The sequence below is a fragment of the Pollachius pollachius genome (genome assembly GCF_949987615.1).
Source record: "Pollachius pollachius genome assembly, chromosome: 2".
NCBI lineage: Eukaryota > Metazoa > Chordata > Actinopteri > Gadiformes > Gadidae > Pollachius > Pollachius pollachius.
In genome coordinates, this window is record NC_136935.1 from 17932325 (window position 1) to 17984783 (window position 52459).

At 43.5% G+C, this 52459-nt stretch overlaps 2 protein-coding genes across 4 annotated transcripts; both read right to left on the bottom strand.

The window, feature by feature from the left end:
* Nucleotides 1–18562: 18562 nt before the first annotated feature.
* LOC307071895 (ras-related protein Rab-7L1-like) lies at nucleotides 18563–22954 on the bottom strand. The gene is made up of 5 exons (XM_079731021.1): nucleotides 22558–22954; nucleotides 22337–22408; nucleotides 22040–22221; nucleotides 21296–21417; nucleotides 18563–20028 (listed from the first exon to the last, which is right to left on the bottom strand). Exons 1-5 carry the CDS (start codon nucleotides 22673–22675, stop codon nucleotides 19923–19925), a joined length of 600 nt encoding a protein of 199 aa, XP_079587147.1. The 5' UTR covers nucleotides 22676–22954; the 3' UTR covers nucleotides 18563–19922.
* A 6929-nt stretch (nucleotides 22955–29883) lies between these two features.
* LOC307070479 (atlastin-2-like) lies at nucleotides 29884–48051 on the bottom strand. 3 transcript variants are annotated; one of them, XM_079728964.1, is made up of 14 exons: nucleotides 47973–48051; nucleotides 43115–43299; nucleotides 42819–43028; nucleotides 38809–38940; nucleotides 38116–38220; nucleotides 36619–36669; nucleotides 36468–36524; nucleotides 36249–36341; nucleotides 35959–36097; nucleotides 35552–35679; nucleotides 35279–35335; nucleotides 35094–35165; nucleotides 34339–34770; nucleotides 29884–33239 (listed from the first exon to the last, which is right to left on the bottom strand). In XM_079728964.1, exons 1-14 carry the CDS (start codon nucleotides 48043–48045, stop codon nucleotides 33108–33110), a joined length of 1866 nt encoding a protein of 621 aa, XP_079585090.1. In that variant the 5' UTR covers nucleotides 48046–48051; the 3' UTR covers nucleotides 29884–33107. The 3 variants fall into 3 exon arrangements, with proteins under 3 accessions (XP_079585090.1, XP_079585091.1, XP_079585089.1); XM_079728965.1 differs by having other exon boundaries at nucleotides 29884–32455; nucleotides 42819–43031; XM_079728963.1 differs by having other exon boundaries at nucleotides 42819–43031.
* Nucleotides 48052–52459: the final 4408 nt, after the last annotated feature.

Below are 52459 nucleotides of genomic sequence, written 5' to 3' on the forward strand. Positions count from 1 at the left end.
ACTCACTGTGTGTCCCCTTCTCTCTCTCTTCCTGTCTGTTTCTCTGTCTGCTGCCCCGCCTGACTAGTTCCTCATTCCTTCTCTTGTTTCCTCTTTCTCTCTCCTACTCTTTTCTGTTCTTAAAGTCATTTTATGGTGTGTCTATCAGACATATGCACACATTTATAAAAACTGCCACACACACTGACTGTAAACACATAGGAACACACACACACACACACACACACACACACACACACACTTGCATCACTATTTCTAACATCTGCATGTAGTGATGTATACCTATTTAAATTGGACTAATTCAAAACCAGGCCAGATTGTATCCCAGGCTGGGATACAATCTGGTTCCACATACTTACACACAAGTGACTTGTAAAACCATTGCATCCAGACGTCCCTCCCCCTGATCCTGTGGCCTGTTGAACCGCCATACCTTAAAGCAACAGTACATTTAGGACACAGTAAAATGGAAGACATACATATATATATATATATGAAAAACAATTCAATTCAATCCAATCCCTTCACATTGCAAACAAACAGGAGCCACCCCATGCCCTGGTGGGTTCATTCATCAGCGGGCCGCGTCGGACCGCCTCCCGGGCCTGGCTGTGCCGGGATCGGGGGTCACAGTAATTATTAACCCACTGGGGATTGTCCTGAGCAGCCACTGGTCCTCTGGGATCGCTGAGTGCCTCCCCATCAGGGAGAGGTCAGCGCGGGGGAGAGAGATACTGAAGAGAGGCTGGAGAGAGAGAGACACAAAGACAGGGCGGAAGACAAAGACACCACGGCATCGAACGCACGTCCTGATCCGTGGTTCCCGACCTCAGAATTGGCGAGAGAAGAGAGGTGGAGAAAACTGCTCTCTGCACAGGGCTCGGAGACAGAATGCAGAAGAGAGTCTACATGTGAACTGCTCTGACCTGGTCGCTCCCTTCACTCTACCCTAGAGAGGGGCAGGTTGGGAGTCGTGTTTAACGTGTGTACTAGATTAATAAACATGATTTTTTAAAGGATAGGGTTGTAATTATGGCATCTGACATGAAGCTGGAAGGTTCTTGGCTCAAACCTTCATTATCAGCAGCCTGACCTCAACAAGCTGAACCCCTACTTGCTCCTTGATGACATACATATAAAACAACTATTAAATGTAAGTCGCTTTGCATAAAACTGTCTAAATCTACATATCTATGGGGGATGTCTAATTGATTCCCCCCCCCCATGCATTAACTTCCAATTTTCCTTGGAAGTTAATGCTGAACAACAAGTGTCCTTTAGAAAAAGAGCATTGGGGGCAGCCTTGGGAAAGGGAAGGGAAGGGGAAAGGCCAAAGGGTGGTTCTGCATATAACATTCCCAACAGCCAGGATCTCAACCCCAGAGCCATTGATGCTGCTGCTCTGAAACGTCAGCCCAGTGTTGCCTTTGTGAGCCGAGCACACAACACATCTTCAAAAGATGTTTATGTCCTAAGGAAGGAGAATAAATTGTGCCGGCTGTCTGGGCGTGCTATGGCACTGCATCATATCTGGCCGGGCCGTTGGCGGGGTCTGTGGGTGAAGGGGGCTGCCACAGCTCTAGGCCCTAGCGGGTGGTCCGACACTGAAGGGTTAAATATGGTTCAGCCACAACGAAGTTTAAGAGCGGGGCTGTTTAAACCCTAAGTTATGGGAGCACTATGTCTTCAAGCAGTCAGGAAATTGACAATACTGGCCCAGTGTCCCAGGGATGAACTTCATGGCTGGGCATCCATTTGAACCAAACACAGGCCAGAGTCAAAACACCACTTGTTTAGGGGGAATTTATTGATGGCTCGTCAATGCTGTGGCTAGACAACGAGTGTAGAAGATCACCACAATGCCCGTGTGTATATCAACATAATGGTTTGATTCATACAGGCCTGGTGCTCCCGCGGGACATGGGCTTAACCTTGAACTCCCCAGCGGATAACGGAGAAATAATGAAGTTCTGAAGCAAGATAGACCACCTTACAGTGATTATTGTGATGGCTGGAGATTTGACTCCTTTTTGGAAAAAAAAATGAAAAAAGCAATGCTATGTACCAGTGATTTCTACAGTTTTTCCTTAATTTATTTGCAAATTAATTTAAAAATGTTTTTTTTTTTATCTAAGCTTTACTCACAGTCAGTGTGCATTTTTTTCACATCATTTTTCACTTTCTGCGACTTATCCAGCATACAATAGCCCTAATAAGAATGTGTGTATTTATGACAAACTTATGTTTGTCTTAAATGTAAAGCAGTACCTGTGGAATCAATCAAATTCACTGGGGGGTGCAAATTATGAAAAAACTGACGTGAAATGATGCATAGCCAAAGCACCTGCAGACAGGTCACTATTAGATTCAACATAACAGAAGAACTGTGTCCCTTCACTGATCAGCCCGACATGAAAGTGACTGATTTCAAGAAGCTTTCATGGGATAATCATTGGTTCCCGCAGTTCCAGCTCATTCCCTCCATTTACAGCACAATCCGTTCCAATATTACAGACCGGAGGGAACACATGCACACTATGTGTCTTACACGGTTGCCATGCAGCCGCCCCTGGGACCAGGTACATCGCCATGGAGACCCTACTGAGGCTGTGACCGCAGGGATGTGTGTGTGTGTGTGTGTGTGTGGTGGGGGGGGGGGGGGGGGGGGGGGGGGGGGGGGGGGGGGGGGGAGGTGCCACAGTGACAACAGTATGAATGCTTGTATGGGGTACGTCACCTCTGACATGACAAAGTGAAAGGCAGTGTGTTTTGTGATTTGCACGGTCCATCCTGTGCCGAGGGGGGGGATGGGGTCAAACCCATGGAGGGGCCCTGGAGCCTAGGAGGAGGAGGAGGAGGAGGTGTCTTTGGCCCCCGACTGCAGCCTTGTTCACATGAGAATCAATCTGGTTCCGGTGTTTGATGTGAACCACGCATAAAAGCCATCAAACAAAGAATGACAAGGGGGAGGTATGGAGAGATGGGTCTCAGAAAAACAGAGTGAGGGAGAGAAAGACAGTGAGAAAGTGAGGTACAAATCTGAAAGACTGAAGGAACTGCAGCACGGTACCGCCCAGACGGACTGTATCCAGTCAATAAAGCAGACGGATAGAAGTTCAGTGGACCAGAGAGACACTTTCTTCTTACAGTGAAAATCTCTGAGAAACACAGAAAACCATATTGTAGTTGACACTAAGAAGTAAAAAACAATATTAAGACATGCAATCTGACGGAAGAGGAAGGTCAGTAAGGCAAAGTCAGTCATGCAGTCCACGAAGTGAGACTGGAAGCCTGCATGCACCTCCCCATAGCATTAAGAAAATTCCTATATCTATCTTCACCATCACCATTATCGAAACAAAAAATAAAAACCGAAACATTGTCTGCCTCGGACATCCGTTATCAACTGGTGGAGTTCTACGTCAGCTTGGACAGGTGTCTCGCATTGGTCAGGGTGACAGAGGTGGATGTGGGAAGCCCTTTACCACCATGACACGCAGCGAAGCGAGGGAAGTCCCTCGCCTCGCTGCGTCCGCTCTGAGTCCGCTCTGTCCACGGGTTCCCAGACATCATCTCAGGGTTCTAGAGGGCATCCACAGGAGGAGGATTGATGGAGGAGGCAGGCGATGCTGCAGAGGCAGAGGCTGAACCCAGGGTGGATCTCCTGCTGTGGGCAGAGGGGGGGGGTCTGAAGCAGCAAGCGGACAGAGAGACAGAAAGACAGACAAACATTTCTAGCCCAGAAGCCCTTCAAGTACTGACCCCAATCGCCAGCATAGCTAGAGAGATCTGACAGAGAGGACTGCGGAGGCTGGTGGTTCTGTGTCCAAAAAACACCGGAGCCATGAAATGATTTGGTATGCTGTACTGTGGTGAGGGATCCAGATATACTGTACTCAAGCGAAGGAAGATCTAGAGCTCTTAGTAATCTTCCTCTATCTTATAATTCATGCAGTGTTCCTCTAGTATTGACAAGTCGACATAATCCTTCCTCTATAAAGGATTAATTGTTTAAATGCTCATTATGTATGTATGACAGAGATGATGAAAGCACTGGCAATCCTAACGAAAAGTTTTTTATCGTGTTTGTTGATGAGCGGACAACATTCCTCTCTGCCCCCTTTCTCTGTCAGTACCTTCAGGAATGTTGTTCCCTCTGGGTCCCACTGAAGAGGGAAAGCACGTGGTCGTGTCACGGCGGACACACAGGGGCGGGGAGAAAGCTGGATGAGGGCCTTTTTGTTTGTGTGTGTGTGTGTGTGTGTGTGGTATGTGTGTGTTTGTGTGTTTTAATTTAAGGGGAAACAGAGTTGAATAGCCGAGAGTTCCTCTCTGCTAATTAAGCTGTAAAGAGAGAGAGAGAGAGAGAGAAAGAGAGAGAGAGAGAGAGAGAGAGAGAGAGAGAGAGAGAGAGACAGAGAGACAGAGAGAAAGAGACAAAGAGAGAGAGAGAGAGAGAGAGAGAGAGAGAGAGAGAGAGAGAGAGAGAGAGAGAGAGAGAGAGAGAGAGAGAGAGACAGGCCCCTGCTCTCTGGGGCCGAGGGCAGAGTCAAACAGGATTATTGTTTACTCCCTCCCCCCCCCATCACCCAGGATCTCCTCTTGTCTGGCTGACCTGTACCATGAGAGGAATGCCCATGTGGAGAAGCCCTGAGCCAACACGGGCCGCCAGGGGCAGGCTGGCAGCAGGAGGAGATGTCATGGCACTGGGCAGAGAGGCCAGCCTGGTGCCAAGACTCCAGAGAAGGTTCTCTGGCCTGCTGAGAGCTGGGGCCGCGCACCGGCAGGGCAGGAAGAGACAGTGTGTGTGTGTGTGTGTGTGTGTGTGTGTGTGTGTGTGTGTGTGTGTGTGTGTGTGTGTGTGTGTGTGTAGTGCGTGTTTGTGTGTGTGTGTGTGTGGTGTGTGTGTGGTATGTGTGTGTGTGTGTGTGTGTGTGTGGTGTGTGTGTGGTATGTGTGTGTGTGTGGTAAGTGTGTGTGTGTGTGTGTGTGTTTCTGTGTGTGTGTGTGTGTGTGTGTGTGTGTGTGTGTGTGTGTGTGTGTGTGTGTGGTTTGTGTATTGTTGGTTGATGTTTGGTGTGTGTATGTGGTTTGTGAGTGGGTGTATGTGTGTGGAATGTGTGTGGGTGTTAGTGTTTGTGTGTGTCTGGTGTGTGTGTGGTGTGTGTGTGTGTGTGGTGTTTGTGTGGAGTGTGTGATGTGTGTGTGTTTGTATTTGTTTGTGTGTTTGTTTGTGTGTGTGTGTTTGTTAGGTGTTTTTTTGTGTGTGTGTGGTATGTGTCTGTGGTGTGTGTGTGTGTGTGTGTGTGTGTGTGTGTGTGTGTGTGTGTGTGTGTGTGTGTGTGTGTGTGTGTGTGTGTGTGTGTGTGCGTGTGTGTCTCTTAAGGGCCGTCGTTCAGGCCTGTTGACTAAAACTTCCTACTGGTAATAGTCACAACTTTTACCAACTTGACAGAACTTCTGAATGCCTTTCAAGTGTTGTTGTTGATGTTGTTGTTGTTGCTGTTTCCTTCCCAGCAGCAGTAAACTTCAGCTCAGGATTTCAAGTGAAAATTAATAAATATTGATTGATATGCTCGGTTGTTTTAGTTTCCATGTTTGATATACTGCCAGAAACCTTTTTTTGCCCGGGACAAAAAAAGCAAGGGGGTCCAGCAACAGTTGTGTGAGCCACCTGGCTGTCTCCACCATACATATTGAATAGGTGAGATTAAGCAAACCTCTGGCCAAGGTACAGAACATCCCCTTGCGTTGATAACAAACCCCCTTATGTCCCCTGAAGGAATACGCTGTGTGCACTTGTGTGTTGTTTGTAACTGTGTGTTTGTGTGAGTCAGTGATGGGGTGTATTAGTGTGTTGCTAAGCATACTTGTGTTTTTGTGTTTGTGGAGTGTTAATGATTGACTGCATGTCTGTGTTCATTCACTATGTGTGTGTGTGTATATATCTTTGTGTTGTGTGTGTGTGTGTGTTTGTGTTGTGTGTGTGTGTTTGTGTGTGTGTTTGTGTTGGTGTGTTTGTTTGTGTTGATGTGTGTGTGTGGTGTGTGTGCATGTGTGTGCTGGTGTGTGTTTGTGTGTGTGTGTGTATGTGTGTGTTTGTGTGTCTGTGTGTACCTACGCCTCGGCGAATGAATCAGTCACCCGCGGACGTCTTCCTTGGCCTCGCCATTGCTAGTTAATTGTGTGTGTGTGTATATATGTGTGTGTGTGTGTGTGTGGTGTGTGTGTGTGTGTTTGTGTATGGTTCTTTCCTCTCTCACACCAGTCTTCTCCTGGCCCTCCTTGCTTCTTTACATTAATTATTCTATTTTTGCTTTCATTAAAACGCTGGCGCTTTCTTCGGGGACTGAAAACATGTCTGTGTCAACACCACCTGCTTGGCGTCTCATCGCCTCGCCAGTTCCCCCTCAGCCTTCGTGTGTGTAGCGCCATGTGCCGCCCTAATGCGACGCCGTTCTCCCTCAAAGTGTTGAGTAGCCTTCGTAAGGACACAGGACACACGGCGCGGAGCAACAAAAGCGGTCCAATTATACCGCCATTTATGTGTTGTGTCACCATCAGGGGGCCCCGGAATGGGCACGGGTTTTCGGCCATATTGATGAGGTCGGCAGAGCATCTGAAAAGAGGCAGCTTTACTGCAGCTTTGCCCGTCACTGCCTCAGTGAGGAAACACACAGAAACACAAGGGGCAGGGGGAGAGGGGGACAGGGAGAGAGTGGGAGACACAGGTAGGAAGAGTGTGAGAGAGAGAGAAAGAGAGAGAGAGAGAGCGAGAGAGAGAGAGAGAGAGAGAGAGAGAGAGAGAGAGAGAGAGAGAGCAAGTGAGGGAAATGAAATAGAGAGAAACAGGGGGCCGAGAGACAGACAGATAAAGAGAGAGCGAGAGGAAGTGACAGCGTGACAAAGAGACCATGAGAGAGAGAGAAAGCGAGTGGGAGAGAGATGGAGAAAGAGAGGGAGAGAGGGAGAGAGAGAGAGAGAGAGAGAGAGAGAGAGAGAGAGAGAGAGAGAGAGAGAGAGAGAGGGAGGGAGAGAGAGAGAGAGAAAGAGAGAGAGAGAGAGAGAGAGAGAGAGAGAGAGAGAGAGAGAGAGGGAGAGCAAGAAGGAGAGAGAGAGTGAGGGAGGGAGAGCAGAGTGGTGACAACTTTGTTCCCTGGCAGCAGGTTTGGCGGCGGCGGCCTCCCTGTCTGTCTGCTCTGTGGAGCAGGGCAGCATGTGTTTCAGGGATTGTTCTGGAAAGGGGAGTGCGGAAACAGCAGGGAGCAGAAGACTAACAGGCAATTCGTGACTCATTAAACGCAGCGGCGGAGGCGGCCAGCGCAGGCGGAGGGGTGTAGGAGGCGCGGGCCGTTCCTGGGCTCCCGCTCGCCCATAAACCCCCTCCTCCCCCGCCCTCCCCCTCCTCCTCCATCCCCCCTGCACCAGCTGGAGCGGGCATCTGCCAGCCGCACGCCGCAGCACGCCGGGCCGGCGATTAGCGGCCGAGTAGCCGCCTCCGAGCGTGGCCCGGGCGCCTCGCACGCCAGACCCAACACTTACATAACAGACCTGATTGTTACACAGGGGGATCCGGCCCGTCGGTCGACCAATGGCATCGCTCGGCCTCGTACATTTTTTTTTAGAAAGAAACGACTCGAAAAGGTCTCCCCGAGAAGCCGGAGGCTCATAGACATGTCTTAACACCTCTCTCTCTCCCTCTCTCTCTCTCTGTCATCTCTTATCGTCGTATCCCTCGCCCCCTGGGAAATGAAGTCCAAGCGCATCATGTTGCATTAGCAGCTCGCTTTCACTTGTTTGGATCCTGAGGGGAGGAATTGTCTGTAAGGGATACAGTAGGCATTGCGGTGATGTTTAAGGGTGACAGGGAGCTCATTATCTAGTGTTATACTAAGACACATATTAATAAGGGCCGACATCATTAATGCATTATTGATGCGGTAGGTGAGGTTTGTCTAATTGCTGTTTGCACTACCACTCTTAGGTCTGTTTTAGGGACCCTAAACATCGTTGTTACTGCTTTAAGGTGCTAGTGTTGCCCGCTAAGCGCAAGCTAATCAAAAACTCCCAAGCCCATTAGAACCTTATCATCAGCTAAACTTTGCGGCAAAGGTAAAAGTTGTCCGTCAATGGTAAATTTCCGGGCTCCTTTAACTGCCCAATTAAACAAAGGGAGGAGGATAAAGGCATGAAATATAGATTAGCTGGCACCGCGCGGCTAGCCTGCTGCAGTGGAATGGCAGCCATGCGTCCGGTCGCCACAATAAGCGCGGTGAACGTCGAAGAGCGTCTTGTTTTCCGCACGGTAGTCAATGCTTAATAGGGTCCTGGAAATTAAACATTAGCCGCTGAGTTCTGACTCGGGCGCTCAAGGAGTATTAAAGCGATACCACGGCACAAATCGTACGGGTGGGTAGCTTCCATTGATGCACTACATTGCGGGTGTGCGGTGTTTATCCCAAGCCCACGGTACTTTGCAGGACTTGGGGACCGGGGCTTTTAACGGCGCGACAGAAGGGGCCTCTTCCTCTCGCGCCACAGAATTAGCCAGGGTTGTAATTCTGACGAGCTATAGTCTTTACGAGTCCCCCGCCTCGCTTCTGCAGAATATGAAAACATCAGCATATGGCTGCCGACAGCACCGGGGCTAAGGAGTCCAGCTCCCCGAAGCAACATTGGGACAGGGGTGACATTCGCCCACACACCACCGGCCATAACAGAGGAATGGAGAGTTTACGAGATGAAGGCAAGGGAAGATGGAGAGGAATATAGTATAATCAGAATATGAACATAACCCGGTATAAAAAGGAGGAAATATTAAAACATTGAAGGGTAGGGTTGAAAGTAAATCCACCAACCTTGTGCATTACCTTTTTATCAATCCAGAGTATTGAGATTGAAATAAAAGGTATTCTATGGATTTATTACACTATTAATTGTGCATCCTAAGCCTTATCATTTCAGACTACTGTGGTTTTGGGTTGCTAGGTGTGTTTGTGGTTGCGTGTGGGTGTGTCTGTTTGTGTGTGTGTGACTGTCTGCTTGTACGCGTGTTTTTGTGTAGCTTTACGTGTGGTGAACGGGAACAGAGCATGTGTCCGTCAGCTGCCAACTGTCCAGCTTTGCCCCAGTCCTCCAAGCTCTCTTTAAAAATCTTCTGTTTCACACCCATGAATTACATGTCTCTCTTTATGGACCTGGTTAAAACGGGCACTATCTGGGCACATCGTGTTCATATGTGTATGCGTGTGTGCCAGTGTGTGTGAGAGTGCGCGTGTGTGTGTGCCTGCCTGAACATGTTTGTGAGTGTTTGTGTGTGTGCGTGCGTGTGTGTGTGTGTGCGTTCCCGCGCACGTGTGTGTGTGTGTGTGTGTGTGTGTGTGTGTGTGTGTGTGCATTTGCATGCAAGTGTGTACTGTGTGACAGATGGGAGGCAATATGGCATACTTCTGTCCAGGCAGATGTGGCCCAGCACATCACACCAAGGACCACGAGAGAGAGGCTCTGAAAGGCTCTGCAACATCTGGACCTAAAGCCACCTTTAGCCCTGGCCAACAAGCTAACTTTACCTAGCTTATAGGGACTGGGGGGAAGGAAGAGGAGGAGAGGAAGAGTGGAGGATACAAGGAGAAGAAGAGGAGAGAAAAAGAAGAGGAGCAGAGAGGCGGAGAAGAGGAAGAGGATGGGAACAGGAGGAGGAGCTGAGAGGAAGATGAGGCGGGGCCGAGAAGGAGAGAGCGGGCGAGAGAATATGTTAATCCCATCCGCCTTGTTATGGTAACAGAATGTTGTTCCAGGAGAAACAAATCATTTAGTTCCATGCAGCGCACCACCTCTTTATGATCCTCCCAAAACGCCCAAACACGGCACCCATACGTCCGGTAGCACTTTGATTGACAAGTGAGGAATCCCGTCCCCCTCAGTGAGGGCTGTCAATCAGTCTGTCCCCACATGGGCCTGTCATGGCCCACTGCCCAGGAGGAGTTCCCACCCAGCAGGGGCCGCCTGGGCCGGACCGGGGAGACGGATGGTGCTCTGACGGCAGACCAGAGAGAGAGAGACAGAGAGAGAGAGACAGAGAGAGAGGGGGGAGGTGGGGGGTGTGGGTATAGCCGCTGCTTGGGAACGGAGGGTGACAGAACAGGAATGAATTGTTTTGCTCCATTGTATTAATTACCTTTATAATTAACTTGGTTAACTCAGTAAACAACACACTCTGCGCTGAAGCACCAAATAAAAGAAATACAATGAGAGGCCAGCAGCCTCATGATGCTACAGCAGACAGTAAACAGAGACTAACAGAGAGGGGTGTGTTGGCTCACATTCACTATGTCCAAAACACATTGTTTCTCACCAATATAAAATCCAGCTTGCTCTCAACCTGCCTCTGCTTTCTCTGTACAATTATCCTGGAAATGTAACATGGTGTTCTATTGGTGTGCATGGTGGGCTGGCATTGATTTAGTATTGATCTTGAAATGATCCGGTATTGAGTTTGCATTGATCTGGTATTGTGCTGGTATTAATTAGGCATTTTGCTGGTATTGTGCTGGTATGGTCCTGGTAATGTGCTGGTATACTTCTGGTATTGGGCTGGTATTGTGCTAGTATTGTGCTAGTATGGTGCTGGTATTGTGCTGGTATTGGGTTGGTATTGGGCTGGTGTTGGGCTACTATTGTGCTGGTATTGTGCTGGTATTGGGCTGGTATTGTGCTAGTATGGTGCTGGTATTGTGCTGGTATTGGGCTGGTATTGTGCTAGTATTGTGCTAGTATGGTGCTGGTATTGTGCTGGTATTGGGCTGGTATTGGGCTGGTGTTGGGCTAGTATTGTGCTGGTATTGTGCTGGTATTGGGCTGGTATTGTTCTGGTATGGTAATGATAGTGTTCTGGTATTGTGATGGTATTGGGCTGGTGTTGGGCTGGTATTGTGCTGGTATTGTGCTGGCATGGTGCTGATAGTGTTCTGGTATTGTGATGGTATGGTGCTGGTATGGCGCTGGTGTGGTGCTGTGTGTGCTGTGCCATAGGGACGGCCCAGTGCAGATAAAAGCCAAGTCATATGTTGAGCAGAGGTGTCCTGGATTTCTACACAACCTTAACCAGATGTCCATTTGACTGCAAAGAACACACGCAGTGTGAGGCGTTTACCCTGACCACGCACAACTACTACAAGACTGCAGCAGCACCTACATGTACGATTTCTATGTTTAGATAAATATATATATATACACTTTAGCAATATATGAAAAAGACAAATTGTACATTTATCAATATGAAACGGTCTATATATATATAGGTATAGACCGTTTTATATTGATAAATGATAAGAAGAAAAAAAATTATATCAGTATATATATAAATATATACAGATATATATATGTTCATATATAAAACGCATATATAACTATTATTCAATTAATATGCTGCATATTCAAATGTACCACTGAAGCGGTAGTTTTCATTAAGCACCTGTTTGTTTCTGTGTTTCTGTGTATATATCTGTGTTTCTACAGACTGGATCTGATATCTTGGTATGTGATTTTAGAGCTACAGAGACCACTGACTCCAAGGAATCCAGGACCCCACTGTGGGGGGGGGGGGGGGCTCTCTGTCTCTCTCTCACAACCTGTCTCCAAGAAAATACCTCACCCTCCGACGTCTTCCTCCTTTCCCGCTCTCTCTCCCTCTCTCTCTCTCTCTCTCTCTCCATCTCTCTCTCTATCTCTCTCTCTCCCCCTTTCTCTCTCTCTCTCTCTCCTCTCTCTCTTTTTCTCTCTCTATATCTCTCTCTCTCTCTCCCCCTCTTTCTCTCTCATTCTCCTCTCTCTCTCTCTCTCTCTCTCTCTCTCTCTCTCTTTCCCTCTCTCCCTCTCCCTCTGTCTCTCGCCCGCTCCCTGATGGCTTCCCGCCGGTCTCCCTCAGCCTCTCTGAATAATTAGTGATGTGTGTCAATATTGCAGCCCATAGTAACCATATGGTAGGTGCGGGCAGACAGGCCATTGTTAGGAGCTGTGAAATATTGTGTCTCCCTGCGAAGGCTGGAGCCAGCGGAGGCAGGAAGTGATGTCGGGACTGACAGGGACATTGTGTGGCTGAATGGGCCAGTCCTCGACGGCAGAGAGAACCACGGACCCAGACAGAAAGTCTTGACCCTGGTGAGAAAGGCTGATTAGTCATGGTGCCCAACAGGGCCCTCTCTCTCTCTTTCTCTCTCTCTCTCACTCTCCCCCCCCCCCCCCCCCCCGCCGACCCCAACACACACACACACCACCCCTTGATTCCTTTAAGGCCACTTAACTCAACCCAGGCCTTTTCACTGCTCCCATTAAAAACACACACTCATATATTCATGTCAGAGCGAGTGGGAGAGAGGGCGAGCGGGAGAGAGAGTCAGAGAGGGGGCGGGGTCTGAGAGCTAAGAGATGCTAGCACGTTCCGAGGCTAAAGGCTGTGGACGTCTTGGGTATGCGAGCTACAATGCCACTGCTACTATAATATATGCATTTGTGTGTTCATCTGTCTCAAGTCGGTCTTCTCATGCTCATTCAATATAATTTAAAGGAAAATAACGACGCTGGCCGTTTATCTGTGTCGTGAAGAAGACAGATTGCACCACAGCAGATAGAGAAAAACAAATTAGTTGAGATGTAAGGTGCTTGCCAACATTATTGAGCCAAATTAACAAGCTGTGAGCTGTTACTACAGACGATTCACAAATTCAGCTAAATCTACCAAATGCTGAAGTTACAAAGTATGTTCAGTCTCACATTATGTGAGACAACTTGAATTCTTCAATAAACAATCCATATGTTGTCTTTTTTTTGCACAAATACATTTAAATCTGTGAATTTACACGTTTATAGTCAACTAAATAGATGTGCTTCATCAACTGCATTGCTCAAGAAAAGTTTAATATGAAAGTACATTTAAAGTTTTAGCATTAAGTTAGGAAACAACTTACTAAGTTCTAAACTTTGAGAAGACCCTAACCCTAACACACACACACGCACACTCACACAAACACTCTCATACACACACATAAAACACCACACAAACACCACACAAACAGACACACACACATACACAAACACCACACAAACAGACAAATAGACACACACACATACACACGCACATGCACACACACACACACGTACCCTCACGAACACACGCGTGCGTGCTCTTACTCGCACACTCACACAGACATTCATAGACAAACAAACACAAACACACACACACGCACTCACACAAACACTCTCATACACACACATTCACAAACACCACCCAAATAGACACACAAACACACACACACACTCTCATACACACACACAAACACCACACAAACATACAAACAGACACACAGACACATGCACGCACACACATGTACCCTCTCGAACACACACACACCAAACACACACAAATAGATGTACTATGACTCCTCCCTCACTTCTTCTTCTTCTTCTTCTTCTTCTTCTTCTTCTTCTTCTTCTTCTTCTTCTTCTTCTTCTTCTTCTTCTTCTTACCTCCATCCACATCCACTCCCAACATCCCTCCATCTTTCCCTCTTTCATCCAATCCCTCGGCCCCCTCTGCCAATTATGTCCCGGTCAGTCATCTGCTCTTTGTACTCTGATGAAGGCGTTTTAAATGGATGCCCAGCCTGCCTTTATCTTCCATCATAAAGAACTACAATTAAGCTCATGTATCTTTGCTCAGGCCTTTGATGGCTAACAAAGCTGCCACACACACAACCAGAGACCGGGGAGAAGCCAAGCACAGGAGAACTGGCACGGATATTTACTGCTACGGGCGCGCACACATACACACGCGCACACATGCACAAACACACACACACACACACACACCCGGACACAAATATATGCACAAGCGTGCACACAAACAAACCCACACACACTGAACGCATGTGGAAGAATTGAATATTTCATGCGTCAATATTTCATGCGTCACAAATGAAAGACAAAGTGGCAACTTTTGACAAAGTTAAGTAAAAAAAAAGGTATATAAATAAAAAAACATGAAATTGAATTGAAAAGTTTTTTAGAGGGGGAGGTATGGTAAAATTGCTCAATAAGAATTAAGACAGATAATTAGCAGGTAAATAAAAACACAAAAACCTCTAAAATGGGTCTAGAAAACATTTAAAAAGCCCAGCAGGGCGCCAGCAGCAGCGTTCAGGCTGTTCCCGCCTGCTCCACGGAGCCGGTCTGCGGGGACCCCGGGGGGCCACGTCTCTGCTGAGGGCGGGGGATTGAATAGTCACTGGAAGTAAATGGAAAGTTAAGAAGAAGACAGCCCACGGAAAGTCATTAAAATCCATATTCATTCAGAGAGACGGCGGTAAAGCACAGAGGCTGTGCGGTGATGGGAGACATCAAATGGATCGCGCAACCTGTTATTACTCTCTGTTTAGTGGAATGAGAAACGAGCAGATACACCGCAGCAAGTAGTTGTTGTTGTTGTCGTTGTTGTTGTTGTTAAATTCATCCAATAAGAAAGAATTCAAAAATCTAAAGTATTCACATAATTCAATAATGAATAATCAATTTATTTGTGTATTCAATCCCTATTTGTTCAATCCCTAAATCAATAATAAAAACCTCTTTCCTTTAAGCCTCTTGTTGTCTGCATTCCGATGAAATATAAACCCTGAAAGCAAATAATGTTTTTTTTGCTTTGACAGGTATTTAACGATCACTGAAAGATATTACTCCAACAAATGAAATGTAAATGGATAAATAATCATTACCATAATAAATTATTAATACAAATTTTGACAGATGGCTTTGAAGACTTCTTTTATCTTGACATGAATTAAAACATACTCATTCGTTTCCAGAAAGGCATTGCATCAGCATCACTTTCTGAAAACGTGTTCAAACTTGTGCATAAAAACTCAATTAATCAATCATTGCTGCGTCTTTAACCCTGCGATGGAAACCCGCCGAGAAGGAGCGGAGGAGAAGAGCAAGGTATCCGTATTGTTCCGCAAGGAACAAAACCAGCTCCGCAGGACCTCATATGTCACACTCTCTTTATCCCGCTCTCCCTTTCCTCCCCCTCGCTCTCTGTCTCCCCTCTCCATCCCCCTCTCTCCCTCTCTCACCCTGCGTCCCTCTCTCTCCCTCCCTCTCTCCCCCTCTCTCCCTCCCCCGCTCTCCCCTCTCTCCCTCAATCCCCCCCTCTGCCCCTCGCTCTCCGTCCCTCTCTCTCCCCCTTGCTCTCCCTCCCTCTCTCCCTCCCCCGCTCTCCCCTCTCTCTCCCTCCCTCTCTCCCCCTCTCCCTCCATCGCCCTCCCCCCCTCTCTCTCTCTCCCATGCACCAGCTCAGCAGTATAGTTACCTGGGAGCCAGGGCCCCAGTGAGTGAGTAATGTTGTGGAGACAAAGGTCCTGACAGCAGAAGTGTGGAGAGAGTGATGAGGGGCCCCTCTGGGGTAGCTTGGCTCCAGGCTGGCCCCGGCCTGTCCTCCCTGGCCCCCTGGCCCAGCCGCATGCCCCTCTCGTGGCGCCGGGCCCTCGGCCAACTCCCGCCGAAGAGGATGAGACGCTGCTCCCACCGTTAGGGAGCGGGGATCGTAGCAGAGAAACAACTGTGGAGTACTGGATTTGTGTCTTTGGTTTGATTTGTAAACAGCCATTGTATCAATGGATGTGTGTGTGTGTGTGTGTGTGTGTGTGTGTGTGTGTGTGTGTGTGTGTGTGTGAGCCCAATTATGTAAGTTTAATTATTCCAATGTTTTTTTTCTCATCATAACCAAAATATTAAAACCTCCACCGTCTGTTCGATATGGAGTGAAATAAACGTGAAAACCTGTTTCCCCCGGGGGAATATAACTTGTTTAAATATGAACACGAGTAGTTCCTCCTGCACTACGACCAAGACTGATGAGAAGACACACTGTTAGGAAATTAAATCTCGTTTGATTGGCCTCTGGCCCTGCCTTTGAATAAATGTGGTTAACAGGACGTTTGTCTTTTTACTTCATGTTAAATAACATAATTTATTTAAAATAAATTCAAAAAAAATAAAAATAAAATTCAAAAAAGATAGTAAGTAGCCCATGATAGGGCTTGTTCATCGCGAAGTCACACTGCAATGCCCGCCTCTAATTAGGAAGCATGGCAGCATAGGAATATTACCGGTAGTCATAGTGTTTGGGTCATTGTAATGTTTGAAATAATTTGGCATTATTGGGGAGACATTGTTGTGTTTAAAACTGCCACAGCGTTTATCATGAAAGACATGGCGAAACCACTCTTTGATTAGTACATGTTACAGTATATTCCCGTTTATTTATGATTTTATACTACAACTCGCTTGAGGCAGTATCGAGTAAGCGAGTTGTCTCGCCAAAATAACCTGCCATGACGCTTCTGATGTACACGCCCTATTGACCCTTTGCACAGCGGTGGGAAAAGGGGAAAGGTGTCACCAATAAACCCATAAACTCCTCATTATGGGTCTGCTCCTTATATGAACCAGGGCACAGGTAGGATATAGTGAAAAATTAGGCATTGATCATTGCTGGTGCATTGACGAGATGCAAAGTTATTGGAACTGTTAACACCATGGAACGCTGTGTGTTCTCGTTAGATCAGCAATTAAAACATCAACGACAACAATTCTGAAAGATTATTCCAATAATTGTAATGAATAGTAATGTATTAGTGCATCTTTAATTGCAATGTAATTTTTTGTAACACATATATTCAAATAATAAATAAGTGAATAACGAATGATCGAGCCAGCAATTAGATTGCAGGAATGAAATATAAACAGCTTTCTGTGCCAGCGAGTCTCTGATTCGTGGACTAAAACTGGGAACTCTGGAAGCTTCATTTCTATGGGTTCAATGGGATTGAATTATACAATATAAACGGTAAGGTATGGTGTTCGGTTCTAGCTGTTAACTTAGTAATCTGTAACATACAAAAACCACCATATTGCCACCATATTATAATGTGGCAAGAATTGAATAGAAAGCCATTTAAAAACTGACGATTAGCGAGAGAGGACACATAACCCTTGGTCCACGCCCACCCACCCCTTGCTATACCGGTCCACTAGTGGGCTGCAGCCCGATGGAAGACCCCACCCTGAAGAGAGAGCTGCTGCCTGACGGCCCACTCAACTCACACACATGTTGGCCCCACACCCCCAACCTGTTTGAAATACGGTCTTTAATTTGCTTTAGTCCTTAAAACCTTGAGGGCCCCTCGTGCCACATGGTGTGTACCTGCTCCCAGTGTACTCACACTGCTAGAAATCTCTTATTGCCAATGCTTAGCGGTTCTGACGGAGCCTTAAAGACATTTAAAAGCAGTTTCAGCTACAGCGCAGGTTAACTGACCACACCTGGAAATACTTTGGTATCAATGGCACAACCCTGGTGTATGGATTGGGATGTGGCGTGTCTTTCTCCTGTAAATATCTATGAGCTAAATTCGATTTTTTTAAAAATGTAATCAGATACAATTTGGGTCATCTCAGTAACATTCATGAAGGGAATTTATGTGCTTCAAAATGCTATTAGGCTATTTGTCTGGCCGATGAATGTGTGGGCGGTGGAGAGAACTAATTGCAGATCCCATATGTATATTCTGCATTTGAAATGCCATGTGTTTTCATAGGAACGTATAGAGGTGATCAGTATAATTATGGCTTAGAATAACCCGTTTAGCAGCACAGCTGCAGCGTTTGTGCTGCTTAATATACATATTTGTAAAATATAACTGGTAGAACAAATGCGGTGAATATTGGATGGTGAATTATCACCATGTTATTTTCTACACATTCTTTATCATATAATATTTAATATAGTTTGGATACGATATCCATTATTATAACATGGAGTAGGCCATCATGATCGGTTTGAAAAAGATTTAATATTGAGCTGCCCCATTTTCTGTGTTAATTTTTGGTGAAGCAAAACACAAAAAAAATATCTAGGAAGTGTATCACACTTGTATTACATGGAGGTGTTGAAATGATTTTCAGGATATCATGTCAATATCATATCACTTCAACATTCCCCCGTTTTTATTGCGCTGTCTCTAGTCAACTCAAAAGGACCTATGCTGCCCCCTTTTGTTCAATATATCACACTGAAGGTAGTTTACCACATACTTCTGCCTTCCTAATGTGTTTGATATTGGTGCTCGGTAAAACCCTTTACACAGTACAATAATTGTGCATATTTGATTGTATACAATAATATGTCACATTAATATACAATATATAAAGCTAACCTTAAGTTCCACATTAGACAGGTAGCTGTGATTTCGATATTAAGGATCCATGTGTGACACAAACTGAATTAAAGACTAACAAAACTTCTAACATTTCAAAAATCAGTTCCTGAGAAAATGTTCACCATTTATAACTAGAAAATCCATTTCCTGCAGAAAATGCGGTGAGTTCAAAAGCCTAAATGGAGTAAACAATGTAAACATGCAAACCATTTAAAAAATGTAAATGGTGGGAGCAAATAAAGTGACAGCTGAATGAAAAGTGCAAAGGATTGCTAAAAATACAGAAATGTAAAATGAATTGAACTGAAGAATCTGAAAGGTATTGCCCTGCACTGCTGGTGCAGGGCAATACATAGATCTAGGTTCACCATAGTGATGGTGAACCTAGATCTTCTGCCTGTTCAGTTGTTCAAACCTGACTTGACTCTTTTAATTTGAACCGTCAATTTGAGTATGCTGTTTTTGGTCAACATGTGCTCACAATATGTTGATATAACAATAGTAATTTACCATTAATGTAAGTTGTTTAAGTTTTTTACATTTACTTGTGTTAGGCTAAAACCTTGCAAGGTTAAATAATTTATTAGGTGTTTGATAGAACCATGACATCAAGTGACCTGAAAAGACACAGCAATATATCAATGTCCTGTAACAAATCAACTAACTGAAGAAGAAATAAACTGAAGGAAATAAAAAAATAAACTTGGGTCTTGAATAGCGTTCCCCATATAATGTTCCACATGCATATGATCCCGTATCTCTCTTAAGTGAACTTAAATCATGTTGGAAACCTGGAAACTAGAAAGCTATTGGCGCACACACACAGTATATAGAAAACAAGGGAAAAGTAGTGCAATTACAATCGCAATAAAAGAGTGTGAGCCCTATTACAACAATACAATTGTAGAAACGATGAGAACGTAAGCTTAGTCTTCAATGAATCACTGAAATTTTAGAATAATTTACAGAGGACCAGCCCGAAATAGACAAAGAGAAAGTGGTGAGGTGAAAAAGTAATAAAAAGGTGTGCAGTGATCATTCAAAACAAACAAATAAAAACAGAAATACATGTAGAGCTCAGTCCTGTGTGTGCAACAGGTTCCTGTATAAAAGGAGAACTGAATGTTTGACAACAGTGAGGGCCACGGGACAGAACTAGAGAAACATGTCACCACTGTTTACCCCTAATCCATCCACTCATTTTCACCAATGAAGGAAAATTTGGAAACTACATTTTCTAAATTCCATTTATTGTCTTCACTGATCGTGAGTGACTGATACCTGCAGTTTGATACCTGAATTCCATCATACGCTCTTTAAGCTTTTCCCTTCCTTTCACGTATAATCTAATCTGATTCTAGGAATAAAAGCGCGGATACATAAAACATTTTCCCTTTTAATACTTCCAGGATTCATCTATGTGCTCAATAAAAAAAAAAAAGTAATACATTTGATCTGGTCTCTTTTTTAATCCTGAAGATCATTTGGTGCTATTTTATCATTTTGGGCACACACACACACACACACACAAACCAGTAAGGTCTGTGATTCTGGTCAGGGCTTAGGGCGTTGGATGCCTTGCTCAAGAGCCCCCAGAGAGTGCAGTCCTAAAGGTAGTCATATGCAGGTTGTTGGTGGGAGGAGGGCTGCTCAACAGCACCCGGTGTTGGGGTCCAGCTGGGTGTCCAGTAGATGATTGACATCACCGGTCTGTTGTAGGTCGCACTGCATAGACAGAATCTCCTCCACCAACCTCCTGCATCACAAGACAGCTCAGTGAGAGGAGGTGTGGCTGCAGGCCGTCCACAGATTGTTTATTAAAAAGGACATTTTATACACACAATACCATCAATAATTCCCCCGTCGACGCCATCTTGCTTTTAAGAATCGATAAGTAGACTGACGAACACAGAGATTGTGACATCCGTCAACAGCACGCAAGCTCTGTGTTCGCCAATCTACTGTACACTTACAAAGTTATCAATGCCTCGTTTTATATGTTAAGACCCTTATTATACTACCAAAGAAGTGTCGGGTTACTTCTAGCCTTTTAAGTGGTTTAAAATAGCGATTTAGTTTTTACCATAACACGTGCCACCATCGTTCCAAGTTTAGAGCGTTTTGGTAGAATCGGCTAAAAACAGCCCACTCAAGAATGCGTCTATACACGCTTTTTTGCCCCCAAACGAACATTCCAACTCGTTATTCTACTAAACATATTCCAGATCCATTTTACACCGGATTTCTCCTTTAAGACATCATAACTCAATAATTGTTCAACCGTTTACCTTCGTTCAAACCATTTAACAAATATACACACTTGTATCTTCAATAATATCTAAACGGAATTTCGATATCATTTAAATTGTATTCAGAATCACAGTTTCAGTTTCATACCGGCTTCGTTTTCAGTTGGTCTCACCGATTTACCTTGACGCTGGTTTTTCCCGCCGGATTGGGCTACTTTTGGAGGACGATAGGCAGTGTTGCCAGATTGGGCTATTTTCCCCGCTCTATTGGGCCACTTTTAATCACGCACCGGCTTGCTATTCTCTTAAAGACACACCCACACCCACACACCAGCAGTGCAGGGCAATACATTTGACCTTTCAAATTCTTCAGTTCAATTCATTTGACATTTTTAGCAATGCTTTGCGCTTTTCATTCAGCTGTCACTTTATTTGTTTCCAACCATTTACATTTTCTTAAATGGTGTGCATGTTTAGATTGTTTACTCCATTTAGACTTTTGAACTTGTTCAAATCCCTTCACTTGATTTAAGCCATTTAACGTTTCTGTATGCTTAATCTATGTGGCTTTATTAAAAAATATTTTCAACCTCACTTTTAACTACAGCACTCACCACATGTTCTGCAGGAAGTGCATTTTCTAGTTAAACATCTTATTCCATCCTACTAAATGAACCACATTCACCTAATACACTGTAAGCTTGCATTTTTTAAAAGATAGATTGGCAATCGTTTAGATCCACTTGAGAGTTTGGGCTGTATCGGTTGTGTCACCTGATAGCCTCTGAGATGTTTTTGTTGTCCTTCACTGACGTCTCCATCCACGTCACAAATCCATTCTCCTTACTAAATTTACTGATGAACTCAGTCGACACCACCCTTGAGGGTAGATCACACTAGAGAGAGAGAGAGAGAGAGAGAGAGAGAGAGAGAGAGAGAGAGAGAGAGAGAGAGAGAGAGAGAGAGAATGCAAAGGGTGTAATTAATCTGAGCTATCTGAGGAATATTAGAGACAGAGGGCAAGAGATGGATGGGGGCATGGGTCGGAGGGAGAGTATAAAACTAGTACAGTAAACATGGCATGGGGATGAGAGTGAACAGAAGTAAAGAATGACAAAGAGACCTGCTGGTTACATAAAAAAATGTTAAAAAAAAAAAAAATGTTGTCATTCAAGTCATCGAAGATTTTCATTCAACTTCTTCTGGGACCTTCAAGGAGCCTGCTGTCTGTCCACACCACCTGGTCAGAGCCTGACTGAATAGCCCTGCGTGTTAATGTTTAAACCATGACCGGTTATCACGTGCTGGAGAGGCCAAAAAGCCTTACGACATGACGGTATTATTCAAAATAACTCCCAACTCTATCGCTGAATTTGCATTCTGGATTGTCTCAAGCAAATCATTATGCTAATCGATTAATTTACACGCTGCAAAGACTGGCTGGACAACATCAGTACACCGTCAGCAGAACTGTGTTTACAGCTGTAGGCCTCTACAGGTGTACAACACACACGCTACCTTATTAGCCAGAAGAATGCAGGGTATGGGGTTCCCGTCTGGCAGCATGGCCTTGCTGTCCAGATCCCGCTTCCACACTCTGCAGCTCTGGAAGCTGTCCGGGTTGGTGACGTCGAACATGATGACGCAGCCCGACGTGCCTTTATAGTAGATCCTGGTCATGGAGATGAACCGCTCCTGGCCTGACACACACGCCAAGAGACACAAGCATAAGAGACACACACTGTTATCCAGTATGAAACCATTTACTGTTTGTGATGATATTGCCCTTTATGTAACCCATACTACTCTTTCTACCTGCAATGTCCCACAGCTGCAGTCTGACTCTCTCTGTGTCTGTCCAGGGTAGCAACTTCATAGAGAAATCCACTAGCGAGAGAGATAGGGAGGGAGGGAGAGAGAGAGGTACATCCAACCAGAGATGACTGTCAAACATTGACGGATTGTTGTCAAATTACCGAAGTAACCAAAACATGATTGGCCTGAACGATAAGTGCTAAAAACACATGTGGCCTTACCTCCCATAGTCATCTTGTAGTCTTTGTTGAACTGCCCGTTGACATAGCGATGGACAAAGGACGACTTCCCCACATTCCCATCACCGACAACCAGGACTTTCAACAAGTACTCGGTCATGGCTCTCCTTAGAGTGAACGCATTGGCCGCTCAGCCACACCGGGGAAAGGGGAAGCGATCCGTGTTGGCAACGGGGTTTTTTCGATCCCTGTCGGTCCGCGTCACTCAAGTCGAGCAGGATTGTTCAGCAACTCCCAAACTCACCTGTTAGGGTCGAAACCTGAGGTCGATTCTCCTCGTTGAAGGTGGTCGACTTGTTTTTCCCCTAATCTTCACATGTCATAAACTTCGCGTTCCTGTCCCCTGCGCCTCGCACTCAAAGGAGTTTTGCTTCGCATCCCGAGGTGTGGACGCGCTTCATCGTTGCGTAACCTTGGAGCGCCCGTGACGTAACCTCGTGTGTCGCGCACTTGCTGCTTGAAGGATTTCAAAATAAGATAATGCGGTGAGTGCTGTAGTACAAAGTGAGGTTGAAAATATGTTTTAATAAAGCCACATAGATTAAAACGACATTAACAACATAACATTTCAAAAATCAGTTCCTGAGAAAATATTCACCATTTATAACTAGAAAATCCATTTCCTGCAGAAAATGCGGTGAGTTCAAAAGCCTAAATGTAAACATGCGAACCATTTAAAAAATGTAAATGGTGGGAGCAAATAAACTGACAGTTGAATGAAAAGCGCAAAGCATTGCTAAAAATGCAGAAATGTAAAATGAATTGAACTGAAGAATCTGAAAGGTCAAATGTATTGCCATGCACTGCTGGTGCGTGAGTGCGTGTGTGTTTAAGAGAATGGATGGTGCCTTGAAAACAGTCGGGAGTTTTTTTTTATTGATTTTTTTAATCTTTATTAAATCTTTACGATACAAACAAGAACACACAAACAGTCATTAATACAGAAAATACATTGATCAAGAGCAGAGCCAGGGGGAGTTTCAAATAAATACATTAAAAAGAGAGCATAACTGAATGGATTTAGCAGCTTTCTTATTTTTTGAGTCATAGATGGTGTTGATGTACTGCTCTGTTTCCCTACCAAAAGCAATAAAAGAAGGTTTAGAGTTACTAAATTTGGCTTTGTGAATATGATATTTCCCTAAAATGATCAACAAATTAATCAGGTATATTTCTGTTTTTTTAATTTTGTTGTCATGGAAACCAAACAGTACATCTTTCCACAACAAAGAAAAATCTGAGACAAGTTTATCAGTAATGTATCGGGATAGATCTTTCCAGAAAGTGGTGGTGTAGGACATTGCCAGAACAGGTGCACCATTGTTTCTGTACATACTCCACATAAAGAACAGTTAACACATATGTCACGCTTAAACCTAAGGAGATATTGCTTAGCAGGATACTACCTATGTATGATTTTAAAAGAGACTTCTCTTTCTTTATTCGTAAGGCGGTATTTGTAAGGAAGGTTTAAGATATTTCCCCAATTCAAGTTTAGCAATGGGGAAATATCAAGCAAAATTAGACCAATAGGGAACAACATTAGGGGTACTGGTGACATCTCTCTGGAATAAAGAGCGAATGCTACGATTATTATTCCTCATTTTGGTAGTGAAACTGACATTACCAACTGAGGTTAACTGGTCCAAAGCTGGTAAACAGTCTGGTTTTCCAGTCCCTCTCAAGAGTTAAAATACCAGATGGGATGGCATCCATAACAATAGCAAACTCTTTTGGGGTGATTGGAATGACAAAAGTGTGAAGGAATTCAGAATAATTCAGCAAATTTCCATTATCATTTAGTTATTGGGATACTAGAATTATGCTACTATTGAACAAACTTTTATAAAACAAAGATTTATTCTTGAATTTAATAAGCCGATTATTCCAGATGAAGCACCTATGTGGGGGGAAATTATGTTTGTAGATTAACGACCATGCTAAGAGCATTTGTTTGTGGAATTTGGATAAAATTAAGGGAATTCTTTCTATTTTATAACATACAAAAGTAAAAATTCGAGACTTCCAACCTTAGAGAAAATATAGTTAGGTATAAAATTCCATGAAGATGTGGGATTTTTTAGAAAATGCTTTATCAAATTTATTTTAAAAGTAATATTAAGGGTTATAAAATCAAGAAAATGTAGACCACCGCATTTAAAGGTGTTCATAATACGTCTTGTTTTTCCAAATTGATCAATGGAGTTAGAGTTTTCTGTTGACAAACTAGGGGATAGCTGCATATGTAAGATGAGATAAACCTTTTGCCTTTGTCAACAATATTCGTCCTTTCAAGGATATCACTAATCAAATTAAAGTTTACAGAGCATCTCTCCTCCTCATTTTTCATTATATTAATCCCTAGATAAGTAATCTTATCTTTGATTGGTATGTTACAAACCTGGGAGGTGTCGCTTTCTTTAAGGGAAAAAAGTTCACACTTCTTTAGATTCAAGCAGAGTCCAGAAGCTGCGGAAAGTAATTATATTGTTTTGATAGCAATAAAATTAAAAATAATGTAGTATCATCTGCTAGTTGGGTGAGGATCACTTCTCTTTCTGCAATTGAAAATCCTTTTAAAGCACTATTTTTAATATGGGTAGAAAGAAGTTGTGTACATAAAATGAATAGGTAGCGAGAGGCAGGGCAGCCCTGCCGGATTCCTATTTGCAGCTCAAATCTCGGCAAAGTCCCATTTTATAATCTGATAGAGCTATTGCCTTTGGAGTACATTGTTCTAACAGCTTTACAGAAAAAAACACCAAAACCAAATTTCTCAATAGTTTGAAATATAAAGTTATGTTCTACTGTGACAAAAGCTTTATAGAAGTCCAAGAAAAAGATAAAGCTATCATCAGGACATAAAAATGAATAATCAATTATATCTAAGACAAGCCGAATATTGTTTGAGATATGTATTTTTCTCATGAATCCTAATTGGACTTCATAAATAATAGGGTCTAAAACATTTTTTAATCGTTTTGCAATTAATGAGGCCTTATGTTGTATTTCTTTTAAATTGCATTGTAGCACTTTGAGGTCATTAAGTTGATGTAAAGTGCGTTATAAATAAAATGTATTATTATTATTATTATTCCATCAACCAAGCTAAGGGCAAAGCCGGGCTTATTTTGCTTAGCCTCGCTACTTTAAGCTAGAGTTGCGCTCCATCAACGTGACTTAAGGCAATCTCCGCTAAGTAACCTTGGCAATATATCCGACCAAACTAACCTGAGGGGTATTCCATCAAAGTCGCTAACGAAAGCGGCACTTAGTTGATTAAGCCTGGTTAGAACCAACGCCAACTTCCACTTGAGGCTAAAGCCGTTCCATCAACCCAGTTCATTCGCGCCTTGCTCAGGCTAGTTCAAGCCAGGCTTATGTTATCGTGGATTACGCGCACTGACGAGATATGTAACCACCCCAGAACCGTGAATGTCGAATCATGGATCAAATGTCCGAAAAGGACAGAGCGAGATCTTTTCCAGCGGCGAACAGAAGCTGCTTGTGGAGGTCTATGAGGAGTACAAGCATATAATAACTCAAAAAGGGAACAGCGTAACCATTAATGAAAACAGAGAGGCTGCCTGGCAATAAAATCGCCGATCTTTTGAATGAATAAGTAGTATTAAGCGTAACATATTTAAATGTAATATTGACCGTAGATTAGAAATCAGGGAGATAGTCTTGAGGTAACATGTCGGACTTGAACCCGGTCGTCCGGGGTTCAATTAGCAATTTAGGAAGGATTACTGGAGAAATCAAAAAACTTTTCATGCCATTTATTTTCCATTTCTCTGAATATTCTAAATTGACTGACCAAAGTATTTTTCTCAACAGAAGTGGTCTTGGCCGCCTGCCGTGAAACTCACCTGAATGGAATATATGTAGCTGCAATTTCCCATGCAGCAGTGTCTTTGTCATTGTGACAAAGGCTTATCAACAGTGTTGGGAACGTTACTTTAAAAAAGTAATTAGTTATAGTTACTCACTACTTGTTCCAAAAAGTAACTGAGTAAGTAACTGAATTACTCTATATTAAAAGTAACTAGTTACCAGGGAAAGTAACTATTTGCGTTACTGTGAAAAAAAGAAAGTTGCTATATGTCACAGAATTTGGATTTTTCTGAGCACTTTTCACTTGGCCTTAATGTAATTAAATGGTTGAACTGCCCATTCAAGGCCCTGATATGCTCAAACATATTCGTTGCTCCAACGCCGGAGGTAAAAAACCCGAAAGACGACAGTTCAAACCGTACTTGGAGTAGCGTTTCTGGACAAGACCGGGTCGAAAATGATTAACCAGCTGATCAACTGTAAATATCAGCTGATCGCGCACCTGTAATCTAAACAGAGAGGCGTGGCGGAGTTACGTAACCATGACAACAACTGTTTATCAAAATAATTTCAGTGTGGAACGTGGATGCAAAACATTCTGAAAACGATATGAAAACGATAGTGTGGACGGAGATCATTTTTATTGCAGATGTGCGTTTTTACATTTACCCGGGTTAGTGTGGATGGGGCCTGAATTTCAATTTGCTTGGTTGCAAAGGCTGTTGAACATTTGCCGAATACTACAGAAAATGCCAACTTTTCATCGGATTGCTCCGAACTCGGCATTTCTGCTGCTTCATCGAATCTGTTTGGTGTGTGCGTTTGCGTGTGTGGCGCCCGTGTCCTGGCTTGTGTATAAAAACACTGGCTCCGATTGGCTACCATGAAACATGACTCTGCCTTAGCCAATCACAATTGCTTATTTCGTTGTTAACCCACCCGGTCTCCCCACTAGCAGTTCGTGTTTGGAGCCAGGGGTGCATTCGGATTACTCAGTTTATTCAATCAATTCACAGTAACGCACTGCATTTATCATACAGTAACGGTAACGGCGTTGTGACGACGGAAATAGTAATTAGTTAGATTACCCCGTTGCTGAAAAAATAACGGCGTTACCTAACGCCGTTATTTTAAACGGCGTTATTACCAACACTGCTTATCAGTAACATTAATATTAACATTAACTTTACCATGGGTTTTTGCAAGTTATATTTGGGTTCTAGGGATATTGTAAGACATATTTATCAAATAAAAAGTCAATTGTTAGGCCTCGTTTCTCTGATATAAAGGAAATTACAAAAATAAGCAAACGGCAAGAATTTCAATGACGTGCCCAGGACGCGAACTCGGGTCGCCCGGTCTACAGGGCAGATGCTAGACCAGTGTTTAGAAAATATCCACAACAACAATAGATAGCAATTCATTTAATTATTTTATTTACATCAATAAATGTTAGACCCTTAGTGAAAATGTAGGCTTTTTGTACTTCATATATGTACATTTATGACAAAATCGTCCGGAAATCTGCCCCTTATGACATCACAGGTGGGCGTGTCCAACTAGATGTGGGATGTCATAAGGGGCAGATTTCCAAAACGGCTTGTACCGGCTAATCACAACACACCTGGTGGCATGCCATGGGTACTTTAAGAAGTACGAGTGTCAGAATGGGCAGACGTCTTCAATGAAAACATCTGAAAACAAAGCCGGTATGAAACTAAAACTGCGATTCTGACGAAAGTTTAAATGATATCGAAATTTAGTTTAGATATTATTGAAGATACACGTGTGTAGATTTGTTAAATGGTTTGAACGAAGAAAAACAGTTGAAAATTGATTTAGTTGCGTCTTCCAGTTGAAGTACTAGCCCCATTGACTCCCATGTTAAAAAAAAGATAGTATTTTAAAAGTAGAATTTCTTAAAAAGTATTAAATATAAAAAAAATCTGAAAAGAAACAAGCGATTCCAAGCTATTCTGAACATTTGAGGAAGGAGATAGGTCCCAAAGTTTATAGAGAATAATAAAAAGAAGAAGAAAGAAAGATAGAAAGAAAGAAAGAATAAAACTTAAGAACAATAGTTGAGGGCTGCAGCACTCACCTAAATAAAGATTTTGTAGCAAAAATTACATTACATAAATACATAAATTACATTAAGGGCATATATATGCCCACATGTTCAACCAGTACGATTGTTTGGTTTGATCCCAGTTGAATGGCTTTATTTTTATAGTTATCAAGGGGAAAATAGTCAATAAGGGTTTTTTTTAATCGGTTTGACACCGTCGGCTATAAACTCCCCTTCACTGTTTTTGTTTCGTCCTAAAACTACCTCATTCATTGAAACTTGTGTGGTAAATTCGGTTTCACTCTGCTTCTCACTGCTTTTTATTTCCCATTTACAAAGACTCACACACTTATCAATTTACAATCCCTGTGTTGTAGGCCTATTTTATTATCTTAATTAGCGGTATCAGTCATGCACTCATTTACTTTAACAATATATACTTTATATATCAAAACCAGTACATTGTTGTGGTCCTTCACCTTCATCGGAACTAGATTGATGGACTAATAAAACTATTATAACTGTTATAAGACTACTACTACCGGTATTTGTTCTCTTCCCGGTAGTTTACGCCCCTCCCACTGCCCGAAATGGGATTAATTAACCCAGAAATGTCCGGAGAATTTCGAATTACTCATATTTTCTGATCATTGGTATCATGGGTATAAGGGACTAATGGGGACTACAAAAAGCACAGCTTAGCGTTATCTGAAACATTTGGGTGAAGATTCTACTGAATTGGAATTTCCTAAACGAGATTTCGGAACGAGACTTCCTTGAGCGAGACTATGTGTATTCCTTCAACGGCACACCTGTGAGAGTGAGAAGATAAACAGTCAGCTAAACTCAAATCATGTGCGACTTACTCCTTTAATACTTCAAACAAATTCAATGATTTACATGACTCGTATGAATATAAGTACAAACTGTGAGACAATTGAAACAATCAGGTATAACGCTTAATTAAACTAGCCTAATTAATAAATCATATCCACATAATGCAACATGTTGGTTGATATAGACTGCGTTATACAAGGTTCCTGATATACTTATTTCTCATACAAAATGAACATGGGCTAATATAAACTAGTACTTATTGATAAATACCAATCAGCAAAAAACTAGTGAAAAATAATTATACTTATAGGTTCCAAGTTCCTGAACCTCAACGTCGCATTTATAAATGACTGGACGATTCACATCCTTAGAAAGCATTAAGACTTTTGTGGGAGAACATAATTTTGAGATTTATGTGAACATTGGTAGTGCTGCAATGGTACTTCAGGCATTTCCAGCCTTTAAATGTAATGAGTACAATCTTAGCAAGGCATAGACTTCACCTTAACTGAAATCATGGAAATACATTGATTTCCAAACTTTAAAAATAAATTTAAGTTGTTGGTTTTGCATACATTATCTCAAACCATTAACACATCTCACTAATTTATTTTCTAACTCATTGCTTAGGATTACGAGTATTAATGTCAGAGCAATGCTCCATACACTATTTGCCACTTCATTAATGCCTTAAAGTTGCAGTTATAACATGCTCTTACTGCTCTCAACATGAGATCAGCCAAGGATTTCAACCGTATGCAATATATGATAGCTTCTTTGCAAGCCCCATCATGACAACGTTGTCCAGCCTAGTGAATGCGGGAACATGTTCCTGTGTCTGAGCACTTCTGAGCTAAGAATCTCATCCACCTTCTTTTAAATTAAACCTTCACTCTTGCTAAATACTTTGGGCCTACAATGTTGTAACATATTTTACTTTTTCTGGCTCATCATTCAATAAATATGTACAATTCCATGCAAGAATTCCCCAAAACACTCCTACATTAATATGGGATAAGCAACCATGGTCTATGGTGAATTGAGCATCTTTAAATCTTTTCTACAACCTGCAGCTGATAAAGACAAGGCAGACAAAATTGTATCTATAATTAAGGTAAACACAGATTTTATTGAAAAATAAATTACATGAAATGTATTTGAAGGCAGTTATGAAGATAACCGATCATTACATTAAACAAAAGGCGCTTCCAACAAATATTAAAACTATTCTCTGGCCATGTTCCAAACAGCTGAAAATTGAGAAAATCAAAATGGACCAGTTTTAGCTGATAAAAATTCAAATAACAAATGAAATTATCTTTAAAATGTATACATTTTATTTAAATATTTGATCTCACATACACTCCCTACTTGTACTAAGTGCACATAAAACCTACAAGACCGGTTGTGGATGGAATCTTTGAATGGAACACATGAGGCTGTGATGGAGCTGACCCCAGGTGAGTCAGTTTGTCCATCCCTCCTGATTACAGCCGACATCATCAACAGGACATCAGCATCACAACACAAGGGATAAGACAGTGTCGAGCAAGACCTACACTTTGAAGAGAAATCTTGAAAAACAAATGAAGTGAAACCCAGAGCTCTTGATTTTCCAGCCGTTCGGAGCTCATCCACATCTAGGTTTTCAGGAAACTGCTCAGATGAAGTCAACACAATGTTGAAACAACTCAGAAGAAATGACAGCAACCTACAGGCTGAAGGCAGATACTCTCAAGAGAGAATGGTGAGAAGCAGCAAAGTCCCAGTGAGGCCAGGGGTCTACAGGAAACCTTGCCACGTCGTGGGATGTTGAGGCTTTGGTGAAAGACGGCGAGACATTGATAAAGGGATGTGTGATGCCATTTTCTTTCTGGCTACTACAGTGGGTACATCCCTAGCTCTTAACACCATGCAGAGTCCAAACAATGGCAGGAAGCACACTAAATACCAAGCTCAAACAAAATCATGTCTCCTGCTATAAGCCGCTCGGAAGAGCCTGACTGCTTAATACAGGCCCCGTTCCGGTCTACCACCACTAAAGACAAAACTAATCATCCATGGGGAGGGACTGATACTGGGTACAGTTGCAGAGGGAAGTCGAGCCTAGCCCAAATATACAGTTAACCATCATGTCTTGCCATAGTGTTTAAAAGCTAAATTGTGAAAAAACATGATTGCATTTTTCCCTGTAATATTTCTTAGAATATATTTCCACACAGCCTTTCAGTTCAGATAGGGCTCGATTGTTTAATCAGACAATAAAATTAAAATTAGATCCAACTTCTGTAAAGAGGCTTAGGGTTGTAGCTACAATTTACGGTAGGGAAAGAATTATACCATGATACAATCTAAATATTAGATCAAATAACCATACCGAACAGGGTCAAATCAAAGTAAATGTCCAGCTCTGAATATTGTTTGTGTTAACTGACGGAAGACGATTGCAGAGACTGCGATCACCAGCGTAAAAATATGAACAGTCTCAAGTCTGCATCGGACATTACACAGCTATCCCTGAATTACCGCTGAGTCCTTACGTTGCGGGCTAGCGAGCTGGATGTCAGAAACGGGGCACACACAGTGTACAGTTGCTACGTAGCGCGCGTCTGCAAACGGCAGGGTTTCCAGTGTTAAGCTGTGGAGCTGGAGCCGCTGTTAGCATGGCACATCGGAGAAGACCACGACATTTTTTATACTCCTATTTTGGTTCGAGGCGACCCATGCCCGGCTTTGCTCCGAGCCTGCGATCGGCATGCCAATTTCACCCTACCGACCACCGGGGGCAGCAGAGCGCAGCCAGCAGGGAAGCCCTTTTCAAAGGGTCCTTTTTCTTACAGTATTGGGACACTTCAAACGGGAGGGAATGGCATGCAGCAAAGCACGACGGGGGAAGGTGGATCATACTTTGGTTGTGAACAGTTCAACAGTCCTAGGATGTGTCACGCATATCTACAAGGTGAGGGTGGTGGTGGACAGGGGAGCAGGGTGAGGGGGAGCGGGTCAGAGCCGGCCGGGTCAGTGAGCCTTTAGCTTGCTGTGCTGAGACGCCGGCTCCGTCAAGCTGGCTTTCAGAGAGTTCACCACCGTCTGCCTGACGTTGTCCTCCATATAATGTTCGCTAAGTGGCTTCAACACCTGCAGGAGAGGAGGAGGAGGAGAGGGAGGAGGGCAAGAGAGGCAGGGGGTGAAAGGAGAAGGGTGAGGAGCAGAGCAAAAGTGGAGGAAAGGATTTTTGGGGTGAGAGCCAGTGCTTATAATTGTGGATATGAATTTAAGAAACAAGTAATTGAAAAAGTCTGCTAACGGATTACAAGGACAAAGGAACTGAAAAAAAGAAGTGGAAGTGTGATTAAGGAACTGAAAGAGATACCAAAACAAGGGTGGAAAACTAAGAAGTGCTCTGCAATCCAACATGCATTCCAAAACGGAAATATATGTACAAGATGGCATAAAAATTCAAATAACAAACGGACACAGAAACACATAATTAACAACCATAACCCAAACCCCCAAATCACATTCATGACAAAATAGGGGTTTAAAAACCGTGTGGCAAGGTGCATGTCCGGGAGGTCCTGAGGAGAGCCTGTTTTGGTCCGTATTCATGGGTTCAGAGGTAAATGCCTGCAGACTGAACGCCCCCGGGCGCCTCAACACCGCGAGGCGGGCACAAAGCAGCCGAGGCAAAGCAGAGAAGTGTAATGTGGACACAGAGAAGTCAGCGCACCACAGAAAGCTTGGGAAGCAGTCTCTTTGACCAGGAACAAAAAACACCAGAACGAGGCAGCTAATGTTTTTTTGAGCGGTTGTTGAGTAGCGCTGCGAGAGAGCCCATTGCTCCGCCCGGCGAGAGGGAGCAGAGGAGAGAGGCGGGCTGAGCCAGGCCTCCCCCGATCGGCTGCCTGAGCCTTGAAAACACCTGCGATTGGACGAAGAGCAGGAGGGAGGGAGGGGGAGCAGAGTTAAACCGTCTGTGAGAGACATGCCCAGCAGGGATAAATTGCATTTCAACTTGTTAACCATGAGATGCAAAAGGACGGGTTCAGCCGGATTTACTCTTCTACATACAGCATGTCGGCTGAGATTGCAGAGCTGCCAGGATTCACACTTCCACGTCACATGAACGCGTGCACGGGCTTCGCTAAACCCAACTTTACCGCAGGGCAAACCAGGTACCGGAGTCCCTTCATACCGCTCTACTGATGATAGTTCTGATGTACCCATTACGGAAAGCAGTATAATATTTATTAATATTGTATTATTACATTATTATACTTTTGGAAAACAAAACATGATTGTTCTGTGCTTGACTAATCAGCTATCATTTGACACCTACGTCCACAGAGACGCCATGTTGCTATCCGCTCGTAGGCAGCACGTCTTTTGCGAACGTGTTGGTCTGTGCCTGGTAAAAGGGGCATCTACAGGTCTCTGCATAGCGTCGTTGTACTTCACATACGGTCTGACGCGGAAGTGTAATTTAGGTTTAAGGAGGCTTCAAACAGCGAAGAGAACTGCAGGGATGGGGGATGAAGTAGTGGGGGTACACCTTACTCTGAGTTGGAACGGAGGGCAGAGAGAGAAAGACATGCAGGCTGAGAGAAGCAGGAGAAAGGAGTGTTGCACTAGATGGGAACATTTATCATGGTGTATCAACCTCGAACCCTTCAATTACATCAGCAGATAAAGTGGAACCCCGGTGGAAAACCGCTGAGTGAACGGCAGGAATAGCCAGAAGCCAATAGCGGGAAGGGAAACATAACACAGAGGAGTGGAAATGACCGATCAAACGGTCAAAAAATAAGGAGAATAAAAAGAATGGCAACCACTCCCAAGCCTGTCGACAATTTCAGCGAGACAGGAGGCTGAACACGTACAGTCACTGACACAGACGTACGTTCACACACAAACAAACACAGGGCACACACACACAATCCTCCCAGTGGACCCTTCCTCACGGACACCCAGCCGTGGCCGGGGAGGGAGCCCTCTGAATCGCCCCCTCGCAGCGGACCCACCTGTTCCCAGAGGTTCTCCGCCACCAGGTCGATGAGCGCGCCAACCTCGCGGAACTCCCCGGAGTACTTGACGTAGGCCCAGGCGCAGAGGGACAGCAGCGCCACGCCCATCAGCAGGTTGGCCAGAGCCGCCAGGGTGCCGAGTCCCACGAAGCCCGTGACGCCCGACACCACGTAGGCGGCGAACATGACGGCGAACAGGGTGGCCGGCGTGCGCGCGGCATAGAAGATGTTCTTGCCGTCGTTGTGCTTGGTGAAGTTGGCGTAGGCCTCATCCAGTTCCCCCTCCAGCTGGCTCTGGTAACGCTGGCAGAACTCGTCGCCGCCCATCTTCTTGACCGAGCGGAAGTGGCGCACCGAGCACTCGCGGAACTCCTCGTGGCAGCGCTCCAGGTCGGCCGGCGCGATGTAGGGCTTGTCCCCGCCGCACACCTGAGAGCACCAGAGAGAGGGAGCTGAGCAGGTGGTTCAACACTGGTGGAGAGGGAGATATGATGAAGGACTTTGGCACTAGATGATGTGCTCATTCTTTACAGTTCTGGTATATAAAACCTAAATAGCAGGAAACATCAGGAGGTTCCACCCGAGATCATTATGGCCTTCCCTCGTGGTAGTATTTGAGCGGTCCCGTTATGGTCCTTCTGACTTGTCGTTGAAAGATACGGCGATAATAACGGCTAATAATAACGTGGCGTTGCCAGACGGCCTCATGGGAAATGTGTTGGGAGGGACTGAGGGAGTTGGGGCTTCCTTACCGCCTCCATGCTCTTCCCGTACAGGTCCTTGGCTCCGGCCACTGCAGTCAGATTGTTGGCTTCTGCCGTTGCCTGGGAGTAAGCAAGAAAAATAAGCAAGAAGGACATTGGTTGAAGATTATATGCAGATCCAAACCTGGCAAAGGTTTGATTAATTCATTAAGTAAAAGGGGATGTGAACAGACCTGTAGCATGGATTTAGGATGAGGCAGCTCCTCTCCTTGGTAGATCTTGATGTAGCTCTGAAAGTAAAATCAGGTATTAACAAAAGAAGAAATCAGATTTTCTAAATTATTCTTTTTTTTAATGTTTAAATATAACGACAAACCAAATATCTTCCCAGACTCCCAACACTAAGAGTGATAAGGAGGGTAATCTTTACGTTAGCAAACTAGGTATAACACGTTGCAGACGACGAAACAAACAAACAGAGCACGATGTGACCTGTGCTAGCACACCTTGAAATACTCCACCAGGTCCCTGCAGGTGACCTTGTTGCCGCCGATCTCCTTCTCCACTAGTCGGTCGGGGGCCAGGAGGAGAGGCACCAGCTCCGCCAGGTGAGTCTTAAAGTCGTCATCGATGTCTGAGAGGAAGACAACAACAGTCGAATCGCTTTCCTCACTCTGAGCTCTATCGGCCAAACAAAGGGTAGAATAAAAGCAAAGATCGTTTTCTCTTTCTAACTTTGGGGCATCCAAGATTGCGACACATGTAGACTTTTTTTGGGATGATTAAATTTGCCCTCTTTGATGGTCAATCAGTGGAGGTGTAGACGATATTAGCTCCTCTGACAGATATTTCCAAAATATCTCTCCAAAAGTGATGCATGTTGGAGGTGTGTGTGTGTCTGTGCGTCTCTCACCCCTGAGTCTACCGTCAAAGTATGGGTTGGTGGCCACCTTGAGGCCAGGGTGGGGCTGGAGGAAGCAGCCGATGTTGGAGAAACAAGAGTGGATGTGCTTCCTCACGTTCTGCAGCTCTTCGTGTTGGTTCTGCTTCACCTGGGGGGGCAAGCATCAGACTTTAGCTCTGGCTCATGTCTACAGGAGGAACCAGACGGGTTCAGGAGGTTGCATGTTCAAAGTTCTCCAGAAGAACACCACCAGGCACAGTAGCAGTTTCTCCATGAGGGCTACAGGGAGCAGGGTTTACCTGCAGCCGTTTCTTCAGGAAGGCATTGCCTCCCTCTAGGCCGTAGTCGTGTTCATAAGGATAGCACCAGTCTCGGATCAGGAACATCAGGGACTGCAGCGGAGACACAGAAGGACAAAGGCCCGGGCCAAACGCATTACGTTTTACAAAGAAGATCTGATGACCTCATTCACTGTCCTAGAGGAAGAAATACACTAATCTAATAAGAACCAACAAAACCTGGAAAGGCTTCAGGTAGATTTCCTCCATGGCCAGGCGCCCATACTCTGTAAACAGCTGCAGACATGAAGATAGACAGCGTTAGCATATCCAGAGACAACAACATCATGGAGAGCTAGGGCTGGGTGCTACATGGTCGAGTGGTTCTGACCTGCAGGTGCTGTAGGTCATCTTCTTGGACGTTCTGGGTGAGATTATACACCTGGAGAAGCAAGCATATTGAACATATGTTAACTACCTAAAACAAGAACATTGACCTCTGCTCCATTTTGTTATCAGTTTATCAGTATTATATGGTTATTAGTATAATTAAAATGTGCTGACATTTTTCAAAAGTAAAACACACTGTTTGTTTGCATTATCATTAAATAGTATAGTTTGTCAGAAAATAACATACCCAAAGTAAATGGAGTATCTCCACAACAGCAAGGGGTATACTATTTAGTCTTGCTTCCAAAATAAAAAGATAGGTCAGGGAGAATATAGATTGTTGTGCTAGTGAAATAATGCATGTGGATAATAATGGTTTGAGTAAATAAAGCTAGAACCCAGCGCAAGTGTAAATATTGAATGACGGCCTGAAGTAATTGTCATGTTTTATGGTACTATAAGGCCATAGCACAACATCTGATTAGTACATTGGTCAATATTTGAAGTCAATAAATTGAAGTAGGGTATCGGTAGAGGTTTTAGTAGAGGTAGGTTGAGGCGAAATATTCAAATAAAATCAATGCGAATTGACAACATAAACTTGACGAAACAGAGGTAGGTAGATATCTTGAGAACCCATTATACAATTTTGACACTATAGAATGGTCAGGGTGGATATAGTTGATCAAACAAGTGCAATTGCACCATACAGCCATCAGATGGCGATAAATATTGTGTGTTCAGTTCAAAGGCAATTTACCCATTTCCTCTGAATCCCTCTCTTAGTTAATATACATGATTGTAAAAAACATGTTAGGCATCAAAATTGGGCAGACACTGGATTATCCGTTTGGTTGGTTTTATGCGATCAAAAACAGAAACAATTTTTTGGTTGCATAAAGTTGTTTTTCATCGTTTTTTGTTCTAGTTCTGCAAGGTTTAGTCACAGAGCGATATGGTTGGAATAAGGAGAGTCTCAGCTTTCATATGATTTAATTTGTGTAGATAAAATCATGTGAAAAAGTTCACCGTTGCTGTGCAGTTAGGAAATACACAACTCAATAATGTTACATGTTGATTATTTTGGGGTTGGAATTGTCTTTTTGTGTAGCCAACACATCTATCAGTCTTTGATAGATTTAAAGTGGAGAATCAAATCTTTCTAGGGATGTTTCGCATGACTTTCGCATGTGTTTAAATGCCTAAAAACTGCTTTGAGATTGCAGGGGCTTTGCCTGGACACTTCAGGATGAATAAAACATATATGGCATTATGTGTTATTGAAGTAGCTGCATATTACAGGTAAGAGGGCCTTTTCAAATGCTGAAAAATCTGTGGAGCGCCGTCACCGCCTTCTGCCATGTTTTTATCGAATGCAAAGCAGACTCACGTTGCATGCTGCACCTGCACAGTATAAAATATGTATACATGGCATGCCAATAGTGGGCGTGCAATATCTTCACACCCTGGTACATTTACTAAATGATTGTTGTTGTACCTGTACAGAACTGGTCATGGTGCTCAGGGCAAACACGGTTGCGCAGTCTTTGATGGTTGATTGGCTGTCAAACGCCCCCTGTGTGTCTACTAGCAGTACTGCAACCTGGTTAAGGAGAACAGCAAACACAGACAAAAGACAGGTAAACATTAATCCGCCAGACCCGCAAAACGCAACGCACCTTTGACACACGCACAGTGTATGCACCCATGTGACCGGGGTGTTTGTACACCAGTCCATGTGTGCGAGAGAATGGAGTTCATGTCCAAATTCCAATGGTGGACGTAGCATAGCGATGTGTAAGGAGGAGTCCCCCAGCTCGTAGCATAGCGATGTGTAAGGAGGAGTCCCCCAGCTCGTAGCATAGCGATGTGTAAGGAGGAGTCCCCCAGCTCGTAGCATAGCGATGTGTAAGGAGGAGTCCCCCAGCTCGTAGCATAGCGATGTGTAAGGAGGAGTCCCCTAGCTCGTAGCATAGCGATGTGTAAGGAGGAGTCCCCCAGCTCGTAGCATAGCGATGTGTAAGGAGGAGTCCCCCAGCTCGTAGCATAGCGATGTGTAAGGAGGAGTCCCCCAGCTCGTAGCATAGCGATGTGTAAGGAGGAGTCCCCCAGCTCGTAGCATAGCGATGTGTAAGGAGGAGTCCCCCAGTTCGTAGCATAGCGATGTGTAAGGAGGAGTCTCCCAGCTCACCTTAGTGCCGTCTGACCGCTCAACCACGAACACCTCGCTCCAGGCCTGGATGCCTGTAGTCTCTCTCTCACAGCCTCCCCTCCAGGAGAAGCCTGACAGGGGCTCATCCTCACCCCCCATCCAAGACTCGCCCTGCAGGAGGGAGACAAGGCAGAACGAGGGTGAGGAGGAGAAGGGCAGGTTATTCACGGATGAATAGGGGGAGCTGGAGCAAAGCATTGGTCAAATAAAACAGGGGTGAGAGTGAGGTTACAAGTATGGACATGACTTCTGAATACCATTCACAAACCTACAGTTACGAACCTAGAACAACCAACACATACTTGTTGTAGGCTTTTGTATGTATACGCAGCAGAACATACATTAGTGTTTGCTCTTGCGAGTCAGTAACCACAATATTAACCTGTTTGAATAACACTCCAAGCCAATTGGATCGATTTGCAAGTCAAAGTATGCATTACAAAAGACTTCCAGCGACGGAAACCAAACTGCCACCCTAGCTCTACGGATAAGCTTCTGAGGTCAGCTTCTGGGAAGCCCAAATATATTATTCATAACAAAGTATGAAGTTAGCATGCATCTAACTGACACATACGATTTCAACTAGAAAGTCTCTGCTGAAGAGCAAATACACGATGAAAAATGATGCTAAAGAATGCTCCTTGAGTTTAGAGGTGGTCAAGTTCCAACTGCGCATCAACATGCTTGGCAACAGCTGGGGGCCAAGGGTCTTCCATGAACTGTTTTCCTGGCCGTGCACGTGTGATGTAAGGTGAGCTCTGCCGCTTTCGTGTCCAGCTGCTGCTAGGAGCTCCGGGGGCCTGGGTGTCCAACGCGCCGTGTGTTGGAGAACATGGCACACAGCTGCTGACCCTGATTGTGTGTCACGTTGTCTTTCCAATGTGTTTGTGGTAGAGCCCTCACATTTGCTCAGACCAATGAATGCAAATAGAATACTGAGGTATGCTAAATAGTGTTAACACAATTGTTATTTGTACTGGCAAGTCAGAGCAGACAGACCACATTTCTCAATGCCTCAGAGCACAATATTATATTACAGTATTGCACAAGTATATACCAGACCTGCAAACAGAGTAAAAAAGGTGCCAGTGTCACGGGGGGGGGGGGGGGACTGATCGGGATATACGGCTACTCGAATTCTGAGCTACCCTGGGCGGGATTTAGCGTGGATATTCATAACGGAGGTTGTAGCACACAATACAATGGAAAGATTTCAAATGACAGACTTGGATGCAAAATGTAGCCCTTTATTATACAGAAATTTGCTGTTGGTGTATTAGCCTAGGACAACACCCTTGCCAGATTATTTATCTAAATAGCCGTATGTTAGAATTTTACTAACTTTATGTAAGGTCTACGTTCGTGCAGTACTCGGCGTTGACTCAGTCCTAAAAATACAATATTATATCACATCAAAAAAGCGGAAGCTAACGTTAGTTGAATCAAGCAAACAAATAGCTGTTGTTTTTGCTCCAAAAAGCTTGACTTACCTCGAATTTAACATAAGATAGTACCTTCAAATTAGGGCTGTATGGTATGGACTAAAATGTATATCATGGTATGATTTGAGGCATAGACGGTAACGGTATTATTTCACGGTATGTTAATTTTATCTTCTAATTTGGATATAAATGCTTCTGAAGGAATAAAATACTGGTAAGGCAGCAAAACTGCATAAAAAAATATTAAAATCTTTTCTCAAGTTACTTCCATCTCTGTAGAACACTAATGTTTAATAGTATGGATTGGTTTCTCCACTTGCTTGCAGACCTATAGTTTTGGCATCTCAATTTGGCGTGTGCGGGCAGGTAACGCGTACCTGGGATCGAGTGTTACATCTCTTTAAAGCCCTTTGTATCGACATTTTGAAAGGGAACCATGTCCTTACACAGGTAAAAAGTGACAGCGTTTTTTATCTCGTTCCACCGCTGGCATTTTGTTGTCATTACACACAACACTGTCTATCGGTCACACGGTAACGTCAAAAACCATACCGTAGCGCAAATTCACATTGGTGTACTTTCTATACCGTTTATACCGTACACCCCTACTTCAAATTGACGTAAAGAGTTTCCATCAGACTCTCGCGGTAGCCAGGGGTCTCATCCAAAGGCGAGCTCAGTTGGCGCTGTGTGCTTCAAGATTCTGAAGCAAGTGCTAAGATTCAATTGGCCCAGAGAAATGTCAATTATAAGAATACTCCAATAATGTTTCGCAATTCTAGCCTGCATGGCATGCATATGAAGGACAGCCCCCCCCCCCCCCCAAAAAAAAAATCTGGTTCTATGCGATTCACGTGAATGACCCAATTGACCAAGAAAACGCAGATTGTCACCGAAAAGCGACATGATTGCAGGTATGATATACTGTAGATTACTGGCCGAGTTTGCCTCGGTCAAAGATATTTCACATAACCAGACAGTATAAACTAGTGCTGTCAAGCGATTAAAATATTTAATCGCGATTAAACGCATTAATGTCATAGTTAACACGCGATTAATCGCACATTTTTTTATATTCTAAATATCCCTTGATTTCGTGCTGCTAGCCTTTTAGTGAGATCAGTGAGTGTTGAGAAGGACAGTAATAAAATATATTGGGTAAGATAGATATAAGAAGAGAGACCCGCTGTGAATTCAACCCGGTCCACTTGACATCGGGTAGGTGCATGACAGTGGTAGGCCTACCGTAAAACTTCAATAGCCCAGGCTTTTATTTGTTTCAATCACTGAACTTCCGAACAAAACTCTTGCTCAGCAAAGATGGGAAATACTATAACATTTATTATTTATACCAGTATGAATATTCCTACCGTACGTAGGCCTATACACATTACCAGGCTATCGAATAACACACACACACACACACACACACAGTGGCGGAGTGGTAATCGGGAGAGGCGGGAGAATTCCCGGTGGGCCGTTAACGTTTTGGGGCTGTCGGGCTGATTACTGCGGAAAACAAAATTGGGTTTATAAAAGTTCCTAGCAGCGCTGACCGGCAGCCTGAGCTGTGCGTCCGCAACCTCTCACTCACACAACAACAGCCTCAACACTCAAAAACTGTCAACGTCGCAACCAAGTTGATTTTGTCTAGAGGGGAGTAACTGAGGGGCCCCTCCCGAAGTGGTACAGCCCAGGTGGGCCTTGAACTACGATTGGTCAGAAAGACGTAACAGCTAATGACAACATTGAACTCTCGTGCAGGCTCGAACAGAGTGACACATAAACACACACACACTTTGAAAGGACTTTTTCACCCGCTCCGTATCCTTGCTTGCCCCAACAAGTTTGTGCGGCGTGCTTGTTGTTTTGTTTCCGGTGTAGCTAGATCCGGTATGGTGTTGTAGTTTTTTTAACGTGACTAGTTGTTGCTAGACAGCAGGTGAAAAAACGACAAAGTTTGCCAAGCCATAAGAGCGTTAATCGCGTGATAAAAAAATTAACACCGTTAAAATTGGTTTGCGTTAACACCGTTAACCTGACAGCACTAGTATAAACATTGTATTCCAAAATACAATGTGGTTGTGCATGCTACTCAAAGACAGCTAGAAGTTACTAGCTTTTATAACGCATGGCCTCAACAATCATTAGCCGTTTAAGAAAAACAAAGAGTTCTGTCAAATATTAGCAGAATCATGCAGATTCCCGAGTGACTGACTGAACACAAAGGAAACATTCACCATTTTCTCCATGATAATGCCTGTTCAGTGCTAAACATCCACACCCTGGCTAACACGCACGAGAGAATCAACGATTTCACACGAGTATGACGATTCTTTACTGCCCCTAATACTTTGTCAGGTTGACATTTTTTTATCTTAGTTGAAGTAATAATGAAACCGTCCTACACAGAGCTTTATAGTGTATTCTCCAATAGTCTCAAATACTTTCCGTTCCGTCTCAGTCATTAAAAAAAAACAATGGCAGACACCGCTGGCCCTATAACCCAAAATGATTCATCAGAGTGCAACCTGTACATTTAATTACCTGGTTGTGCATGTAGCGCAGCATGAAGTCCAACAGGAAGGACTTGCCCTTGCGGAAGGCCCCAGCCACCGACACCACCACCACGTTGAGGTCCTTCACATGGTCCTGCAGCAGGATGTTCTCCAGAGCCGCCTCGTCCAGCTCAAAGCTGTGCTCCTCTTCATTGGCCAGGACTATCTGGATGGGCCTGGCCGCTTCCTTCGCTGCAACCTTCTGGAGAAGATGAGAGGTTTACTGTCCTATGTTCTAGATGTGAAACTATTTTGTGGACCGCAGCACACATGGTTGCACTTTACCTTCTCCTCTTCCTGGAAACCTTCATCAGGGGAGGGGGTTGTGGCTCCATCTGTACCCAATTTTGCGGTTAGTTTGTGGGACTGCAGTGTCAATCCACCCTCCTCCACCTCCAGGTCTTCAGGTAGGGCTATGGGTGGCCTGGGTTTATGATGGGAAGTCGGGACATCCCCTAGCTCAGTAACACCTTAATAGACATGGAAAATCAAAGAAATGTGTAAATAGTCATATTAAACTGTGTAAAGGAGATATGTGGGTCATATTTTGGCTGGGAAGTCTTCCAGGGAGCGCTGTGCAAAGCTACATCTGGATGCTCGTCATGCTCAAAAATAGAACTGCAATGAAAAGCACAAAGGGCGAGATAAAAAGAAACAGCAGCCTGGCATGTCCGGTCCCGGAGGTCCCTTTAGGTCACGCCTCGTCTCCAACGCCTTCTATGTCCTTCTAGGCAAGTGGAGCGCTCCTTTTTTTCAATCACTTTAAAATGTGCATTACTTAGAATGCCCACAAAAGGTTGCCATGCCATTGTCAAAATTCAGATTTAAAAAGATTGTGGTCCTAATAATGCCCAGTCACTGAGAAAGCAGTATTATTTTGACCAGGAGTTTTCAAATAAATAGAAAGCATAGGGGCGATTTGGTCTAAAATAAAACCTTGATTCTTTCAAACTAATGGACAATTTGTAGGGCTGTCCGGATCCACGGTATTGGTGCGATATTGGCCCATTACGCTGGATCGGATCTCGGAGGGGAGAAATAAATATGATCCGATCTGTGCAGCGTTTCACGTGATATCAACAATAGTCGCCAATTAGGCGTATGCGCATGACAGCTAATGCATGAGAGCTACCTGTTGAACAGTCAAGTCAGCAGCTTGGCAGTAATTCAACCGTAAAGAAGAAACAGCCTGGCTGTTGCACAGCTCACCTCGGCTGTCGCCGAGCGCGATCACGCGGTCACGTCAGACGCTCCAGCTTGGGCAAGAGCGGATCACAGCTGTAGTGTCGCAAAAGCAAACCATTTTGGACGTCCAATCTATTAAACAATTAATTGATTGGAAATATGATTATATATCAGGCGTTTGGTGTGGGTATCCTCGTTTACGGAGCGTTCAACAGCATTGAGAAGAGCCGTGTAATAAATAACGATAGTCACATTCATTATTCTATTTTCTACGTAACTGACTATTCGACGATTGTTGCCCACCCCTAGTTATTAATAAAAAAAGAAAACGTCAATAATTAGATAATTTCTATTATCTATTCGTTTAGGCAAGTTGAAAAGTTTTTACCATAAATATATGGAATGTTGAAAAGGTTTAATAAATTAAATGCAATAATTTCTGATACTAGAATTTGAATAAAAAGGACCCTAAAAAACGTTTAATCCTCTGGCTTTACAGAACATGAACCACTCAACAACCTTTATTCATATTAGAGCTCAGTTTATCTAATATAGGGGTTGACTGCAGGAGTATTTATCTTTGAGTGGCACTCATTAAAATCCCCTCCCAGATTCTATAAACAGCCTTTCTAAATCGTTACAAAACTAGGTCTGTGTATGACAAAGAAACACCTGTCTTGAACGAGTCCCATCAAGCTACTTATGGCATAGGCTACTCCTGCAAATCTTCAGGAATGTCTACTCCAGCACAACACGTGGTACATGTAACGCCAGCTATTTGAATGAGTTTAATAAATCGCTTTATTTCAAAGTGATAATATCAACAGAATACCATCAGTAACATCCGCCCTCCTTTCTTGCTCTCTCAAATTTGAGCGGAAACATGGGGTTAATGAAAAATATAAAACACTCCTTGCCTCTCCATCTGAGAATTCAGAAAGTCAGCAAGCCAAACGAACAGCACCTGTCACAGAGGAGACTTGGAGACATGGCTCAGCATGGTCCTAATCAATGCTGCTTAGCCATGGAGAAAGAACAACATGTGAGGCTTGCAGTTAGTGAGGCACTGCGTGTACCTACACTCGTTAATAAAGTCACTACGTAACAGTAGAGGGGCTGGTAAGTAACAGCCCTCAGCATCAAGCAATGTGAACACATCCCATGGCATGAAGCACTTTTTTTCATGGCCCTGTCTGCACATACGGTCTTTATGAGGGGGGGATTTAAGACTACTGTAATGCATAATCAACCTACCATGCACGTTAAGCGCAGTACTGTCCCCCTAACGACCTATGCAATTATTTTATATGTGCAGGGCTATCCAACTAATAGGCGGTTACACTAACATGCTTACAAATTAGGCCATCACCTCCTCTGTCGACTAGAGAGAAAAGTGTTTGTATCGAGGTCAGGGGTAGCTCCAACCCCTCAGCATGAGGAAGCGGAGAAACCAGGCAGCCACTCAAAAGCCACTGCTCTGCTGGGATAGCAGCATTTGTGCATTGCAGCACTGTGCATTTGGGGCCAGACAGGCCGTTTTTTGTCTACATTAGGGTTTCGGATCTAGGCACATACATCCTCAACAAAAGATCCTTGGACTGGAGACCTCTAACCACTAATGCAATATTTTAAAAAAGGCACTTGAATCAATGACCAAATAATCAAGACACAGCATGTATGGTACACACCAAGATGTATCAAGATGACTATTTTTAGCACAGAAGATAATCCTGACGAGTTTACCTCTTGATTGAGAAAGTAAAAGTCAATTTCTCCACATGTTGTATATAGGACAAAGTTAAAATTAGAGCCCTAATTTCTTGTCTTTCCAACCACCGAGATGTTGATGAGCATATTGACATACATTGCAATTCAAAAATACATATAAGCACATAAACCCAGAAAAGGTGGTAACGGGACGTTTAGTCAACATTGAACCGGTTGCATTGTGTGAATTAGCAGGTGTACACCAGGTCATCCACAATTACCCTTCCAGTATTGCACCACTCCACTTCTGGTTAAAGGGGCTTATGTTACTGTGGTAAACACTAGTTGGACTAGCTAGCTACATCCTTGCTTCGAGGCCAGGGCCAGTCCACCTACTACCAGTATAACAAACTACACCCAAGACTGCACTAGATCGAGATCTGGGTCAGTTCCCCAACCACGGGCTAATATAAGAGCAGCAGTATTCGATTCCCTCACTTTTCTTTTAAGGTGCCAAAGTCAAAAGAATAAGAATTTCCTTTGTCGACTAAACTAAGCAAACCCAAATAATAGTCATGCATCTTTATATATTGAAAGAATGTCAAACGTCACAAGTATGGTGTTAAATCAGAAACGTTTATGTATTTGGTTTAAACTCTTTAATTCTAGTTATTATGCATGAAATAATCCAAAACTGTAAAAGATTGGACCAAATCCCAACGAGTAGGCCTACAATTTGTCCACAGCATTGCTTGGCTTCTAGAAAGCAAAGCCTATAAGTCATACAATGCTCTTTTTGTGGAGGTGGACCAAGTCTTGTGTGTGCAATTTGCTGTGTTGTTTGCTTTCAATAAATGTCCTTATTGTATGTTTCGTAACCCTTGTTTTTGCAATAGAGGTTTCATCATTTCAATCCATCATTTTATTTTCGAAGTAGAGGCTTTTCTAGACGTTTTTTTCTAGAAGGAAAACAGTATTTCGAAACCATTAAAGATGCTCCAACAACAAGTCAGATGAAAACTTATCCAGCAGCTGTAACTTCACACCAATTGCGCTGATGAAAATAAGTCTCTCCCTCGGTTCTCGGTAGCTTATTTTCGCTTTACTGCTAAATATAAGGGGCCCTATTTGTTCTATAGGCTGAAACGCATTTAGTTGGTTGGTTAGCGTTCACACAAAGTGATGTGGCCATTGGTCAACTAAGGCCTACATCTAGTTTACACAACGCCTGACACAACTCAGACAAATAAGCAGGCAGAGCTCTGACTCTTTGTACCGAAGACAGAGTGCGGATTATTGTGACTTTTACTTAACAGTATCATAACAGCAGGGGTTGTGAAAAGAGCCTTCCTAATCTTATCTCTAGGACGTTGGTAGTGTATACCTTTGCGTGTGTACTTACTTCATAAAAGCTACCACAACTTTCAATTCTGTTTTTCCTGACACCACTTAAAGCATTTATCAATATGACAGATCAGAGGCGCTATATGTCGACACATGCTAATGGTTTTCCCCTAAATTGAGCTCTAGGATTACCAGTTTATGTGCATTGTTGTTGTAAACCAGAGCTCAAATAGACACAACTCGTAACGTTACCTGACTGAACCGAAGGACTGTTAGCATCGTTAGCTACCATCTTAACTTGTAATTGGGCTTTCACCTAGTACTACATTGTATACTGTAATCTAATCACAGCAATGTATAATGACACCAAGCTTCAATTGACCCCGAAACGGTTGTTGAAATAGTGAAACACCCAGGGACTAGTTCAACTGGAAACCGACGACCACATTAGCTTGTAAATTAGCTTCAGGTGGATAAGTATGTCGGACTAATAATAGCGTATTTAAAAATAAACGAGTCATTAGTGAAGCGAGGAGCCGGTGTTTTCTGCACAGTGCGAAAAACACAACCCTGGCCATGGGGAAAGAGGCCAACCGACTCGTAAAGTTTATTAGAAAGTAAGCGTTCCGACCGCCTTACACTGGATAAAGACACCGCTCGGCTCAGAGTCACGGCCATGCCACCCGCTACCCCGACCCTCACGAGACACCCAGAGCCGCACCGCGAGCTACTTATCGGGCCATACGGTGGTCCAACTTAACGTTACGTGACGAGTTACCGCACACAGCAGTTCGTCTCTGGCATTCAACTGCAAAAACTAAATCAGAAACAATGCAGGTTAACTACTGTCCAACCGGGTCCTGCGTCCGCTTCGCCGAAATTAGTTGTAGTTTTTATGGTTGATTACCTTTGTCAAATGTTCGGGGTTGACAGTTTGATTCAAAGGGGTTCCGATTCCTCAGCCCGCTCACCTCCGCCATCTTGGATCTTGTATGTACTGAATTTGAACGTGGCTGACGTCAGGAGCGTCTTTCTGTAGCCTGCTCGTCGAGCTCCTGCCAACCAGAATCTGGGACGGCTTCAAGTCAAGCAGTTTGCTCTCGCAGAAGTAGGGAGGACTGCTCTTTTTTTTGGAAAATAATATTAAAATAGAAGCATCTGAATCATGTACTGTATAAAATAAATTCACCAAAATGCATAATAAAAATCCTATTTTTTTATGGAGTCATCGTAGTCAGTCTCATAATATGAACGACGCCCATTTATTTATTGCCATTACATGCTTGTGAAAACTGTTCGTTAAATATGTGTTTGTTATTTTATCGATACATTATTTTACACATTATCCATGCATAAGGGTTTTATTTTTCTCAGGTTTTTTCACTTGTTTATTACTCACCCAGATCTCATTGTGAGTGATTATAAATAGGCCGGAAGTTATTGTCATCAAATTGTGAGTAAATTAATTTAAAATAAAAAAAACATGCATAAGCACACATAATATTACTTATAATTATTTTCTTTCAACCATAATTTCATTTCCTTTTACTCTATTGTGCCCTCTTCCTTGGCCTAAGCGCGCACTCACATGCACACAGACAAACACAAACACACTTATTGGGGTTAAGCAGGAGCAAACAAAAATGTGTTGTGTTTGTGTGTGTGAGTGTGCAGTGGCGGTTTTAACATAGAGGCATAGGTAGGCGGCTGCTTGGGGCCCCCATAGTGCATGGGACCGCAACCAACCTCAAAAAAACACTTTTTTTAAGGGCACAAACAGAGACGAATCAAGACAAGTCTAAACGCGAAAATAAAATTAAGGGTTAGGAAAAGGGTTAGGAAATAAAGTTACCCAAGCGGCTCAAATAAAATAAAAAAGTAAAAAGACGCCGGTAGGTATTTGGCAACGCTGCCAAAGATGACACACTTTTTAACAGCTACTGTTGGGGATACAGACAGGAACAACAATGTCCGAAGCGTTGAACATGCCGTTACAGCAGCAGCAGCAGCTAGCTGTGAAGTGGCGCTAGGTGAAGACCTGTGAGAAGACGTCAATAAGTAGGAAGTAGTGTTGGAAGCGTCTAAATCTATCTTCTCTCTCTCTCTCTCTCTCTCTCTCTCTCTCTCTCTCTCTCTCTCTCTCTCTCTCTCTCTCTCGCTCTCATAGGTTTTTGTAGAATGTTTGAAGTGTTCAATCTCAACTGTAATGTCAATTCACTTACAATATCCTGTATCTTTTGTAGAATGATTGAAATATCAATCTTAAAGGGATACTTCACCGGTGGAGATATGAAGGTCATATGAAGTAAATAATTCTTTGTATTATAAATGTGCAAAAAAAAATTGCAATCCGTTAATCCTAGCCTGAGAAAAAAGGCAGAAAGTGGTCTCTCTGGCTCAAAAGTAAGAAATCCTCCAACTACCACAGTGCATTGCGCTCGCTGCACCGCCCGCCTGTTTCCGTTTGGAGGGGGAAGGACCCATTATACTAGCGCGAGTGTTAGCGCGAGCAAACATATCCATGATACGTTGACTAGTTTAGACTTCTGCTCTTATTTTTTTTCAAACGCATCATTTGTATATTACTGTACAGAATAAAAACAATTGCTAATTACAGTAGCTCAGCATATCAAGTATTTGTACTCAACCTTTTCTCCCCAGTTGAAATAAGTGTTTATCTTATACAGTAGGCCTACTTTAGTATAACAGCACTTGGATTAGTAAACAAATCACAACAACCAACATGAATTTGAAGTTTTATTCATGAAAAGATATGAACTATTTACAAAAATAAAACATGTAGGGTGCGTTTGCTAGAGTCATAATAGTCACAGCTCACCTTGATCATCTACTGTCTCCTGGTAGCCAAGGCAAGCACGGCACCAGGATTCCAGTTTTGGATGGGCCAGCCTAATTGTTGGCGGTCCTTAAATTAAAAACATTATCAAATCCTTGTTTAACCTAATACAAATGACTGACTTATATACTATTATATTATCTGTGCATAATAGCTTGATGCTCTTTAAATATTTTGTTGCATTGTAAGAAGTTTCGGTGCATAGGACAGTCCTATCCGCGATCGCTCCTTAGGCCTTTTACACTGCCAAGCCGGTTCGGTCGCGGCTGGGCACGAAGGAACGTTCTGCGTCTTTCTCGTAGATCGCACCATCTTTCAACGTCTTTGTTAAATGCGACTGCATCACCTTCTCTCCCATGATGGTCAGCAGCTCGCGGATTTCACTGTCTCCCCAGTTAGAACTCCTACATGTTGATATGTTGTCGCATGTTGTCGCTGCTTTATTGTCTCTGTTGTAGAGACAACACCCCCCCCCCCCCCCCCCCCTCCCCGCGCTTTGGAATCTCCATTACACACCATACCTGGCTGTGCTTTAGCACGTCACTCTATAGATCCAAGGCCTATAGACTGTAAAAGTGGTCAGGAATCTAATATTTCCCACATAGTTTAGTTATGCTCGTATAGCATGAGGCCGACCATTTCATAATTCTGTTTGATCGTTATAAGTTTTCAACAATATTTCGATATCATTAGCAACAGACTGAGCTTGGCTTATTATACAAAGAAGATGCATTTAATTGTGGCCTAGGCTACTACGAGATAATGACTAATACTATAGCCTACCGCGATATCACTGTCATCCACAAAGATAACAGCCCTTTAACGCAAATCGGATCAAGCATCCATATCCACAAAGATTGCTGCATTGCAAAAATAAAGCATTTCAGATTTTTTTTTTTTTCAAGAAAAGTTTTGGCTGGACCTGTTAAACAGTGGATGGTCCTAGGTCCGTCAGGCCCACCCATAACGCCGTGCCTGAGCCACGGTACTGCCCATCTTGTGCTGGGTAATTAGCTCTGCTGGCCTGGACAACACAGGAAGCCGATACTGTCTAAGAAAGAAAGAAAACAACATTAGCAAAGCAAGATAAATTATGCCTTGAGTAGCCTATACAGCATTACACAGACTTCAAGCTAACATAACGTAGCCTATGCTCTGCCAATTAGATCGGCTACTTTCGGATAACTACATTGTCATGTTCCCTGGGACTCAAAACTATTTTAGCCAATATGTTAGTAAAAAAACAAACACTCTATGCTCAGACGTCTGTTTTTCCCGGCGGGCTTTGGCTGGCGTTTCCAGTTTACTTTCTGGGTCCGGAAATATGTATCCAATACCCAACTGTTCAGATGAGGCGTAAAGCCTGGGTGAGAGGTTACACACAGGGCCCCGTCCTTTGGCTGTTTCTCATTGCAAATTTGTTCTCCAGCTAAGCCGTGTAGAAACATGGCGGACATTGTGTTTACATCTCGTACGCAAGCTCTTCTTCGCCTTCAAACGCGTCATTTGACTTCATCTCAGGAGAAAATTTGATCAGGAAAGCTGGGCCAAGGGAAGACTGGGTTAGACTGAGGGAAAAAAAACTTTTTTTAAATATTTTTTTTATAATGATAGAACGCCAATTCTGAATCGGTGAAGTATCCCTTTAAGTGAAATGCCAATTGCAAGCTCATTCACAAATACAAAGTCAATAATTCATCTTGGCAATATTTGCTAAGTATAGTTTGTGATGTTTTGCTAAGTATATGACTGTTTGTGGGAGTTTACCCTAACTACTTGTCTTGCTGTTTATTTTGATATTGATCTTTAAAAAAAAGAATAAACAGTGCTTGTTTTCCTGGCACTTTGGCAAAGACAGGTGTTATCTGAAACCTTATTCTCTTTTGGATTCCATCGTGACTATAAGCTGGTGCAGTGCTAAAATTTTTGTGTTCTCTGCTTCCATCTTCATTTTGGAGTAAAGAAGTGTACGCAGGATTTAAAGGTTCATTTTTTTTTTTATTTCTTTACTTCCGCGTAGATTAGCTTTACCTGCCTATCCACCATTCCGTCGGTACATTTTCTCTGTTCTCTTTTAAAGATCGGATGAGGTGGGCCCCATACATATCTTCGGCTTTGGCCCCCAATTTGCTAAATCCGCCACTGTGAATGCCTGCCTGTAAATGGTGCAGCACGATAAGGAAGTAAAAAAACAGTGTTTATAACCTTTAATGCTATCAATCCATCAACAGCTGCAGTTATGCAGAACATTTTCCGTGGATTCATCAGAACATATTAAACCACGCTGAGAAACAGCCAACAATACAGAAAACAATAGTAAAAATCCAAGTATCCAAAAAATACTGATGTAGGCCTACATGCAGTCCTGTTTATTTAGACTGCTCGTTCATTTTCTGCACAAAATACAACAAAGAGTTAAAAACGAAGTGATTATTTTTAAATCCCATTACATGAGTCGTTGCATATTTGTAGGCTTTAAAATAAAAACTGTCTCTGACATTGCTTATATAATTTGTGTGTGTGCGTGTGTGTGTGTG

What these genes read in the sequence shown, in the direction of transcription:
- LOC307071895 (XM_079731021.1), bottom strand. Translation starts at nt 22,675, where the DNA reads ATGACCGAGTACTTGTTGAAAGTCCTGGTTGTCGGTGATGGGAATGTG. An exon ending in CTACAAGATGACTATGGGAG is followed by an intron (nt 22,409 to 22,557) that starts GTAAGGCCACAT and finishes CTCTCTCGCTAG; the next exon opens with TGGATTTCTCTATGAAGTTG. An exon ending in GCATTCTTCTGGCTAATAAG is followed by an intron (nt 21,418 to 22,039) that starts GTAGCGTGTGTG and finishes CTCTCTCTCTAG; the next exon opens with TGTGATCTACCCTCAAGGGT.
- LOC307070479 (XM_079728963.1), bottom strand. Translation starts at nt 48,045, where the DNA reads ATGGCGGAGGTGAGCGGGCTGAGGAATCGGAACCCCTTTGAATCAAAC. An exon ending in CCATGACCAGTTCTGTACAG is followed by an intron (nt 36,670 to 38,115) that starts GTACAACAACAA and finishes TTGCTTCTCCAG; the next exon opens with GTGTATAATCTCACCCAGAA. An exon ending in CGGAGAACCTCTGGGAACAG is followed by an intron (nt 33,240 to 34,338) that starts GTGGGTCCGCTG and finishes GTCCAATCGCAG; the next exon opens with GTGTTTTCAAGGCTCAGGCA.